Below are 62,628 nucleotides of genomic sequence, written 5' to 3' on the forward strand. Positions count from 1 at the left end.
TCAGTACTAATATAGCATTCTGATACAGTATAACTTAACATTTCAAAGGGCTTCAAATACAGTTGGAGGGGTGCTTTAAAGGACTGACTGTGAGTGCATCTGCAGCACCCCTTTGGGCTATAATCTGCAGTTTCATTCAAATCTGAATAAAAACTTCGTCCAAACGAGCTGAGGAAAGCTGTCAGCGCAGTGGACCACTTCTCTTGTTGTCTGGTCGTGCTGGAACAGATGAATGGATTAAGTTCTTTATCAGACTGTTTTATGTATTTTTTTCCCTTCCCTTCTTGTATGCCTGCAGTGGCTTGTCTTCATCGGGCCGAAAACAATGAAATATTATCTGATTGTTATTGCTCCAGGAAATAGTCAGAACAAAACAGCAACAACGATAATAGGATATACGTTGCAACACCTGCCTGTGTGTGCGTATAATGTTACCCAAGCAACCTTCACACATCTGAACATATGTGCCGACATGCACATGCCTGCATGTGTGCACGTGTCCACGTGATGAAGAAGAGTGAAGCTTTTAGCTGTCAGGTACACTTGAAGGTTTGACACCGTGTGACAGTCAAGAGTAACACGCTGAGAACAAACGACTGATTAGAGTCAGCGGACTGAAACTGAGTGGCTTCTCATTAGGCACATTTTGACAATATTTGGTTATGAGCCAACGTATAGAAACATTCTCAGACAGTCATTAGATAAAAACACCTGTGCAGATACTTTAGTGTGTCAACAGTGTGTGTGTGTGTGTGTGTGTGTGTGTGTGTGTGTGTGTGTGTGTGTGTGTGTGTGTGTGTGTGTGTGTGTGTGTGTGTGTGAAAGAAAAAAGAGAAAACAGCTCTCAACTTTGGGCTCAGACCCCCCACGTAGCTTTGAGGGGGGAAAAAAGGTTTGCCAAATGATTAATGTTATGAGAAAAATACTTTGCATTGCATAAATTTAAGATGGTGTTTTTAATCATTGTGATAAATGTCTCATGTTTGAGAAATAATGACTATACGGCCCTTAGGCTTACACCAATAATTAATCAAGAGAAATGATTAAAGAAAAAATAAAGAACAAGTGTCCAGCGTCAGAGTTCAACATTTGGTCCTGCAAGCGGGTCACGTAGTTTGTGGGGGTCCGATGGTAGAAAATGCGTAGAGAACAGTAGGTACAGTCTGACCTCTGCTGCACCTCTGTGGTGTGTTTTTGTTCTCTGTTTCAGTTCCAGCCCTCCAAGGCACATTACATAACTACACTATTATTTTTCCATCCCCTGCCTCTTTCTGTCTGACTGACATCGGAGGGGAAATACAGATCCAAACAAGGCAATGATAATTACTTGCTCCACTCTTTTGATCAGTCTATTTGTCACCCCCTGTCTTCCTATTTTCTGCATTTTCTTCTGCTTTCTGTCTTTGCAAAGTCTCTCTCTTCCTGCACCACCACAAGTTGGTTCGCTTTTGCACCCAATGTGGTACGCTGGCTTTCCATTAGTTCATTTCCCCTGCTTTGAGAATGCGCTTGCATGTTGCGTGTGTGCACTGTACGAATGTGTGTGTGTGTGTGTGTGTGTGTGTGTGTGTGTGTGTGTGTGTGTGCTCTTGTGCATGTGTCTCCAGAGTCTCAGAACAGTATTATTGTAAACATATCATTTGATGGGGAGAGTGGTTCAGGTTGTTGGCCGGCTGCCCTGCTTTCATTTGGAACAGAGCTGCCAACATCTGGACTGTGTCAACACTCACTGACAGTGTTTGTGTGTGTGCGTGTGTGTGTTGGGGTCCCTGCCTCGGCCCCAGAGCTGTCAGCCATTGGATGGGGAACAGATTTGCTCAGATTAATCAAAGGTGTAGCATTAATAAAAGGAGCCCTATTCCTCCATACCTCCAGGCGGCCATTTTAAGAGCCTGTGAGAGCAGCCTCGCATCCTCAAGGACGAGCAGGCAGGTACATGCACACAGCCTGGGACGGGTTTTCAAAATAGTCGCATCTAACTAAAAATGCTTGAAAGGTGAAGACGACCTTTCCCTTGTTTGCAGTTTGTTTGTCGGTTCACACACTGTAAGGTGGAGTAACAGTGCCGTGTTCCCTTCGGGCAGGATGCTGCATTTGATACTGTGCGAAATGTAAGAGAAAGCCAGAGCAGAATCTGTGGCCACCCTGGACGAAAAACCCACAAATCCAACAGAGACACATAAAATAGATGTTATTCATATGGTGAGAAATGTGCAGCAGCCTCCCTCATTAATTTATTTAAACCCAGGTCAGGATGTGCAGCCACCATAGATGCAGGACTCACAAGACCCTCAGAGAAAGATACGGCACATTTCAGCTCTGAGCGGGACGACGAGAAACGAAAAAGAACAAAAGTTACCTCGTTAATTTATGTAAACTGACAACAGATGCATTCAAATTATTGCTGTATACACACAGCGATGATGTGAATGTTGGAAGAGAGAAATAAAGCGTGTCTGTGTGTGTGATTATGTGCAAGAAAAAGCTAAATAGACAGAGAGGGAAAATGATATTAACTATATGATAGTTATTCTAACATTTGCCCTCTCTTACAGTAGTCTCAGCTGTTATTTGTGTAAAGCCGAGGCTAACGTTTCCTTCCTTTTGTGGTGGAGTAACGACATCTTAAAGCACACACATCACATACGCGCATGCACACACGTCATATTAGATCTTTATAATCTTGTGGCTTTCAAACCATGAAACAAACGCTTTGCTCTCTACGCAACATTCAGTCCCCTCTTCTCTGTTTTTTTTCCTCTCAAACTTTACGCGAGGCAGAAACAGTTTCTGTGTTTATGGACACATTTGTGCATATGTGCTCAACGCATATGAGAGTAAGTCTGTGCACAGATACAGACACTGCTGTGAGGAGGATAATAATCTCCCCTTCAGTTGAGGCTAAAATCTCTGTCCAGCCCTCTCTGAGTCACCCAGCAGTCTGGGCTGTTGGCTCTGGCAGGCCATCTGATCCGGCCTCACTGGGCTAAAGATATTTGGGTGTAGTGAGCATTAATGTTATTGCTGAGCTCTGGGTAGTGCTGGGCTAAGATGTATTTGGGTTGGCTTGCTGAGGGATGAAGCCTGTTTGCCTACCGGGGCCGAAGACTCTGCAGGGGGCCTGCCTAATCTGCTGCACCATCCGACAGCTTAATTAGTGTTTCACTGCTGCACTCACATACAGTGCGCGCACACACATTTTCTCTTTTCCACACATACACATACACACTGGGGCATAGCTTGTTAGTCTAATAAAGAGCCATTAGAAGGTTAAATGTGGGTCTCATTAAAGATTAGTCATTTACTAGCATGCATAATAAGACTCTCTTGTGTGATTCTGATAACTGCTCATATTGCTGCGAAAGTGAAGACCACAGTCAACTCGTGCAATGTTAATTTACCATGCCATAGCCTGGGATTTGGCCTGTCTCCCGCTGAGGGCATAAACAGCAAGGGAAAAGGATACAGCCACTTCCAGTCAGTATCTGAGGGCTTAAATGTCATTACACGATGGTGTCTTTATGTTGTGGGTGCGCTCTGCACACTGTAAATTGTTTGAGATGATTTTGACGAGCAGTGATCCAAGGGGCTTAAAGAGGAAGAGGCTTGAGAAGGATAAGCTGTGTGAAGAGGGGTCTAGATTAGCTTGAATGGATTTGGAAGTCCTCGTGGAAGCTTGGACTAAAGGCTGTATTGAAATGTCAGAGATAATAATTTTGCTTCTCTCATTTTTGATGATCTCCGTCCTAATGCCTCTACCATCTGTTTGAGAGCAGAGCAGTGGACGTCCATCACTGCAAGAGAGGGAGAGGGAGAAGGAGGAATCTGGCGTGCCACAAAGATACGTTTACTTGCTCTTTCCAGCTCTCATCAAACTCTATCTGATCCAAACAGTGTTCTTGTCTTTACTTGGACTCTAATAACATTATTCTCCTGGTCACGGCCACATAAAAAACAGATGAGCATGAGCCATAAACGGGAAAATCAGTTTTCAAAAAGGAATTAAAATATTGGAGCTGCCAATGTTTTGACTTAGTGGATAAAGCCTCCAGGCAACTAGGGTTGGAGGGAGAGGAGCAAGAAGCTGTGAGAATGTCAAACAGCAGACGGCTTTACTGACTCAAGACATGGATTAGCCATCTGAAGCCTTGTTTTAGGAGTTACAGTATTACTGAACAGCCCATGACTAACCTACAGTGCACAACAAAGTGTTAGCTGCATATCAATTAGAGAGACTCTGCACAGAGACAGACATTAGAGCTGAAAATGGGCTGTTAAACTCGCAAATTCACCTCCCTGTCTCTGTCCCGATGAATATTTCAGCCAAGCTCAGCTACATCATAAAAAAAAGAAAGAAAGCATATTTAATGAGTGCTCTTGTATGTTTGTCAGGTTTTAGAAGTCGTTTGCAGGAACATCTGTGACAGTGAATTTGCATTTTGAAAACGTTCACAAACATCACAGAAACAAGTCCTTTAATTGGAAATGCCAAAATCTATTCCTGTTAGGCATAATGGGAACTGTCATGGCTGTGATGTTTGGATTCATACAATGTGCAGTGATTTAATATTAGTTTCTTTTATTGGGCTTGCCTGATAGTTAATTTAACACTGTCATAACTATTTTTTTTGCGCCTGCATGTGTTTTTTTGGACAAATTAAGGCTAAATTTATGTTTTTACTTCCATCACCATAATTCACTTTGTTTGTTGATTTGTTGACAGTGTCTGTAAGCTGTAAAATTGTTAACATGGGCGTTAATCTGTCGCTCTCTCCTGCTACACAGCCCTGATTTGTCCCTGAGTTATTTATCATGTTTCCACTATTTAATGTTTATGATAGCTCGGGTGATGACTGTGTGGTTATGTTGTGCCGTGTCCTCTCTATGAGAGTGTGTGTGTGTGTGTGTGAGCAATTTGTTCTGAATGACACGCTGTCGCTTCCCTCGAAGGGAAACTTGCTAATTTACTATCTCTCAAACAGATGCCACATTATGCCTCCAACATTCACATACAAACAAACATACATCACCGCCAAACCCCTTCACATCTGCCCATGTGTGCTTAAATCAGTTGTCAGTGAATCTTTGTCACCAAGAGTCGACGTCTCCAGCTGAGTTTCGACTCTTCACAGTATAATCTTTAGAAATGCCTCTAACTCTTAACGACTGACTGTTTCCTATCTATATTCATGCTAGACTGAGATCCTGTTGTTACTGCACAGGTGAGTTACTGAATAGATGTGAGCTATCATTGACTTTGTAACGCTGCGTGACAGTGTGGTCCCAGTCGTCTGCACCTCATGGTGCAGCTGTGCCTCAAAGGGCTCTGCTGCAGAGGCACAACTCTAAAAAAACACAATTGGGCCCCTGAATCCTGCAGCCAGCACAGACACATTTATATATAGACACATTTATATTTATGTTATACATTTTCAGCCCCCCGAACAGGAAGAAGGTATTGAAAGTAACAGGTCATTACTTCAATCACAAAATGAATTTTTCACGTTGAGCAACCAAGCATGTCACACTTGCTAACATATATTGTCAGAAACTACCAAGATCTTATGTTTATGGTGCACTACTGACTTGTGTGTGTGTGCGAATGTGTGAGTGTGTGTCATGAAGAGTTGGTTTGGCCGAGCGCCATGCAGCTGGAAGCCATCATAGAACCAATTACTTTCTGTCTTTTGCTCTCCTTCGCTCTCTCTCTTTCTCCCCTTCTCTCGCTCTGTCGTTCTCTTCATCTCTCTCTTCTGCTCCCATTTTCTCTGTCTGTCTGATTTTAATTCTGCACGCCTGTCTCCTTTTGAGCCAAGACTTAGCTTCACAGTTAACCCCTTAATTTTGCCCTCACTCACATCTTCCCTGCACCAACTGATGTAACTCACCGCCACCGAACATACTTCCTCCACCTTCCCCCGATCATCTCCGATCCCTTCTTTCATCTAAGCTTCTTCGCCCTCCTCATCATCCTCTTAAATATGTAATTGTTTTCTGTCTTGAAGTCTCCTCATCTTGCTTAGCAACTTGGGTTATTGATTCAGATGTGAAATGTTTGTAAGCCTGCATGTCCTGCCAACACAGCGTATGGACCAATTTACAGTAACATGTTTGAACTGCAACTCATGTCATGAGTGAAGGGCGGCAGGAGTGTAAACACTGATTACAGATCGTGTACTGAATGAATGTGTCACCGGAGAGAGAGAGGGAGAGAGAGAGGGGGAGACAGAGAGAGAGAGAGAGAGAGAGAGAGAGGCAGTGAAGGATGGAGGAAGTGGGAGAGTTAACAGTGTAAACAAATGAGGAGTGTAATGAGGATAAAGCACCGCTGTGAACAAGTGAGTCTTTGTCTTCACACATACCTGCTCCATCTCGCCTCTCTTGCTGTCACACACACACACACACACACACACACACACACACACACACACACACGCATATAAATGACTGTATCGTGTTTGGGTTTCTGGGAAGTGAAGTTTATTGAATGTTAAAGAATGGAAACAAAATCTGCCACTTCACTGAAAGTGAGTGAGCGAGACACTTAATGATGTTTTTCAAGTGACAATGCCAAAGGGGAGTTTTCGCTCCATGTTCTCGACCTGTTCATTACTGCTGCAAACCAAACGGCAGAAGAGAGAATTACAAAGTCTAAATGTTATTCCACCAGCTCGCTTCATGTCTAAAAATGATTCATGTAACTGTTTCATTTGTTATCAGTGGAGAAGTACACACTGCATGCAAAGCCTGCTAAATGAAACCATCAACTACGGGTACTTTTTTGTAACTTGACAACAATAAGATTAGTTTCTTCAACAGTTGGCTTAAAGGAGCAGACCACGCTTTGCATGCTTTAGCCCATTTACTACAAATCACATGCACCTTGTTCTTCATATGTTTTATATTGTTAAATGCAGTTTTTCTACCATTTCAGGTAGGTTGTGTGTGCCAATATTATTTTTAGTGTTTAAATGTACTTAATATTCACTGTTGGGCTGACCAGCCTACACAGAGAAATGAATGGAAATCGATGGCTGCCTCTTGGAGAAATATATTCACATTTCTGAAACTGTAGCGCATACATTTGGAAATGATCAGCTGTATGTAAATACAAAGCCTGCTCAAACTTGAACAAAACACTGGTATTGTTCTTTAAATCAACACAGGTGAGAATGGTTGAAATCCTTTAATCAGCGTCAGGCTCTAAAAATGCTCCTCTGTGTGTTACTGCGTCCACATCAAGTATCAGCATCCCTGAGAATGACTCGCCTTTATGTCCAGGAATCCAGGGAAGTATTGTCTGTTTGAAAGGAAGAAACTTTTAAGAATTAAAACTGATGACACAGGTGCATCAGAAGCTGTTTGCTCTTTTGGAAAGGGTTTTTTTTTTTTTTTTTTCAGCAGCAGCAACACACATCTATCGTCTCCAGTGTCAGTTCATTAAATTAAAAAAAAAAAAAACAGCTACATGACAGATTTTATGTTGAAGCTCCTGAGGAGGAAAAGGAGCCCAAATATTTGACCATTTTTGGCCGTTTATGTCGACTTTCACAAAGTGCAAAAATGCATAGAATTTGCAGAGTGCTGGGAAACCTTCCCGTGAGCACACGCACACACATTTCCTGAATTTTCAGGCTTTCCTTAAAGAGAAGCCGTCATCACATTAACTGGCCTCGTGTCACCTAATTATTTCAAGAATATTATGCTTTTGAACTGTACACTGCTTAATGGTATTGCTTTCAGAATAGAAAGAATGCAATCTCAGCTACTTTATTTAGTAAATCAACGCAAATATATAAAATTATGTGTAGCATATATTTACTTACAACAGAAATTGTATCTCCAGCTGGTCCTTTCTTAATTTAAGAAAAGCATAAACAGCAGTGTCCCTGCAGTATTGTGGTATTATCCTGCATCTGTGTGGGTTTCCTCACACCCTCCCAGGTCTTAAAGGGTAACTTATCAGGGTAAAAAGCGGAGCACTGCCCTCTCTGGTCAAAAGTATGTTGCACCTCTGACCCGACCAGCGTCAACAGCTAGGCGTGGCCAGACGTGTGCTTGCAGTGATGTCACCCTGCATTGAGACACCCTGAAGTGCAGCTCATCTTCACTGAAGCAAGAGGACAATTAATAGTGTTTGCCCTCTGAACAGGAAGTGACAATGAAAAACACGTTAACACCTCTGACCATTAAATTACACTTGTGTGGGTTGTTAACAGTAACGGCGCTTATTCTTATCAGCATCAGGTTATTATTATCCTCATAAAAGGTTTATATAATGTGAAAATTTGCCAGAAATAAACAGTTAGAGGCTGCTCCCTGTAGGTAGACCTGTGTAGCTCAGGTAGCCTGGGTGCATCCATTTTTCCTGACTCCCAGCAAAAAAAAAACACCTCTAGAAAGTTGCAAATGAAAGTGACAGCACATTAGCAGAAGACTAAGAAAACAAATCAGACAAACCATCATCCGAAGAATGTCTCACTGTGCTGAAAGAGGCCGCTCATTCTGAAAAAGGGGCAAATAGTAACAAGCAACACACACACACACACACACACACACACACACACACACACACACACACACACACACAAACACACACAGATGGAGATGTGGCCGGGCGTCGGGCCAGATGCTCCAAGAGAAGGAAACTCACATTCTTGTGATGGGGAGTCATCAAGTATCAGGTTCCATAGACTCTGGCAGAGACTGGAGAGCCCCCTCACCACCCACCACCCCATCACACACAGAAACACAGGCACACACACACATACACACACGGAGAAACAAACACGCATAGGGGCATGCTTTGTAGCCCCATCCCTTTTGTGTGTGCATGAGGGTGGGTTGGCTGCATGAAAATACTGAACTGCTGCCTTTTCTAATCTTGTCAGATCAGTTTCTGTCGAGATCAGGGCAGAAGTGTCTGATCCTGCGTGCAGCTTGGTCTGATTACTTTCATTTCGCTTTGTGTCTCATGTCTGAGAAAACCTCCTCAGTCTGCACTGAATAAGCTGCTAGAAGGCGGGTTTGTTGGTTTGATCCAGTGTGAGGTCTGCAGGTCGAATGGTCTTAGAGGAGAGGAGGGAAAGAAAGTTGCATGTAATTTCTTTTGTCTCCACTAGATGTCCCTGTCAATCTGCTCATGTCAAGGCCACCGACACTCAAGCAGCTGTAACCCTGATCATTTCCGTGATTTTCCAAGATCTCAGCGTATCCTTTGAACTTTGCATGAAAGAAAATAATAACAGGGTTAATCCATAATTAAATATCTATAATCACAATGTTTGCAAGACATTAGTATTTTTATACAAGACACAATAAGATTAGATGACTGCTTGAAAGACACCACTTCATGACAGTATGATTACATGCTGTAAATCATTGAATATTATCCAATCAATCAGGCAAAGCAGGTACGGCAGGACAATGAATCAATCACCTCAAATCCAGCCGTCTGCGTCGAAGCTCTCGAAACTCAAGAGCTGAGCCCAGTAAATGTCAGCCGGGGCTGAGACTATAAACACTAAAAAAAAAGACTCGCAGCAAAAAGCTGCTTGTTGCTGCGAGTCTTGTTTTTACGTCACCCCTGCTTTGGCAATGTAAACCTTTCAAATGAATTAAATTGACTTGAATTGAATCAGTAAAACCTGAGGTTTATTGCTCTGTGAAAAGTTCATTCAGTGACTCTGCATCACCACAGCTTGTACCTGGAGGGTGATGGAGATCATGATGAACACTCAGCTCAGCAGCTGCCATATAAGAGCTGTGATGTAACAGCAACCCTAAACTTAAAGATTAAACTTCACAGGTTTGAGATGCTTAAGTGTTTCAAGTGTTCAAGTTTAATGTTGTGCTGTGCCAGATGCAGACGCAGACATACGGAACAGATAAAAAATAGTTAAAATGTTTAAAAAAAAAAAAAAAAAAAAGATTAAATGTAAGACAATAAAGCAAGTAAACAAATAACAACACCAGTAACACAAAGGAAAGCACACAGGTTCACAGAGTTGTTCGCATTTCCACAGTAATGCCCAATTTTAAGAGATGAGGCATCATTAAACGTTCCTCTTAAGAAACAAAAGGCTGCCACACCACATCACATTTCACAATGAATCCCCACACTGTGTTTCTTATCTTTTCTATTCTGAGAAAAATTTTCTGACCTCATAAATCCACCTGCCAAAGGTGGGTGGGTGGTCACAATTTGAATGTTTTCACATGAACACGGAGCTACGTTAGCATGAAGTCATTGAAGCAGTACTGGTGCGGCTGGTGTGGATTTAGACTGTTCAAAAATACAAAGAATTCAATGAAATGAACATTGTGTCATGTTTGCAGGGAAAGACAGATTTAAACGTCGGTCTACATAAATCCAGCATGTGAAACCACAACCCTTTTATAATCCAGACTATTTCAGAATTTAGCTTTTTAAGGAGAAATATCTTGTTAAAAGTCAAATGTTGTTCTGTCTAGTGTTATGTAACCAGTGGCTTCATGGTTATGCAAGATGATGATGAATCTGATTAAGCACATGGGCATGGCATCTTTTCAAAGAGGAAGAGATAAAACACGGCCTACTGCCTTACTCTGCATTTACACAATGTTTATTTAGCTGCACTGCCTGTATTAAATAAGCCAACACATCAGTAACAATCAGAGTCACGTCACTTCTTTCATAAAACTCACTGCATTATTTGAATAAACGATTTGCTGATCCAAAAAGGGCAGACAAGTTGGAACCAGCTGCTGACAGGGAGCGACTCTGAAACGACCGGTCCTGGAAACATGCGGTGTGTTCTGTTTGCACACATATTTCTCATCGTGCCAGTTTGTTCTTCATTCCTTTCTGAGTGAGTCTTAAATAAGAGAAACGTCTTTTTGGCCACCATCATCATCTTTTTCAGGCCACTCCTCTTCCTCCCTCAGATGACGAGATGTCTGCAGGAGCAATCAATGCTGCTCATCAGCTCTGGAGCTAAGCTGTAATTGCGTTTAACAACAATACACACGTGTGTGTGTGTGTGTGTGTGTGTGTGTGTGTGTGTGTGTGTGTGTGTGTGTGTGTGTGTGTGTGTGTGTGTGTGTGTGTGTGTGCTGTTTATGATAATTTGATTTGGATATCATCTGATAATGATGAATTAGTGCAGCAGAATAAACAATATTTATATAACTCTGCCACCCACAGGAACTGAAACAGAGCGGAGGAAAGTATCAAAGTACGTTGACAGAAGTACTTTGCTTAAGTACAATTCTGAGGTACTTTACTTTCCATTTATATCCATTTGATGTAACCTTATACTGCTACTTTATACTCCTCTACATTTCAGGGGTAAATGCATGAAAGCTAATAAAATACAATGCATTGTTTAAGATTAAATTGGTGCTTTGCAACATTTGTGACCCTTTACAAAAAGTTTCAGTTTCACCAAAGAAGTATTTCCCCTAAAAGGGTAAAAGTAAACAACAACAACAACAACAATTAGAGAGAAGTGCAGGAGTAAATAAAAATCTGTGCTGCAGAACTTTTTTTCCCCCTTCGTCTCCCATTAATCACAATCTCAAGACCCCTCAGATTTATCTGGTGACCCACTGGAGGGGCCCAGACCTTAAGTTGAGAACCACTCTGTTAGGATGTGTCTTTTCCCAGTGTTTCTTCCCTTCCCTTTTCCCTGGCGTTATTTGTCTGTTGGTCTGTCTCCCCTGTCTGTCTGAGAGTGGGCGGTCCTTTCCCCATGCACCGTGGTGACCTAATTACCTGCACACCTGAGGCGTGTTGGAGCTGATTGCTGGCTGCATTTAAGGGAGGCTCTCTGGTCTTGTGGTTGCCAGTTTGTCCTGATCTCAACCGTGTGTACGTCCTGTTGCAGTGTGAGTAACTTCTAAGTAAAGCCCTTTTGTCGGTTCTGCCCTGGTGTTTTGTCCTGGAACTTATCCAGTGGATTTTTGTGTTGCCCTTTCTGGACTTATGCTTTGTTCTGCTCTTCCCTTTCAGTGTGCTCAGTCCCGCTCGGTGTGCCTATCAGCCTCAGTTCCAGCGTGGTGTTTTTGGTTATTTCCACTCAGTTTGAGTGCGCTTTTTGTTCCTCCTTTTGTAAATAAATCTAGTTTGTGTTTTGTGACATTGTCTCAGTTTTTGTTCTGCACCTTGAGTCCTGAAATATTATTACCGAGGAAAATCCTCACACACTCGACTAAACTTCCAAACTGTATGTAAAGCAGTTAAGCTCCACCTCCATCAGCTTAGACAATGACATGCTGCATACACACTGATGGATCAGAATTAAACTTTTGATGCTTTTGTGCATTTTCCTGATAATTCCCTCTACTTTAATTAGTGTGAGTCAAACTTAAATGCAAGGCCTTTACTTGTAACAGGCTATTTTTCTGTTTTCTATTTTTCATGTTTTTTCTATACATGGCTCACTCTGACCTCTCCCAACATCACTGCAGTGTCATTCTTGACATACAGTACATTTTTTAACTGTCTCACTTCTTTTGTATGCATGCAGTGTGGCAGCAGGAAATGCAGGATATGCAGTGAAGATTTCTGAAATGTGACAGGCTTGCACAATGCTCTCATCATATGTGAGAGCACTGTGTCTAGTCAGCCATTGGCACATGTCCCATCAAGTCACTGTTGCTGCAAACAATCTTTTAAAACAGTCTCTCTCTGATCATTTGGCCTAGATTTATGTGTATATATTTTTTCTCTTTATTTCAAGCATGATTATCCTGATTCCTATTAAACATTTAATCAAAGGTCTAATATTCTCATGATGTTGGTTTTTGATAAACTTTATGTTGTGTTTGAAATAAACATTGAAATGGCATTTACTGAATCGATAAAGAAGTCTCAAAATCAGACATTTTGTCTTGTCATAGCAGAGAAACACGTGTTACAATTAACATTAAGGATGCTTTATTGAGTCAGGACCCAAAATTAATGATCAATAATTAATAATTCAGCCAAAAATGGTGAAAAATATCCATCACAGTTTCCTTAAAGCCAAAGTGATGTTTTCTAATTGCTTATTTCTGCTGACCACCCAAAAAAGCAAATCTTCAAAATCCTCAAGCCAGAGATAGAAATATTTGGAATATACAGCTAGAAATATTGAAGATGGGCAGTTTAACAGCAGAGACATCATCTTCTTTTATTTCATACCTTCTTCCTCCTTGTCCAAATCTGTTGCACCCGCAACCCAACTCGATCGTCGACAGTTCCATCAGAGCTTCAGGTGTGTCATGCAGCTAATGCAGCCTCTGCCGCTAGTCTCAAGCAGAGATGAGGAGCTTTTAACACGTGGCTCCCTCTGGAGCGACAGAAAGCTGCAGTGCTCTGCAAGCCATGTGAAATAAAATGGGTGAAATTCCCCTTTAAGTTACCCCTTCAGCACTAGTGTGGGGTCAGGTGCAGAGCAGGTGTGGGAGTCCTGATCTGTGACACAGACATGCTTCAGTCTCTGCAGCACATTGCACAACAAACACTCTGACTTCACCTGACCTCATCTTCACATCAGTAAAGTTGTCAATGTAGGAGAAAAATTTTGTGTCAGGGTGTGTGTCAAGAGAGAACTGCGGGTGACAAAGATTATCACTGTAGCCTGCCAGTGATTCCTGCAGAGATTGAGCAAAGGGAGAGAAAAGGTGGGGTTTTCTCTGCCGTCTCCTGCTATAAAAGCCTTCAGTGGAAATATCTGTTGCACAGCTCGAGAGAAGCTGGCAACCCGTGCAACCTGTGCTATTCTGGGACATATGCAGGGATCACACTGCACAAAGGTAGGAGCGCTTGTAACTGTTTGTTAAAGCCCCCGAAGTCCAGCAGGACAGTAAAACATGGCTAAACTTTAACAAATATGCGCCTATTGATCGAATGAACTAATATTTAAAGAAGATTGTAGTTATGAACTTTGGTAAGTAGATTATTCCTTTATCTGAGAGCATTGATTCTGCATAACTCAAATTCAATTTACACAAATCATTGACCATAGTGGAGCAATATATTGTCATTTTGAATAAATGATAATTAATATTTAAAGGCTTGCTCTCTGTTGTGGTTGAATCTTCTCTGTTCTGTGACAGCCATTTAAGTATTTTTTCTTTTTGAACTGAATGGGGTTTGATTTCACATTGTTTTGTGAGTTGATAGAATGCAGTCAATATTTATTTAATTAAAAATATGTTACACAAATATACTGTATGCATTTTGTATTATTATAGTAAGTAGTAGTAAAATTATTGTGCTGCTGAGTGATGCCTTCTCTTCACATCTCTTAGGATATTCAGAAGAATATCATCTGCTCCACTTCTGCTGCTTTGGACACCACCTCTCCTGCCTCCACCTTCACTGTAAGCCAGTTTAGACGCACAGTATAAAGTCAGACGCTAGGTGTATTTTTTGCATGGTCGAAACAGTTATTAAACTCTCTAATTAATGTCTAAACATAATGGTCAATGAAGGAACTTCAGCCCCTGATGGCGCACCCCGACCGCCCGTCTGAGCATGAAAACTCTCAGGAGGACAGGAAGGAGAAGGACCCCACATCCCTGCAGAGGTCCAGGGCCTGCTTCCTCAAGGGACTCTCCTACTTCTCTGGAGACATGGAGGTGTTTGGAAAATGGATGGGAAGTAAGTCAACACTAATGTTTACAATGAAAAAAATCCACCCCGACCCACACAAGGGCCGTTCATCACTGGTTAATGGAAATTACGTAGTTATGAAATCACATGATATTATAAATAACTTGATGGTTATACTTACTGCGCTCTCATCTGGTATACAGATTTGAGTGTGGATAACAGTGTCGCTGTGTGATTATTAGAACAGCTATGATAAATAACTGCAAGCACTGAATGTACTGTGCGACATCTACGGACAAACAAGCGTGTTACATTGACAGACTCATGGCAAGCCAGGCTTTAGATCAACAATGTGCAACACGTTCCCTGTAAAAATATATGTTTCTTTGTTTCAGTAGGACGACCTGTGATCCCTCGTTGTCCATAGGATATGGCGTCTGTGACCTTGAATAATCACATTTTGAAACAGATATACCTACTGTCATTGTTTATCTCAGAGTCCGAGGCTCCACTTCACACTGTGTCTTTTGGCAGTCTTAAAATAATATAAAGACTCCTTTGCACAGAGTTTTGTCTCGCCCATGGCTGCACAGCAGTGAGCCCGAGAAGACTACAACTTGCACAGCATTCACTGTGGGAAGCCTATTAGGCAGTACTGGGAAAATGTCAACGCTTTCTGTTTGCTCTCTCTCTCCATCCTCCAGAGCAGTTTTTCTTGCTGCAGTTGCTGGACTGGGTCTTGCGTGGAGCTGCTCAGGTGATGTTTGTCAACAATCCTCTGAGTGGCCTCATCATTTTTGGGGGCCTCATCCTGCAGAACTACTGGTTGGCTCTCAACGGCTTTGTGGGAACACTCTTTGCCACCATTTCTGCCCTCATTCTGCAACAGAACAGGTTTGAACACTCAATTATTTCGAGACAAAAATGACGATAATTAATAAATCAAACAGTAATTAGATGTTTCTGTGTTTAGTTTGATGTGCATCATCATTTACAGCCCCGATACCACACCCGACAGTGTGCATACCAAACTTATTTTTGTACTCACAATGGATGAATGATATATTTTTGGCAGAAGAAGCTAAAATGGTCATAAAAGATGATTTTAAACTGTGTTACTCAGCAGAAAAATCTCCACTTATTCAAATAACTTTCCCTCAGGGGTGCAATAGCTGCAGGACTGTATGGTTACAATGGCATCCTGGTGGGTCTGCTGATGGCTGTGTTCTCCAAAAAAGGAGACTGGTACTGGTGGCTCCTGCTACCCAACATCTTCATGTCCATGATGTGGTAAGCAATTAGATTGAACAATGGTTAAACAAAACTGTAGATTCATATCATAGGAAATGAAAGGTAGATGTAAGAAAGTTGAGGTTAAAACTAAACCACAACACATAAAACTCAGCATACTGTTGTATGGATGTCACAGCTCAGCCTCGAGATAAAGATCCAGATCCAACAAACCAATAATTTAATTACATCGGTTATGTGGTTAGAACAGGTATGACAGTCACATGCCATTAAATTCAGTACGGGTGATGCTGTGTGTTTGCCTTGCAGCCCGATTGTGTCCAGTGCCCTGGCATCGATTAACAGTCGCTGGGATCTGCCAGTGTTCACCCTGCCCTTCAACATCCTGGTGTGTCTCCACATGGTCGCCACCGGCCACTACAACCAGCACTTCCCCCAAGTCCTCATTCAGCCTCGTTCAGAGATGGCCAACATCACCTGGGCTGAAATTGATGTAGCCAAGGTCAGTGACAGGCCAGGTTTTGTCTATGTACACAATCTGTCTTAACATAACTCTCTGTGTGTTGACATGCTGAACATCAGCATCAAGGTCAGATGTTTCACCTGTGATGACATTTGAGCAACAGATTCCTCACATTTTACAGTGTCAGCACCTGTCGTCTGTTCATTGACTTCTGACACAACAGAAACAGTCAAATGCAACAAAATAAATGACTTGTTACCTGCAAGGTGCTTGAGCTGCTGGCACGTTGTCAGTTACTCTGGCCAGTAGACCTCTGCTCAGGTTAGCTACGTTGTTTCCTAAATACATGGTATGTCAGCTGTTATGTGCAGTTGCATCAACGCTAACAAGGGAGTGACAGCGAGGTCAATCAGTCAATCAATCAAGCAGTCAATCAGAGGCAAGATGAGAAAAAAGCCTGTGTGATGTGAACCATACCTGTCGTGCATCTACAACTATTTTTTAACTTTCTGTACCTCCCCAGCTATTCATGGCAGTGCCTGTTGGAATTGGCCAGGTATACGGCTGTGACAACCCTTGGACAGGAGGAATCTTCATCATCTCACTCTTCATCTCCTCCCCTATCACCTGCGCTCATGCCGTCCTGGGATCTGCCGTGGGCATGGTTTCTGGTGAGAGGACCAGACACTATCTTTGCAGTCATTCTGTCTCACCTCAATGAACCACACGACTTATTTTTGCCTCCTTACATGGTTACAGAATGAGTTCAAGCCACAGTCAATATGTTCCAACTCCAAGATGACCTCAAAAATACCCGTTAATGGTGCAACATAAGCAGGATTAAGATAATCCAAACCTAAACTGAATTTGGCGCTTCCTTAACGGCTGTGTTTTAACATTTTGCAGGTCTGGCTCTGGCTGCTCCTTTTGGAGACATTTACTTTGGCCTCTGGGGATACAACTGCGTCTTAGCCTGCATTGCCATCGGAGGAATGTTTTACGCTCTTACTTGGCAGGTACACCTGCTTGCCATCACATGTGGTGAGTGGACACCCAGAAGAACACCGCGTAAAAACACTCCCTGGAAATGATGTCATATCTGGTCACACCCTGCAGCATTGGCAGAGAGTGACAAGATATTTGTAATCCATGTTCACAGCATCCACATTAATATTATCTCACGGTATCTCTCTCTTCCTCCTCTGCAGCTTTTTTCTGTGCATACCTCAGCTCTGCCATTGCCCATATCATGTCCAGGGTAATTACACAATTTCTCCTATTTATATTTAAGATCATGATAAACACACTTTATTACCTGAATATGACGTATTTTCTTTTTACAGTTTGGCCTGCCAGCCTGCACATGGCCTTTCTGTCTCTCGGCCCTCACTTTCCTCCTCTTAACCACGGAGACCAATAGGATCTTCAAGCTGCCGCTGGCCAAAGTCACCTACCCTGAGAAAAACCTGAGCTTCTTCTGGAAGATGAAGAAGCAGGAGAAAATGGAGAAGGCCGAGGAAGCGAGGAAAGAGAGGGAGGAGCAGCAGAAAGCCATTGAAGACGAAGTGATTCTGAATGAGAAAGAGAAACTGAGGCTCGAGTTGGACAGAATTGAGCAAGGGAGAGTAGCAAGTGAGGTGTCAGAGAGGCAAAATGATGAGACACTTGTCTAAGACCAAGCACAGCAGGGTACTGACAAAGAAATCAGACCCAGTGGTTCAAACGGGCTCACTATTGCTGATTCTGTTTAATGGCTACATTTCTGCAGAGACACAGAGAGATGATACGCTAATGGCGTTTATATTCTTTCAGAGCATTTGTATATTTTCCTATAAGTTGATAACTTGCTGGCAATTCTCTCTGAGTCCAGATGATGTCTTACTGGGTGATGACATGTTGAACTGAATAGTTCTGTAAAACTCTGTTTGTAAATTAAATAAATATTTTTTTAATAAATTATTTTCTATATTCAATGTTGTCCAAAAGCACTATGCTGCTCTCGATATATGTGCTGTATATGATTGTGCTCACTGTCTCCCTGATTTCTAGTCAAATGACATAACTTCCTGTTACTGACATCTGACCGCCACAAAATACAGAAACACACAAAAATGACTTTTGAAAATGAAAACCCTCTGGCATTGTGACTTAGCTGTGACAAAACAACTCAACTGAATTCAGATATGAGATATTCAAAAATAATCTGTGAAGCCTCTGTTGGTCTGATCAGCTTCTTGTCTTTGAGACACTTACACAGGTTGCATGTCATTTAGTTACAATGCACAGCCATTTGTCCGAAATGGACAGAGGAAGACACACGAGATCAGTTCTGCAAATGATAAACATAAAACCTTAATTAAACATTGCTGTTATGATCGTGCTGTATGTGTGGACGTGTTTTCTTATTCCTTGTTGGCCATGAACAAACCACACAAGCTTCATCACCGGAAGAAATGCAAAGAATGGTTTGTTTGAGTCCATTGCTGTGAAAGTTTATCTCAGGTGCCTTTAAGCTAAACAAGACTAATGCAAAACCTAAATCCACTTTGGGCTCTAGTGAAACTTGCATCTGGAACATCTGTCTGTGCGACTTACTTTACTGTAAACTGTCACCACACACATTTAATTAACCAAGTTACTGAAAGTTACTTCTGTTAGGATCTGCTAATCTGTCCGTCACTAGTGTGATTGATGTTTACACTAACTATGATGTGCTGGCAGCCTTTATGCTAAACTTAGCTAACTCCTAGCTCTAAAAGGACAGAGTGGTACAGTGTTGACCCTCTCTGTATGTGCATTTCCAGTGGTGTATGAATAACACACCAACGTCTTAACTCATTGTGTTATTGCAACACATTTTTTTGATTTATGTGTGTCCTTTAACGTCATCCACTTGGCGCACAAATGTCATGGAGGAAAAAGTTTGTGCTACTGCTCATATTTTTGCATTTTGAAACCATGGCTTTAGTTAATGAAATAAATTATGACTTCTAATATGCAAGAATTCGTTGATTTTCATTCTTTAAACTTGCTGGAGCAGTGCACTAAAGATCAGTTACAGTATCCTCAGCATGGTGCGATAAAAACAGCTAAGCTAACAGTCGCTATGTAGCTTCTGCTACAAGAATGGGAAACACCAGATGATCTCGCCACTATTGTTTACTATTGTTTGCATTGCTCATTCATGGCAGAGCACAATTATACATGAAAACAACAATTCAAATGATATCATGTCGCCATAGGGCGGCACAGTGGGGCAGCAGGTAGTGCACGTGCCTCACAGCAAGAAGGTTGCTGGTTTGATCCCCGGGTCAGGCGGGGCCTTTCTGTGTGAAGTTTGCATGTTCTTCCCGTGCATGCGTGGGTTCTCTCGGGCACTCCGGCTTCCTCCCACAGACCAAAAACATGTTCATTAGGTTAATTGGTGACTCTAAATTGTCCTTAGGTGTGAGTGTGAGCGTGAATGGTTGTTTGTCATGTTGCCCTGCAATCAGCTGGTGACCGGTTCAGGGTGTACCCCCTGGAAGTTATTGCAGCTAGAGGGGGGTAAAGGGGGCATGATGACACTGAAAAGCAACCAAAAGAAACGCACACATGTGGGAGCCTATCCCAGCTGTCATTGAGTGAAGGGCAGGGTACACCCTGAACCGGTCACCAGTCGATTGCAGGGCAACATGACAAACAACCATTCACGCTCACACTCACACTCACCTAAGGACAATTTAGAATCACCAATTAACCTAATGAGCATGTTTTGGTCTGTGGGAGGAAGCCGGAGCACCCGGAGAGAACCCACGCATGCACGGGAAGAACCATTACCTTGATTTCTGTGGTATAGACATTGGGATAATGTCAGTACACAACTTAATATAGGTGTAGTGCTTTTTGGACATTTTACAGCACAGTATGGCGCAGCAGGTAGTGCGCGTGCCTCACAGCAAGAAGGTTGCCAGTTCGATCCCCAGGCGGGGCCTTTCTGTGCGAAGTCTGCATGTTCTTCATGTGCATGCGTGGGTTCTCTCCGGTACATTAGGTGAATTGGTGACTCTAAAATTGTGTGTGAGCGTGAATGGTCTTGTGTGTTGCCCTGCGATCAACTGGCGACTGGTCCAGGGTGTACCCCGCCTCTCGCCCATCGACAGCTGGGATAGGCTCCAGCCTCCCCCCGCAACCCCGAAAGGGATAGGCGGTATAGTAACTGCTGGATGGATGGATTATGCCTTTAAATTTAGAGGTACAGTATAGGCCTATATGCTCAGCAACAGCATTGCTAACCCTTCCATTTGAGCCGTTCTTCACCTTGTCACATGGAAAGAACACAAAACATTGTTCACAGACCTTCTACTGACTTTCATTCAAGTTAATAACACCCATCTGGTTCCGCAAGATAGGTGAGCAAATGTGACTTTCAGAATACACACTGGCACGTTCCACTGATCCACAGATTGCAAAAGAGGTCTTTATTAGTCTCTCTGGTCCCATGATTCTGCTTTGGTGGCACAATGTCTTGCAGCATTCCAGCGTTTGAATGAAGCGTGCGGTTACTGGTTTGGATGGGTGTGCGCTGTGCTTGGACAATTAAATAATGTACTGTCATCCAAGGGTCAGAGTGTTCAGAAGATCAGAGCTTTAATTGACAGAGGGCGTTGGTACCGCTGACTATAAAGCTGTCAGTCAAAACGTGTCGTTAAAGCCACAGTTACATACCAAGGTTTGGTAGTAAGGCAAAGTAATACATTCTTCTTATTATTATTGTTCTATTAATCATTCACCTGTCAGCACAAAAAAATGGGTGGATGTTTCTGACAGGTATTGTGGGTTATTGCTGACCCTTTCGCTAAAGGAATTTCCTTGTTGACACCTCGCTAAAAGCACAAGCAATATAGCTCAAATGTTAGGATGCATCTGCTCAGTTTAGCTATATTGTAACCTGCATACATGATAAGTACTTTGCTTCACACAGGGTAAAGTAATTTACTTGAAGTAATACCCAGCAGTTACTGAGAAGGGTTTTGCATTGATTGATTGATGTGTACATGAGGTCAGACGTGACCTTGCTTTTGCTTCTGTCCCATCTTTTCCTGTTCTGCTTGCTGCTCACTCTTATTTTACTGTTCAAGTTGAAAGCTTCATGAGGTGAGATTGGCTGAGTCTATTTATTTCCATAGTTTATGGAAGATGTACGAAGCATTTAACACGATTACTGTTTCTTTATGTTTGCATTTAGAAGATATACAAGACAACAAAGTTCAAGGGCATAAGGTTTAGTCATTTTAAATAAAGTGAAATGTTTTCTAAGGCTGGATGGAGGAAGTTTTTCAGGGTGTGTATGTCTCATTCATGGGCCAATAAGCATGTGGCACATGATGCCAGGAAATGTTCTGCACCTGAGTCGATTGGGCAACAGGCCCATTAAATGGTTTTGCCATTAACATCCCTCTATTCTCTTTCTTCCAGTCCATTAACTAACAAGTTTTGGGTTAAAGTTTTGTTTCTGGCTTCCACACATTTACACTTACAGTATCCACACCCAATCATTAACTATAATGGGTGGGAGACTACAGCACAAATTCTCAGGTGCAAGCCGGACAAGCTGGTACCCTTCAGCTTGGAAACTCATTGATTTTGCATTTCAGTGAACTTATACAAAGCTGCTCTGACTCTGGTAATGTGACATCAAAAAATGTTAGAACTAAATTGGTCATTTCACCTTTTAGCTCTTCTTGAAGGGTTAATAAATGTGGGTGTATTTATAAAATAAAATCCTTTCACATTACCATAAAATAAACTCAGAAGCACGCGGCGGTCAAGCAGCAAACTCGGCTGCTTTCCATTCCTGAAAATGTGACAGATAAGAGAGAAAGGAGGTTTTCTGCTGTGAAAATATGCAACCCAAACTTTTGTAGAAACTTGCAGGGCTTGCTGCCTCAGTTCAAGTGTGTCAGATACAGTATGAAGATAAGTTTTAAAGATCAGATAACCAAGTACAGTACAACTAGCCAGAAGCTTCCTGAGCTGAACTATCTAAAGAAAACGGCAAAGTTTTCCATCTCCGACCGAGAGGAACTGAATGAAGTATCGATGATTTCATGAAAGCTGACTTTATTAGGAAAGCACAACTGCAACGAGGTGAACCACCAGCGTGGACAATTTTCAGTTGACTGTGTGTGGTCTTAAGTCATGATTACAACATGACTTATAATAGTGTGGTGCATTTTTGACCTCATGCAGCCTCTGTTGCCTCTTGTGAACAGCATGAGACCTATTAAGCAAGAATCAATTTTAGAGCTTTTCTTTTTTCGTCTGAAGATGATTGGATTCAGCGATAATGACAGAGAAAATTCATTTGAGCTAACGAGGCCTGTTTGAGTCTTTAAATCTGTGAAAACAGGATGCAGATAACAGCTTGTCCTCTCGATGCATGTGTGGATACATATCACCTTTTATCACCTGACACCTTTTCAATAAACCGTTCAAATGCTCTCGTGAGGCCTCACAGAAAACTTGCAGTACGACCTGAAGTGTCTGCTTTTGAAATGGCTGTTCTGGTATGTTGAATGCTTCTGCAGTTCAGTAAACAGATCAGTCCGTGTTGTCAGAGCATGTGTTGAACACTGAAATCTAAACGTTCAACAGTGCCTGCTAGACACACACATGTCGGAAGGTTTCCCGTCCTCACTGTCATGTCTGTCATGTGCAGGTTATCACAAAATCTGAGGCTCAGACAGCTTTATCATGCCGCCTGTGGAAAGCCTGCTTTTGTGTTCTAATACCAAAAGTGACTCAAAGTCAGAGAGACTGAAAATTTGCCAACTTAGATGAGAAATGCAACATCATCTCACAATGAGAAGGCATACTGTTTTCTTTCTTTTAAGGTGATTTTTTGGGGCTGTTTCAGCCTTTATTTTTGATAGAAGAGCTATGAGAGATGACACAGGAGAGGACAAAGAGGGAGAGTAATGACTGGAATAACAAGCCTAAAATGCTGATTTCAATTCTTTACCAATAAAAATAACTTCATATCCCATCATAAAGCTTCACTTCTGCAGTCCAAAACCAAGATCCAGTGTGCTTTTTTGCTTTAGACAGACTGTATCACCGAGGTTTACATCCCAAGGGTCAGGGCTGCACCTCCAGTTATCAGTGTGGTTCAGCTTGTCTGCAGCATCTCACCAAACACAGTCCAGCATCACCAGCTGACTCTGCTGTCACAGTCTTCAGAGTACCAGGACTACAGGAAGCAGCGCAGCCACATTTCCATCCACTATGGCCACCATTTGAAGACAGCAATGTGTTTCTGAGACAACCCTGCACCTGATCAGCTACACTGCTCACCTGCTACTGAAAATTCCTCCTTCAAGGAGTTTTCCCACAATTCTTTACGTGACAGTGATCAGGCATCATGTCATGTTTCATGACATGTCATGTTTTCATGTTTGTCACTGACTCGCTGACAAATGGATCGCACAGATCAATCTGATGCCCACAGAGCAGAGGCTGCTGAGGTAAGTGGCTATGACCGTGACCAGTTCTACTGATTGTGTCAACCTGACCTCTCCGTTTAGCAGGGCTGCATTGTTCAAATGGTTGTTGTGCGTCTAACAAGGCTTGTGACTGAATGGGGCCAACAGAGACTGATTGTTATGTTGGAATCCGGCCCGTTTATCACACATAGCCTGAGGTCATGTGACGTAGTCTGATGCAGTGAGCTGCTTCCTTAAATTTCTGCTCTTTAATCTCCCACCCTTAAAGTATGAATATATGCTCTGACTAAAGTTTTGACAGCTGTTGCTGAAGTATTACATTAAGCTTCAATTTTGAAACCAGTATTATGTTCTAAAGTGAGAAGTATTTTCATTTTCTTTCTTTTTGTTATGTTTTGTTCATCTGGACGTTTGGTTTTATTGATGTGCTTTCAAAAGGGGACCGTTATGCTGGATTGAAATAAAGTGTAAGATTGTGATTTTTCGTACATGATGTTCATTTGATGGCCAGAGCTGCTGGTTGCTCTGGAATCCATTTGCAAAACATTTGATAAGCTTAAAAATGAGATGTGAGCTGTTTGCACCTTTATGCAAATCATTTACGGTTTGATAAGTGAAGTTCTGAAATTCTGAAGAGTGTGTATCTGATCTGTTTAATTCAATAGTATAATGTAATGCTATGAAATAAACATTTTTCTAAAAATAGCCTTGAGAAAAGAAAGCTGCAGTTAGAGAAAGTTAGGCTCTAAACATCATGTGTTGTACGTATGTGTCTCAGAAGTGTCTCATTGTGTCTCTGTGCTTTACTGAAACATTTCACCTCAGCTACAATGTGCCATGAATCCTAACAAGCAGACAAGACCACAAAGAAAGCAGCATAAGGTCATCATTGAGGGTAAAGTAACAAACTATACAGTTCAGGGCACCTTTCCTGCTACCAGCAAAGACAAAGTATCAGCCCTGTGGTGTCTGTCAGGATCGCAGCATACAGATCATTCATGAATTACACTGAGTTTGGATCATCTATGTATTTCAATACAAAGCCCACAATTGACTTTATACCTTGTGCATTTTGGTTAATTGGCCAAAAAAGAAAGTATGAGGGTGAAACTACTGGTGCTATGATGTCTTCCAGCTGTGTGGCATTTTGCCAAAATAAGTCTTCAAGGCGCAAAACAGATTTTCTAAAAAAAAAACACGGCGAATACATGCACATAGAAGGAACAGTTAAGAACAGTATGGACTGGATCAAAACGCAAAAAATCATGATAAAAATCCCTTTTATAACTAGAGTAAAGGATTTATTCTCTTTCGCAGACATAAAGTAATGGTCTCCACAGATTCAAGTCCATTTAAATGATAAATGACTTCCCACAACATCTCCTGTGTGTAAGGCAATCATTTCAAGTAATTTACATCCACATCTTAAGGAGTGCAATATATCCAAACCAACAGGCACAGTTTCCAACCTCTGGAGCATGAATGAGGTCCAGTTTGGAAGTTTCCAGAAGAGCTAGAAAGACCCCTGGTGGTAAAACTGAGAAGCATCACGTGAAAGGCATTTCACTGTAAATGACATAAACCATGAACGAAAAAAACGAATATTTCTGTAGAATAAGTTGTAAAGTCATTCCTCACATTTTCTCCTTTTCAGGTAATCCTTTGGTTCAAGATTCAACATCTACGTCGCTGTGGATGAAAGCATCTGCCACATGACTAACTGCAATTGTAATCTTTGTTTTGCCTGAGAGGTGATTTTTTGGTACGTCAATGACTCGTCTGGGGGTTTCATAAGCTTTATCTCACGAATCTTACATTTTGACCCCTTATTGCTCCAAACACAGCTGCATGCTGCTTCTGCCACATCTGTGTCTGATTTCTAATTTTGATGCTTTATATACATTTTGCTAATAGTTAATATTTTTGGTTAAGGTAAGGAATGCAGGACTTGTAGTATTTTCACCGTGTGTGTTTGATACTTCTTCCACCGCTGGTCCTTAATCAAAGTTCTTTCATCTGTGGGACCACGCGGGGAACGTGTATATACTGAATGATCTCACTGCAATTAAATTTGGCATGGCTGGACTCTGAGAAACAAACAAGAAGAAAAAAAGGTCTACCATTTCAAAATCAATGCCAAGGAATTTAAATCCAGCCCAACTCGTGCCGTCACTGTTGGAAAACACTAAATATGTGTTAAAACTCCAAAGAAAAAAAATCCTCAGAAAACAACTTTTATTTATATTTTGTTGACATGAAGAGCAACACAGTTTCAAAAGCATCTGCAGCATTTCATCCCAGTGCAAAAACAAAGACAATCCGATCGGGTTTACTGCACACGTAAGGTACTACAATCCTCTTACCAGACCGGCTACATCAACGACTTTGACTGAACCCTGTACCTGAATGACAACAGCAACATGTGTCTCTGAAAGCTTATTGCAACTGACTTCATACATCTTCATATTTTCTAAACGAAACATGGTGGAAAACCAGAATCCCGGAGCCTCGAGAAAGATGATTAACTCATCTGATTGCTGCCAGCTGGAAAAAAAAAAAGTCCTAAACTGACAACACTTTTTCACAATATAACAGTATGAACCTCAATTAGCCGGGATATAAAAGTATTAGATGTTAATTTAAGAGCAAATGCCAGCTTAACACATTAATCTGTGGAACTATGATGGACAGGGTGGCACAGGTCAGTGGAAATACTGTTGATAACCTCCAGACAGATCCTTAAAAGTACAGTCTGACCCTCATTACCAGCTTTTTCTGTCCAGTTTGGAATGAACTCTGTATTGACCTGTTCTGCTGCTAACCTGGAGAGGGTGCAGACAGCCACGCCTTCCATACACATGGTGTCTGGTCCCCTCCTGGATCCCACCCCTCCATACTGCAGCAACACATGACCCTCTCAGAGGTTCCCCGCCCATGCACAGGGCCAATTATGTTCACTGGAACACATGACCAAGCGAGAGGTAACAGCACCAGGAACTGAACACGGATCATTGGTATTCTTTTCATGAACGTGCAGGTATTACATCAATGAGACAAAGAGGCTTCAGAAGAAGACAACAACCAAACACAGAGATGCAATCCTCAAGAATGTGTTACAGGTGTCCAAAGAAAATGACTAAATCTGCGGTATATTTACTCCATTATACTGAATATCATGAAAGTGATGGAGTGGATGAGTAAGCAGTACCACTTTGAATAAAACTCAAGATGAGTGTGCAACTATATCTAAAGTAAAATCCTGGAACAAACATCGGGGAAACATATTCAGACACTCAATAAATAGCTAGGCTACTCTTCATTCTCAGGTAACATTGGAGCAAGTTTAAACTTGCTGTATTTTTATTTGGCTGATAAGTAACGGCTTACTAGGCTGATCAATCACGCCCAATATAGATGTTCTTCTATACACTTTGTATCTTCAGTATGCACATTAGCCCTTAAAACACAAACATTCATCAGTAAATGACCTCCAAGAAATACAGTAAAAGTATTTGACCAAGATTCTTGATCAATTCTATGTATACATCTCCCCTTTACACTCTATATACAGAACATAAAGCAATAAAATGTTAAAAGTCCAGATGTTCAAAACAGTACATCCAAAATGGCGAAGGGGAAGGTTGAAGGGTTCAGCATATTTACATTATAAGTACAAGTTTACAAGCACACGGAGTTAAAGTCTGTACAGTGACAGACAAAAAGCAATCAAAATAAAACTTACTGATCAGAGCTAAACCGGGTTTGTGACTGGTCGAGAAAGGAGGGAAGAATAAAATGACCATCAGGCTCCAGTGTGCACTGCCTGCTCTCTCCTAAGACACATTGGTTGTTGATTTGAACCTGCACTGTTGTGCACTGCGCCACCTACTTTACACAGTGGGAAGGTTTTTCAGTACATTCAATTAATGCCAACACAAGTTTGGTATCTTAAGTTATCGATCAACCAACCACGCTTCTAGCCAAACCATGATTAATATAGTAAATGCTTCAGGCTGCATGAGTAACAAGAGTTCAGGATGGCAGACAGCTACTGTTTCTGCACAGATTTTCGTAACACAGCGGCAAAAGGTTGACTTCGAAGAAGAATTCCATCTCTCAAGTACCAGTAATTTCAGCTTCTCGTCGCTGAAGAATCCCTGATAGCTGCATCTACATAAATCCGAGTCCAGGACTGACTGACAATACATGGAAAGAAAGTAATGCTGACATTCTTCATACCTGCGCTTTTTGAAGTGGCCTTTACACAGGTCATAGAGTTAAGTGCCTGAGAGCAGGCTGAGCGAAAGGAGCGTGGGTGAAGCATGATTGTCTGCTCAGGCATGAGGTTTAGATGAGAGCTGCAGAGGAGAGGTTTGGTCGACAGCATTAAGTGTGAGGAGTGTGTGTTTGCATCTGACAACTCCCTGCAGATGCACAATCAGAGCCACCCTGAGCCTGCAAACACAACTCACAGGACCAATCTCAGAAAATCAAACACCTTCTCCACCCAGGTAGAGCACAACCTCTGGCTTTGACTAGTACTCTGGTGTGGATAAAGGGAGTTAAGAGACAGAGTCCTACAATAGTGCAAACACTGCTGTTGTCTTGACGACACGCCCCGGCTGAGCACTAGTGGGGCGGAGAGTGGATGGAGCGCCTGTATTAGAGCCATTTTCGGAGTGTAGGCAGGTTCTTGTCCATCCAGCGCCGGTTCAGCCTGATGGTTTCCAAAGCTTCCTGCACGCTCCTCATCTGAGATCCGCGCTCCTTCAGACTGGAAAAGAAACCCTGCACCTGCACCGCACGCACAAACACACGTAAGAGACCAGATCACGCTCGACTCAACACGCAAAACGCATTCAAAAAAAGAAATGTACCTGATCGAGGTGTGCCTGCGTGGAGAACTGGGAGGTGGCAGACTTGATGACTGTCTGGATGGCAAAGGAGCCCACAGGGAACCTGCAGCCGAAAGCACAACAACACTGACGCTGCTTCATCTCTTTATTTTTACGTGAAATAATCTTAAAATGTAAGCCTGGTGATATCCGGCATGAAGCTGCCAGAGACCACTTACTTCTCTATGAGGCGGTCCCAGTTCTCTTGTATAAAATCCCAGGCAAACAAGTAGCCGGCGAAGCCGTTACACACAGTGCTGATGACCAGAGGCAGCTCCTGTGTCTGGATGATGTCCCCCTTCAGACCTTCCTTTAGGATCCTATAGAGACCGTGATAAGTGTTCTGTTCACTGGTGCCACACTCACTTCAGCGAGGGAATAAATTATTTGTCCCGTCTCAAACAACGTTTAGTAACTGAAACCGTAATTACACTATGATGACTGAATCACTTTTAACTGGATTAATAGCGTAATTAACATGTGTTACATGTACAAAACAGCACCAGTGTATACAAAATCATAATACAAACATCAAATAATGAGTTTCAATAAAAGATTTTTGCTGATTCGTTTTCTCCTTCAGCCTTTCAAATGAAATTATCTAGTGTTGAATATATGCTTGGTGGGGAAGGAAAGACGCTGATACACGAACATACATGAACTCTTACCATACTATACGCCGTACGTCCTGAGTGGATGCTAGGCCCCGCAGCATTTTCCGCTTCTCTGCATCGTAAGTGGCATGTACATACATGCCGAGCAAAGTCGACCAATCTTCAGTTGACTGAGCAGCCACATTGAATACGACTTGCTGCAGATCGCCTGGGATCCTACAGAAACACAAAGACGCAAACAAGCTTCCTAAAACTCAAACGTCATTCTGACGAAAGCTGATTTCTATCTCTGACAGGATGTTTGAGCTCCTCCTCTCACCCTGCTGTGACAGTGACCCAGGAAAGCAACCTGAAAGTAAAACGTTACACGTGTGCGATACGTACCGTGTGGTCCCATTGGACTCCACATACTGTTTGAACAGGGCTTTGGCTTGCTGAGTGCAGTTTCCTTCATTTAAACTACAGGCTGTCTCCAGCAGGGCTGAGCGCAGCTCCTGTTTAGACACACTGCCCTCCTCTTCCCACGTCTGTTTGTTCATCAGAGAACCAAAATGGCTCACGATATAAGTCTGTCACATGCAAGAGAAGAAATCATGGATACATCAGAACACAGAAACACTGCAGTCACTTAAACAGTTTAAACACTACACAAATTGACTTACATTTTTCCAGATTTGGGATGTTAGCTTCCTAACATCCTAGATGCCCTGATGCAACAATAACTTGGCCTAAAACTCACCAACATGTTTATTTCTTAAATACAGCACAACCACATGTGAAAATGTGTGGTTTAAATTAGTTGAACTGACAACATTGTGTAATTTCAAGTGGTTTTGTTATATGGATATGGGCCATATGAGTGTGTATTTTTTGCTTTTAATTTAAGCAAATTGGTGTATTTTTTATACTGTAGTTGATTTAAAGACAAATTATACATGCAAGTAACATTTGGGTCAGTGATCAGCAATGGGAAAATCACTGACTGAACTTTAAATCTAAAGTTAAGGACTTTTGAGTTCAGCTAAAGGTTGCGTTGAAACATTTCAACTATACAATAAAAGTTCACACAAATTTTTCCAAACATTTTTGATTTGATTTTTGAGGTTTTTCAAGACTATATCATGGATGTGTCTTAAGATAGCCTAGCCTAATTTTCTTGACTGTAAGTGGCTCTGTGTGTGTGTGTGTGTGTGTGTGTGTGTGTGTGTGTGTGTGTGTGTGTGTGTGTGTGTGTGTGTGTGTGTGTGTGTGTGTGTGTGTGTGTGTGTGTCTCTGTACCTTCATACGGGCCACAAGACTGTGCTCCTGCCTTTTGTCGAGAAGCCGGTAGATATTGTTGAGCTGTAACAAGGCCTCTGTCACAGGAGACGTCTCCGTCTCATTGGACAAGTAGTTTAAGAGATTGAGGACATGATAGAAGGACACACGGCCCAGTCTGTTGACAACACGGGAGAGATGGAAAGCTTTTTAAAATAAATCTCTACTTCAGTTTCTCCTGTCACTGAATGTCCGAAAAACAATTATTTCCAGTACGCTGTCCGCTATACCTGGAGAGAGCAAAGATGTTGTGTATGAGCGAGGCACGGTCCTCATGTGTAAGAACACTGACGTTGTTGGACAAAGCCTCTCGAAGAGCAGCCCAGCCCTCGTCTCCATAGTGGACAATGTAGAAGCCTGTGTTTCTGTAGTTCAACTTCAGCCACTTTACACTTCCTGGCAGCTTAAAAGTCCCTGAAAACACACACAATGCAAAAATTTACCATTTGTTACAGCAGCCCAGACTCTGAGACTTAATGCTGCAGGTTAATACTTTGCGTTTTACCTGACTTGGTCTTCAGAGTGAACACCTGTCTGCACTCAGGAGCCGAACTACAGCTGTCATTTACGTATGTCACTGGAATATTCCACAAGCTGAGGAGAGTGCAGAATGCAGTTAGGGTTGTGCTGTGTTTCTATGATCTGTGTGTGTGTGAGGTAAGTACAACCCACCTGGAAGTATGCGTGGCATTGTCGGACGTGAGCAGGAAGTGCTCCTGTGTGAGGGTCACCTGATCTCCCTTAAGGCTTACGGTGACAAGTGGAAAGCCTTTCTGCGACGTCCATGAGCTCATCATCTCTGACACATTCTGGTGCTGCGTCGAGACCTCGACCTGAGGACAGAGAGACAAATCCAGAGTCTGTGCAGTCCGGTGCCACGTTCACTGTGTTTTCTGAGAATTGTGGGAATGTTCTGAGACTTTGCGGCCTTCAAAAAAGTGATGTCAACGACATCTTCAATAAATAAGACAAGCCTGAACATTCTTTATGAACTGTTATTGGACTTTGATATCTGCAAAATACACTTTTCTCATTTGCCATTAAATTAAATTTTTAGCACTGACAGACTTTTAGGACTGGTTCCATTGTGGCAAACTTCCAGATGACCTGTATGACACCAAGCGGGTGTAAGTAAAGCATCAGCAGCAGTATGGGAGAGTAATGAGTCGGCAGACTGATGTTAAACTGAGGGCACTGGATTCAAGCCCTTTTGACAGTACTGTGATGATCTAATCTACTGTCTATATCTACAGTATCCTCTGCTCTAACTTCCCTTAAAAGGGGAGTGAGCTAAAAGATGAACACTCTTTACGAGTCCATAAATTATAACATCAGACGTCCTTTACTGCCTTTTCTGTTAAGACAGTTCTCTGTGATCACCTGTTATGTGACGACAATAAAATTAGAAAGTGCAGCTGATGTCAGGGAGCGTATGTTTTAGCCAGCTGGCTGACAGATTACAGGGGGAAATGATGTGTCCTGTCCATAGCATCAAAAAAAAATGCGCACACATACACACACACACCTGTGTAAGGCTGTTCCACAGGTCATCAGTGTCCGTGTTTAATCCACTGAACTGTTTTAGGTACTGAATGATACCCTTTCTGAACTGTTGGTCGCCTGGCAGGGAGGCGTTCAGCATCAGCAGAATGGACGCACCCTGGAAGACAAGAGGCACAAAGCATGTGTGTGACCCAAAGCAGAGCACCAACTAAGGTTATGTGTGAGTGTGAGGCCCCTGAGAGAAACAGCTGAATCTGGAAGTTAATTAAAGAACACTGCATCTATTTTTCCACTTATATACTTTATACCTTTTCATATGAGACAGAGTCAAACATCTCCTCCACCTGTTCCGGTGTATTAACCTCTGTCGACACAGCGTGGGAGGAGTTTAATGCATCTTTGTCCAAAGCTCTGAACCGCACAGCCAGGAACAAATTCCCCTGCAAACAAACACAGGACTTACTGCCGGGGCGCACAGGGAAGCGTACAACTTTACCGGCATCAAAATACGTGGGGAGCAATTTATGAGGCAGAAATGTGAACTTACAATGTCCAGCTGGGGCAACACTGTCTGAAGTGATGTGTACTGCATGTAAGTGGCAAAGCCTTCATTGAGCCACAGGTCATTCCACCACCTCATAGTAACCAGGTTTCCAAACCACTTGGACACAACATCAGAGACAGATTAGGACCAGACTGGAGCATATTCATGATATCTGCTGCTTTCACAAACACAAAGGTGAACACAGCTACCTGATGGGCGAGCTCATGCGCTACGACCGAGGCAACCACTTGCTTTTCCAGAGGAGAGGACTGTTTGCCCACCAGCAGGCTGGTCTCTCTGAAAGTGATGAGTCCCCAGTTCTCCATGGCCCCTGCCAGGAAGTCTGGGATGGCTACCAAGTCTGAAAAAAGAGGGAGGGAGTAAATCGGAGCGTGTAAAGAGGGGAGGAAAAAAAAGAACAATCAGAGGAGGATTTAATGACATGTGCCTGCCTGTACTCACCAAGTTTTTTGAGGGGGTAGTTAATTTCAAAGAAATTATTGTAGAACTCCAGAAGTTTGGAGGATGTGTCTAAAGCATAGTCCGTGTGCTCCTTCTTCTCTGGCACAGAGTACACAGACACCTAAAACACACAGAGACGGACATAAAGAAACTCAATGAATACTACATTTTAAAAATGTACATGTGCAGTCTGCACTGAAAGCAAAAGAAGTCACATCTATGTCAGACCTACCAGAGTTTCTGAGACATTTTTGCTGATCGGGGAGAAGTTAGCAACGATGAAGGCAACCAGGTAGGTGCTCATGTTGACGCTGGTCTTTTCAAACTCATCTTGCATGAGGCCACTGGGAAGTAGTGTGGTTTTAACCTGAAACACACAGCATGAGGATGAAATTACTACCAACTGCTGCTGAACCTATATTCCAAACTGAAACCAATTTGGCATCTTCTCAGACTGCTGTGAAATACAGCTTTGCAAGTAAAAACCAATACATGGTCTGGTAGCTAAAGTGCACCCAAGCTAAGAGGTTATGAGTCATAGTGAGACTCACAACTTCCTCAAAACATACAGAGTGACTGACATAAAATAATGTTTTACTTTAACCTCTGTCTATCTAGGTGAACATATGAACATTCATTGTGGACATGCCAAACACACGCTCCCTCAAAACATGCAACATCTGTGGCACTGTGGTGTGTGATAAACTGGACATATGAGAGCAGCCTTTTATTGTGACCAGCCCAAGGCACGACTAAAATTAATGCTGTTTAATCAGCATCTTGATATTCCACACCTGTCAAACGGATGGATTATCTTGGCAAAGTGTTCATGAGCTCAACTTAAAATAAGTTTGTGACCAAATTTGAGAGAAATAAGCCTTTTGCATGCATAGGTAAAATCTTAGATCTTTTATTTCAACTCTCAAAAAAAGGGAGCAGAACAAAACTGCTGGATTTATATTACATTCTTAAATGTACACTGATGAAGCCAATTAGCAAACCAAGCCAGGTGTTTCAACACCTGTTACCATATGGCAAAAATAAGAAGGATTTAATTACTGTTACAGTACCTTAGGCATGTTGGAAAGAGTCAAGTAGTCTGGTTTTCTGCTAATTTTAATCAGGAAGGTGGCTTTGAAAGCTGGTTCATCAAAGCAAGGAAAGGCCTTCCTAGCTGACAGTGGCTCAAACTGGGTGGCAGCTAAGACCCTGTGGACAAAAAGGAGATGAACATGATCATGCTGAAACAACAAAGTAAGTGCTCTAAAATCATTAAAACAGCCCCCACTTTCAGTTTTTAATTGTTCTTAAGTTAAGTTTCCAGCACTGCTTTGCGAGTGTCTGGTCATGAGTTGAGCCAAAGGTCAAAAGATTAGATGTGAAGACACATGATCCATATAAGCTTTTTATAAAGTCCTCACTCTGCAACACATCTTTCAGCTGTGAACTACTTACACCACGGTCGATTAGTCAAGCATACCTTTTGTTTCCGTCTTTATCAGTGTATGAGCTGTTGTAGAAACCGTCATAGGTGTGTGAGAGGGTGGCAGAGTAATCCAGGGTCAAAACGCAGTACTGGCCAGCCTTCAGCTCCTCAGAGAATTTAACAGCTATCTGCTGGTTGGTTTTGTACTCCAGCACAGTCACATCACTGGGCTCCCCATCACCCAGCTGGAGAGAGAGACCGTATTAGTTAACAACTAGCAAACAACATATTAAAAGCAAAAAGTTTGACTCAATTCCTTTGTCCTGGCACAAATGAAATCTTTATATTCAGTTCTGTATATCTAGTCAGGCTGGCTTTGCACATCACAGAATGACAACAAAAACAACAAAAAGTCATCAGCACACAGAACCCTTCCAATCCCACCTTGAAAGTAGCTTTGGTGATGTTGAGATTAGCACTGTGCAGGATGATGCGCTTGGTGTTGTGAAGCACAAGCATGTTGATAACAGTGCGGCCGGTGAAGATCATGTTGTTGAGGTCAGGGTCGAGGGTGAGGTCATAGCTGAGAGGATGCACGCTATGAGGCAGCCGGTACTGTGCCCATGGAAAGAGTTCACCATTTGTGGACATGGGGTAGACTGGCTCAAAGGGAGTGGTCTTGTTCTCCTTACGACAACCTGTCTGCAGAAGGATGGAGGGTTGGGGCCAGCCAGAGGGGCGTGACAGAGAAATTAACAAGGTGAACGAGAGTAAATAGTCTGATACAGGCACAGACATAATGTGTTGAAAGAGTCATGTTTTGCGATCTGTACCTCATCACAAAAACTACAGAATGGTGAATATTTCTCTTACCTTGGTAAAGGTGCATCCTGGTAAGAAGTACAGTACCATGGTCATAGACGCCACTATCACCAGGAATAACACACATACAACCATGGTGCGGGCTGAGGGCCGTGCACATGACCTGAAGACAAAAGAGTTAACATTATTTCACAATTTACAAATTCATGGTGAAAGGTAGCAGCCGTGTTTCTGAAAAAGATGGTGCTGCTGCAGGGGGACAGAGGCAACAAACACAATGTTGTGCTTCATTCCCAAGTGGACTAAAAGCCTTTCTATGCACCTTAATCTATATATGGTTGGGCAATTTTCCTCATCTGAATCATGTAGAGATGGAAGCTTTACAACATTTTCTATATACGCAGGCAGTAAACTATCATAACAGTCAATAGAATAAACTGTCATTTAACTGCAAACAAGTTAAATCAAAAACAGTGCAATCCATCATTTAGGCAGCTGGTGTGAAGAGCCTGATCTTGTCAGAATGGTCAAACAAACTGAGAAGATAACCGAAGACTAGTCTAAGAAAACAGACCCTTGCTTTGATTGTCATGTCTGGTAATGTTTCAGCTTCCATGTGTGGAAGGAGTCTGATATCTGAATAATCCAAATGATGACCTTGTCAGTGAATTACCTGGGTGGAGCCTGTCTGCTATAAGGGGAAGAGCTGGATCTCTGAGCTGAGCTACGGTTCATGAAGGACATGCCCAGCAGACGGGCTGAAGACTCGCAGTCCTCCTCATCCTCGTCCATGTCATTCTCTCCCAGGCCTCGCACGAGCAACCGCGAGCTACGAGGCTCATACGCCACCTCATCGGGGTCAAGAGCAGGAAATGTCTGGAAAGAGCATGTACAGTGCACACTGTCGTTCTACACTTAAACTGTACAAATGGTAAGAAATGGATTGCCTTCCCATGAATGTATTAGCACAGGGTACAATGTCATATGTGGAGGTGGTGAGGAAAGTGAAGGCAGAGACATGAATAAATGAAAATTGTCAGGACAGAAAAGGGTCTGTCAACAAAGAACAGGGCAGAGATGACAGGTAAATTATAGTCGCTGGAGATTGGACCATTAGGGGTGTTTTTGTAATTAAGATTGCAACTGATGTGGAAAAAAAGATATTCAAAATAAAGGATGCAAAGGGGTATAAAATTAAGGAGAGGGATTGCGGGGTGTCAGACAGTGAGGGAGGGTAGACGTAGCAGAGATTGGGGGACAAACTATCAGGGAATACGGCATTGTGCTCATGCTAAAAGCTCCTTTTTGATGTAATTAATTCTCACTTTGTTGACTGCAGATATATGCAGCTGACAAATGTGAAGTAATGTAGTCTGAGGAAGGATGTACTGAACTGAAAGTGTGCGGATAAGCATCATTGACTACCCACAAGTGTCAGCCATCTTTGAATTAACTGATCCTTAATTATATTGCTCTGATTTGTTCACATTATCAAATGTAAAGATGAAAGCACTTGTGAGAAATGTTTAAAGTGGTGAAAATATGCATTCTTGTGTATGCAAATTATTGAGCCAGGCTGGTTCTTGAAACAGAGGTGGAGATAGAATGGATGGCATAAGATGACACGAGCATACCGGAAAGGCGGCGGAGTCTTTGGCCAAATCCACAACATCAGGCTCTTCTTCAAACATGCTGTTCTCAATCATGTTTCTTGGCAGGTTAGCTCGCTCTACAACACACAGAGGAAGAGAAATCAGACAAGCAACTGCATAAAGGGGAAATGAGAGAGGTGTGAGAGAAAGAACGATATCCGAATGCTTATATATGCTGAAACAAACACGCAATACGGTTAGTTAATATACAGTATGTGGTGTGTTTTTTTGGAGTTTCAGGGTTTCCCACAAAAGAGTGGTGGCAAAAAGGCCCTTTTCAACACAAAGGCTTATCATTGTCACTGAATATGCTGGCAGTTTGTTCTGTTTCCTGTTAGTAAACCTCCTACAGCATTTCCTGGTGCTTTGACCTACATAGAATTGGTTCATCAGGCTGGTAAGACAGCTACTTTTAAGTGCTGGTGTTACGAAATCTGTTAAGACAGACATTTTTGTATTTCCTCCGCAGTTCATTCATTTAACTGCAGTGCCAAAAAAGAAGTGACACACTGCCCTCAAAACCAGGAAAAAGCAAATTCAATCAATACCAACATCTGGCCAGGTCACATGCTCCTGTAGTTTATATAAACCTGAATTTCCACAAGCTAACCTGTGTCTTAAGCATCATGACATAAGCTAAACCGAAATCCATGTGATTTTATGGCAGCTGCATTCTCCACTCTGTAATTCTTGAAACAATCAGAGGCATGTTCAACTTCCTAATTTAATATTACTGAAACTAGTGAAACACTATGCAATGCAAGTCTCGCATTTTGTTGCACGTTCCATTCATGCTTATACAGGCTACAGACAATGCATTTTCAGTCTTAGCTGGACTGAGAGACAGTTAACACCTACTGAATACACAGTGTTCATGCAGAAACAATGACATAGGTGAAGTTTAGCTCCTTAAAAGGAAGACAAGAGTCCAGAAATGCATAAAGTAAATTTAGTCCCTTGTCTGCCCTGTACAGTGTTTCTGATATGATTGTTATGGGCTGTCTGTGTGTCTCTATCTGGACCACATTGCTCTGGTATGAAGGTCTATTAATAGGCTAAGAGCTGAGTAGTAGGTAATGCGTAATTTGCAGAGGAAGGTCTGATAAAAATAAGACCCATAAAAACACATCAAACTCTATTAATGATGACTGTCATGTCTATTTCAATCAGCCTCATATTGTGTTGTGATATCAGGGTGAAGCTTATTTCATATGAGAGAGACAGGTAATATGATGGTTATCATCTAGAGTGCCATTAGAAAACACACCAGGCAAAGATGAATAATCAACAACCCCCGTACTTTTGTCAAGCTTGTATGTAAAAACAGCACTGATGCATGTTATCAGCTGACTGCACTCTTCCTGTTTATGAACCCCACCTTAGAGGCACAGAAATATAGTTAAATATATGTGTTTGTGTTTGAGTTTGACAGGTGCATCCATTAATTCACCGCTGATAAGAACAGACATGAAACACAGAAGCAGAGTACTGAGATTGTGTTGATACCGGTTTGTTGGTTGGTCATTAAAACGAAATGGGAAGGAAGGATCTGCTAATGTTTTCCATTATTATCTAATCAAAATGTGAGAGTGAAATGGGACTTTGGGCTTTAAGGAAAATCACTGACTCTCAAAAATCAAGCACAAAATACAGGAAGTCTAACTTCTGTGATGTAGTGATTTCTTCTTCCAGGCTGAGACTGGAATAAAATAACATCCACTGAGATTTTTTGAGCGCTGTTATAGTGTGTGCAAAGGCCTTTTTGGTTGTATTAATAAAGCCCCAGTCGCTCTGGGACCATAGCAGAGGTTCTGCTTGCTGACTGCCAAAGCTGAGCTGAGCATGACTTATCAGCTCTCCACACCAGGACAAAATACGGCTATTATCTAACCAGCAGGCTTACACTGGGCAAACAGTGCCGCTGTGGTTTAACTGCTGGAGTCTGAACAGTGTGGCTTACTATGTTTCTGTCAAGAGTCTCAAGATAGCCAATGTTTAAGATGTTAGACATGTCTCGTTGGTTTTCAATTCAAATAAAATGAAGTGTTAGATAAATAAGCTACAGGGTTCACAAACAGGCCTGGTGAAGAGATAGTTATGTGCAGCAAAATGTTATCCCACTGCAGGACCGTGCAGTGGGACCGCGATTAAGTTAGCCTCTCACAACCCCTCTACAGTTAAAAAAATAAAAAAGAAGAAGAAAACAGTCACCCAGAAAACATAAGGCAGCTTTCTTTTAGCTTGTCAAACGTCAAACCCACCCCTCTCAACATGTGTCCTCGGGTGAATGTCACTCCCAAGCTTGTTGCTAATGTCCCGTTAGTTATTAGCTGGCCTGCTGCTGTTAGCTTGTTGTTACTGTCCCTCGCATCTTCCTTTCTTACCTGTACTGTTGCTGTCAAATGGATCCATGGTACGATATCCCAGACAGCTCCTCGCGTCCAAAACAAGTGAATCTCTGCACGGTTAAAGCAGTTCGACAGACGTGATGTTTATCTCGGTGGCCACAACCCACCGCAGGCGCTCACAGTAAAGAGCAGACTCTCCTCACTGTACTAACGTTAGCTACGTAGTTGCTAGCTTGGAACTAGCCAACTTCTGACAAATGTAACTGACTGAAAGACATTCAGTTTGCCCACGTTAGCTCATTTCCATAACTTTAGCGCCTATTGTTGTTTTGTAGAATAAAACATGAATACGACGGTACTGTCTAAAAAAATAACCGTTGTGCTAAAAACATGTAAACAAATCTTACTCTACCACGGTTGGCGAACTAACCAACGCGCTTAAGAGACTTTCCAGCGTTCCACTTCCTCCCCAACCAGTTGTTGACAACCTCCCATCGCATTACAATGCTGATATCCTATTGGATGTTTCTATCGAGGGCGGGGCCACAGCACACCACACGCACATACATTGTTTTTACTTGTAAAGGCATTGCATTGCTTTACAGTCATTCCACAGAGGTCAACCCTTTCTGTTACATGCTTAACCTCGACCCTTATCCTAACCTCAGCCTATTTACAGTTCTTACCTTAACCCCAAAACCATGTCTGAGCCATCAAATGAATAGTTAAAATGATGAATATCATACATGCACACTTTTTGCGAAGCATGTCAGAGAAAAACATTCTTTCACAGTCAGTCCCTGGTAGCAAAGGCAAACTGGTTGTTCAAGGATATGTTTCAGTTAACATAACACACACAAAGATGCCAGTAGGTACAATTAACCCTTTAATTGTGTATTTAAGAATCCATTTACACAGTATTTGAGTGTCACTCTGGAATGGATCTCTCTCACTCTCTGTCACTCTCTCTCTCACACACACATGGACACACACATTCACAGTACACACATGGCTCTTCTACCAATTCATTTTTTCGTCTAGCAAATATGTCCCCTGAAAATTTACAAAATGCTTTTTGTCATATATAAAACTATCAGCTCTTCAGTGATGTCAAGCACATTAATTCAAACATATTTCAAATATCGCGTCTGTCAACCACCACCTCTCTTTCTGTCGTCTGTCACTTCATGTGCTCATTCAGCCAGTTTCTCAGGGTCTCTAGATTCCTCTGAAACCAGCGAACATTTTTCTGCACGTTGTCCAGGGCAACCTGAGTGGCTCTCAGCTGAGATGCCTGCTCTTTGATGGACTCAAAGAACGACTGCACCTGGGGGTCAAACACACAACCATTTACAAAAACGCAAACATCTGTACAAGATTCTCAGACTTTTTCTTTCAGTTTAACTCACAATTATATTATGCAACAAGGTTAGCATGCATTGTTAATCCACAGAGTTTTGTAAATGGCTTTTTAGCACTGTACCACATTATCTTACAACTAAAAACAACTGGAATTAGGTTTCTCAAACATTACCAAGTGTATTTTAACAGTTTTAACAGACAGTAATATTAATGATAGTGGTGATAGTGGCATTAATATTACTGACATTGCCAATATTAGGCAATACAAAAAGCATGTTGAAATACTGGTGCATATCTAAATTGCATTGTCAAATATAGTTCAGTTCAAAATATAAGAGCACACTTACATCAGTGAGTTCCTCTGGAGATGAAAACTGGCCTGTAGTACCAATGATGATGTTCCTAATACAAAATGAGCCCAACTGGAACCTGCAGAGCAGAAAGAAAAGAGAGAGGACAGTCACAGACTTATATCTCTTTGAACATATGCATTTAAGGCGTTCACAGTCATGGAATCAGCTACCCATTGTGTTGCTTGAGTTATAATCAACAAACCTGTTCCACTTGTTACTGAATGGCAAAGAAGCCACTGAAAAGGCAGGTCCTACTGGTTTACACAAAGTTCTTGAATCCAACTCACAAGACAATGTAATGTAAGTATATCTGCATGGTACATTGTTATTGTAATGTTTCGTAAATGTTCGTTGTATCATCTACAGAGTCCCCATTATTCCCATTATATTGTACTAACTTTTCAACCAGCGTGTCCCAGTTCTTCTTGACAAAGTTCCAGGCGAGTTGATGCCCCCGCGGGTTCCTAGCCACCATCAGGATGAGAGTGGACAGGTCCTGGGATCGAATAACCTTCCCTTCCAGACCCAGCTCCAGCAGTCTGAAACACAAACACACACAATATAACCAGCTCTATAAACACCACCTCATCTGCCATCACTTGAACAGCCTCTACTGAAAGTTGTTTCGCAGATCTTTAAAAACAACACAGAAAAAATATTGGAAATCTGTTAGCAGCAGTAGTGTGATACAATACCTCATGTTTGCCACTTGGTGGCAGCATTAGCTGCGTGATAAAAAGCAATTCGGTGATGATGTACCTTTGCAGTTTGTCTGTGTCTCTGGTGCAGGTCAAGGCAAAGAGGATTTTGTTTTTTTGTGCTGCAGAGAGGGAGATGTTGTATGTATGTAAGAGTGAGGCCCAGCTGTGGTCATCCTGAGCTCCAACTGAATACACTGTCTCTGCCACGTCAGTGGGCAAACTAGGGTAAACACAAGCAGAGACGTGCATATTAGGGACATGATGGAAAATCACATTATATTCTCCAGCCTCTAGCACAGAGAAATAGCTGTTGACGGATAATAATGTGTGTTAAAATATAATTTAGATAGACATACTTGAGTGTACCATTGGACTGAAGCCAGTCTCTGAAGCTCTGACGTGCCTGCTCCAGGCAGGGAGGGTCATCCAGGTGACAAGCCAGTGACAGGACCTCTGACCTCAGTCGTCGCTCTGATACAGAGCCCCTGTCGCTCCACGTCTGCTGGTCAATGACAGCACGGAAAAACTGCAGGATGTACTTCTGCACCGAAGCACACAGAGAAACACCATCTCACATAAAGATGCATTTCACACCAACGTAATACTATATTAAATGTGCACTCTTTTCTCCTTACCCCCAGGCTGCTTGTTAGATCGAACTCATTCCTTTTTTCAATAATCCGGTAAAAGGCCTCCAGGTAGCCCAGTCCTTGGAGGAGAGGAACAGTGTGTGTCTCCATCTGCAGGTATCCAATCAGGTCTAAGGCTTTATTGAGTGGCAGATGACCCGCCCTTTAGACACATAGGGGAATATTTCAAAGGTCAGGTGCTATTTCAGGTAGGACAATCAAAGCTGTTCATGTGCCCATCGACATGGAGAAAAAAATCCCTGTCCCTTGTTCTTTCACAGGCACCCATAAACACATTAACACTTACGTGACCAGTTGAAAGGCATTGTGTATCAACTGAGTCCTGTCTTTGTAGCTCAGAGCAGTGTGGTTTGCCAAAAGTAGTTTGGTCATCTCGTCCCAACCGCCGTCCTCATAATGAACCACATAGTAGCCGGTCATGTCAGTGTTTACTTTCACCCAGCTGACTTCCTCTCCTATATGTATACTGTCTAAATGAGGCAGAAATAGCAAAACAGAGGATGGTAAAACAATATAGTGGCAAAGTAAGAATGAAAATGCGCATGAAGTATTTTACATCTCTTCGCTGTCACCTGTTTGTGTAGTCATCAGGTGTCTGTGGATGGTGCTGGAGGCATCAGTCTTGTATGTCAGGGGGATATGCCACAAAAAACTACACAAAAAAAAGAGAACATCATTTTCGAAATGTAAAATCTAAAATTTAAAGTCTTGTTAATAATAGACGAGTAGCTGCAAGAGTAAAAACCAAGAAGAAGAGAAAGAGCAAAATACGGTGTGTATGGAATAGTAAAATAGACAATATAAGTGCATGTGCATGCTCACCCCTGTTGCAATGTGGACCAGAGGGGGTCAGAAGGCAGCACTGTCCTCAGGAATCTGTCCTGTCTTAGCAGCAGCCGAGACCCCTTCCTTCTTACAGTTATCAGAGGAATACCTTTCTGCAGAGTCCAAGTGTTCATCATGGCTGTCAGGTCCAGGTGTTCCCCTGCAAACAGGTACTGTGGGGGACAATCAGACATCAACACAGACATCCACACCACCCCGAATGGTCAAAAAAGAATCTTGTAAACAGCGTTAAGATTTAAGAGGAAACCCACGAGGAAAGGTCAGCGAGGTGATGTTTAAACGTTTACTCACTGCGTTCTTGGAGGCCTGGTTGCTGTTGTAACAGTGTTTTCCTAAGATGAAGTCCTCCTCTGAGCACGTCTGAAAAATAAAAGTTTTTACATAAAATAAGACTTTTGCAAATCACATGAACTTCAGATTGGTAATCCATTACAATAGACACCATGTCTTCCCACAATTGCATTACTGGGCAAACATAAACTTGAAGGCAATGACATAACAGACATAATGGTCATTATGATTTCACTTGAATGACTGTCTGGAAGGAGGGAAACCCCTTATAGTTTGTATTATGAAACGTTACCAGATTTCTAATATGTGGGATAGAAGGGTTTCTTTAAAATGTCTTACAAAGCACTACAGAGTGACAGCTTTCATAAGTAATGTAATTTGTGGTCGTACATTTGACAGACTGTCCCACAGGTCCTGGTTGTGCGCATTTCTGTAGCTGTATTTGCGAAGGTAGCGTACTATCCCGCTCTGGAACACGTCATCTGTCAGAAAGTGTCTCAGCATGTGCAGGACACATGCTCCCTGGAGGGACACAGAAAAAAGGTTTCTTCTAATCAATGGGCCCTGGCAGGTTATGCTGTTGGTTGGTGTCCAAGCTTATGAATGTTAATAGACATAAATAAGAAAAACAATAGATTTTCTTTTCCAATATCATTCTAAAAATCAATAGTTATGCATTCACAAGTGTTTGTTTAGAGGATGATTGCCAACAATTTTAAACGTAACAAGGCCAATCAGAACTGAGTAATAGAAATATCTTTTTTTTTTTTTTTTTTTTTTTAAAAAGCTGACCATATTTGGTTTAGTCTTGATTTTGCAGGTAATAAATTTCCACAGACAATAAACTCATAATGAATTGCTATTATAAGCTACGCTCTCTGTGAATGAAAGCACAACACATGCATGAGACAGAAGGCATACTTTGTCATAGGAGACTGTGTCAAACATCTGTTTGATCTGGGTGGGGCTCTCTGCTGGGCTGGATATTGGCCGAGAGGAGTTCAGTGAATCATGACCAACTGCTGCAAAACAGGTGTGCAGAAGATATTCCTCCTGCAGGATTGGGCACACAAGAGGAGTTTCAGTGCTTTCTCTTAGGCTCAATATTAACATACCACTATTGATCAATCTCAGATTAAATAAAGCACATACCACTTTGAGGTCGGGGTAGGTGGCCTCCACTGAAATGTACTCCATGTATCTGGCAAATCCTTCATTCAGCCAGATGTCGTTCCACCACTCCATGGTCACCAAGTTACCAAACCACTGCAGGCAAGGCAGCTTTTGAATTTCAGCACTCTGCATTGACAGCTTATGTAATGTTTGGATTTCTGAGCAAAACACTTTTGAGCATCGCGCTCTCACCTGATGGGCGAGCTCATGGCCAATCACCATAGTAACCCAGAGCTTATCAGAAATGGAGGACGTGAGGGGATCAAAGAGAAGGCTGGTCTCTCTGTAGGTGGTCAGACCCCAGTTCTCCATCGCACCAGACTGGAAGTCCGGGATGGCTATCAGATCTGAGAGGGAACACACAGACAGGTCAGGGGACAAAAGGTGATGGTGTGAAGAGGGAAAATGAACATGTGCAATAGAAACGATAAGCTGTGTGGCTTAGTTACACAAAAACTGGTGAAAGGGTACCTTGTTTGGGTAGAGGATAGTGGATGTTGAAATACTCCTCATAGAAGTCTAGCATTTTGACAGCAACCTCCAGGGCATAACGGGTTTGCTGCCACTTCTCAGGGGCAGCGTAGATGGACACCTACAGATACACAAACAATAACAATGTGTCACTAAGAAAGTGATTTTGTTGGAAAGAAATTCAAATATTGTCAAGGAGACCTCACCTGCACCCCAGAGGAAGTTCTTGCGGTGACAGATTTGAAGTCACAGATGACAAAAGCTACCAGGTACGTGCTCATCTTCACACTCACACCAAACTGGTCCTCAAGGAGGCCATCGTTCACTTGAACTGTCTTGACCTGAAATATGCAAACGATGCACTGCAGCCATTTCTCGCACACATCAGAACACAAGTGTTGACCAGCATAAATGCAGCGCTCACCACGGGCATGTTGGACAGAGAAATGTACTCTGGACTCCTCCTGATCCGTATGGAGAAGTTGGCTTTGAAGCTCGGCTCATCAAAACAAGGGAATGCCATCCGAGCACTCGTTGGCTCAAAGTGAGTCGAAGCTAAGGTTCTGAGAAGAGACGTCGTCAGATACTGTTTAGTAGTTGAAATCTCCCTCCCAGCTAGCAAAATATTGTTTCCCAAAATGTTGGTGTTGGTGTGGGAACATTTATTGAACTTTGCTACACATCAAGTTCCCTAGATGTTGAAAGTTTTTCTGACATAAAACTAAAATTATTCGGTTCCCTGAATGTTCTGGAAAGGTTAGTTGGATGTTAGTATGTGTAGTATATGTTACCCAGCTTGCTGTGAAATGATCCATGTGGTCTCACCTGGTCTCTCCTGCACTGGTTCTGTATGTGCTCTTATAGAAGCCATAGAAGCCTTCGACAAGTTCTGCCCCAAACTCAATATACAGAAAGTACTTTTGCCCACTGCTGAGCACCCTGGGAGAGAAAATACCAATCTGCTCATGGAAAGGGTTATGTAAAACCGGAAGAATCTATGAGGAGAAAAGCAGAATGTATTTAGAAAATTCCAGTTTTATGTCTAGTCATTAAATTCTAAGTGAATAAGAGAAGTTGGGATTTTGGAGCTCTGCATTGACAGCGACCTGGTCAGACAGATGATCGAGGTTCTGGTCCAATATGGTGGCCTTGGAGATCTGCAGACCCTTGCTGTGCAATACAACCCAGTTTGTATTGTTCTGGACATCAATCTGGATCTGCACCGAGCCAGTGAAACTGAGGCTTGTGAGGTTTGGGTGCAGCAGGAGGCGGTAGTGAAGAGGAATGATGTACCTATAAAGGAATAGGTGTTGCTTTTTTAAATCTGTGACTCATTAACAGAGGTCTGCCATTTTCTTGTCAATTTCCTGTTTGTGGGTAATAAAAAAAGGAGCGTGAAGTGTACCTTGGCAGGCGAAGACGGCTCCACGGGAAGGACAGATTACCAGAACCCAAAGAAGACTGGTCCCCTGCTGGGTGAGGAGGGCCTGGCGTCTGTTGTGAACTCTGGGTGGGCTGCGACCCAGCCAGAGACACGTGGAATAAAAACAGCACTAATAGCCTCACCAAGGCCATTATAGAGGAAATGCCGCTCAACCACTGATTTAAAAAGAAAACGGAAACAGCGTGACAGGTTGACAGCGAGTGTTGAACATCAGGAGCGATGAAGGATCATCTGATGTGAGTGTTGAATGCCTGCGGGATGATTTGTCCGGATATGAGAATGGCTGAATCGAAAATGTCTCCGGACCTTTAATCCTAGACCTGAAAGACATTAGAGCAGGATTAAGAACACATCACACACACCTCTCAGTGAAACAACACTTACACCTGTGTCCTTCCTATTGTTCTAGTGGAGTTCAATAAAAAAAAAAATGTAAAATTTACTGTCAGTCAGGTTTATAGTTATGGTTTCAAATGTTACTCTTCCATATAGCTCACAATGAATCCACCTTATTCAATCTGTCTGTCAACAAAGCAAAGGTGTTTACACAAACTGACAGTTTGGGACCTTGCAGGTATCACACGTGGAGGGTTAATCCGGGCACGGCTGAGCTGTTGTGAGTTTTAGGCCTCAACCACAACACATCCCTGCCTGAAGGAGACTCAAACACTTGGCAAGCGAGCCACATGATTTTCCATGCGGACAAAACAAGATGAGGGCACAGCTATAACTGTAAGGTGACAACAGCTGCAGGAGCATAACTGCAGTTCAAACCAGGCTACACAGGCAGGAGCTGTGCTGCATCATGCTGGTAAGATGAGGACTGTGTTAACTACCAAGACCCACAAGCTCACCGGAAATCACCCTGATGGTACTCCTGCCTTGGCTAAGTTTGCTGTAGTTTAATATAAAGTTACCTGCAGAGCTCATGTTTTAAGAAGATCACTTCGTAGCAAATGTCGGAAAGCTTTACCTCGTTCATTTTGTCTTCATTCTCCGTCCTTCCTGTGCCTGCTGACTTTCACTGTTGAGTTTCACTTTCTCTTTTAAGCTCCACTCCGGCTGCTCAGGCAAAAAAAACCCCAGGACGTGCGGCCGTGCGTGCGTGTGCGCGCGCGCGCGCAGGTGTAGCCTGTCACAGTGCTGTCTAATGTTCAGGGTGTGTTGATATGATCAGCTTCTTACCTCAGATCTAACAGCCGTGGGCAGGTGTCTCTCCTGTTGTTCACTGTCTCTCTGCTGTCCTCATCACTGTCCTGTCCTCATGTCTCTCCCTCTATTTAAATGCAGATAAAGCCTCATTTGTGACACACTGGCTGCCTCTCTGTCTCTCCCTCAGTGTGTGGGTTTGTTTGTGTTGGCAGGTGGGGGGGGGATCCATTGTAAGTATAAGGTCACAACAATGAGACATGTCAGTCCCCCATAATGCAATGCTCCTGGCAAAGCCAAACGGCATGCCCCCATTTTACACACTCACATACACACACGGTGCACAAATAGAAATGCACACACACATAAACAAGGCAGTAATCAGCGGAGCTATTCTGACTGAGGCAGACATGACTGAGCCATCCAGGGGTCTATTTTACCTTCCTATCATCTATTTGTGGACAGGTAAGAGCTCTTAATCTCCAACACAAGATTGAGATTATGGTGTATATTTTCAATCAATAGGCAAGAAAAATACACATCACTCTTTGGTGAAAATTCAAATTTTAGTTTTTCACCTAAAGCCTGATCACCGTATCTGAGTTTATTAAGTGACTGTTGGCAGTAAAGTCAATATTATTTATGTAGCACAAATTCAGAAATTTACTTCAAATAGGAAGTTACTGTGTTAAAATCACAAAGACTTATGAGAGACAAAACAAATGCTTGACATTTTGAGAGCTGTGCCTGGCACTAATGCCATAAAATACATTAAAAGGTTAAAAAAGAAAGAAAAAAACCCTACTATAACAAAGGCATAATACTACTACTACTACTACTACTACTACTAATATTAATTGTGATAGTAGTAGTAGTAGTAGTAAAAAAGTGCAAATGCTAACGTGTATGTGCAAAGGGTAATGTAGATGGGCAAATGAGTAAAGGAAAAAAGGCACAATAGAGTAAAAATACTAAGATAAGAGTTCATCTTAAACAGAATATATAGTATATAATAACATATTTTGATGTTCGTGTTTGAAATTCTGTCCTTTAAGCAGCAGCAATGTATTTTTTTTTTGTAATTTCTAAACATAATACCTCATATTTACAACTATTTACATTTTCTGCACCTCGCTGAACAGATGTCTTTGAACTGATGCACATTGTTGTGTTAGATAGCTGCAGACCTCAGAGCTCTCCTCATCCTAAGTGAACATCTTCTCTCTTCATGTTGCCCTCCACCATCTTGCAGGTGGGGTAGAGGGTGTTGTGCTGGCATCTCTGGCCCCTCCAGTCCACCTGTCAGGGGAAAGGCTGGGCTGGACCCTGCTGGTCTGTATGGTGAGTGACTTCAGAAGAGGGCGCCTTGAGGTCAGCTGGAGGTCACCGTCTGAAGGCCACATGTCCAGCTCGCCATACAGCGTTGCTGTAAACAAGAAGCATCGTGGCCACGGCGCTGTGGCGATCATCACAGTGGCGACCAGTGATTGGCCATCGTACCGTTGCTCCGTGAGTCACAAACGACACCGAAAAGTCCTCAGGAGACACCACACCACATCATCAGGTAGGACTGTCGCTGATCATTAGTGAGCATCCCAGAATCTGGTTTCTGATCTTTCTGATCACAAACAGAAGAAACTTACTTTTATTTTACTTTTACTGCATTTTTATCATTTCAGATCATCAAGACAAGATCTGTGATGAATATGAGGAGACAAACGGTACATTTGAATTGTTTGCAAACAATTTAAAAAGTCTGTGATCATACAGATGTTGTTCCTCATGTTGGTCTGTGCGGTTTGATCTCCAGATGTTGGTGTGTGGACAAACACAGTGGTTGTCATGGTTATGAGGCTGCTTCTCATGAAGACCGTTGTGTTTAACACTTTGATGACCACTTACGTTGTTATTAAGTGGTAAGTGGACTTTATTTGGAGTAAAGTCAGAAAATAAGCAGGTTTTCGCTCACCTTCACAGTGTTGTTGGAAATGGTGAAAATTCTAATATAAATTGCAGTTGTTTCAAAGATCTTACTGCACTTGTCCTTTCAGATGTTTGGAAATGGAGGGCTGCTGATGCACCATGTGACCTTGAAAAGAAGACTAACCCACAAAGGGGAACTCCTTGTCTGAAGTCTCCTCAGTGAAGATTTCTGCTCTGGAAGAAGACCACTCTTGAAGCCGGTTTAATGATAATGCTCTTTTATTGAGCTTTGGATTAGGAATCTCGTGGATTAAATGGGAAATTATTCACTGTCAGGATCTCAGGAGTGGCAGATCTCAAATGCTGCAAATCTTTTGTCGCGCCTCTTTCAGCCTCTTTCTCATCGACATCCCAGGTGTTGCCAACTGTGACAGTTGAAAACCGATTGTGCTTGTGAGGCCAAACCTGGTATCTGATCGGAACCCAACCTCAGACAGATGGGTTAGCGCACACAGGCTACTCTTACATATGTTTGTGTGTGTTTGTGAGTGTATTTTTTCTCATCTGTCACTCTGAATTCATTGAATTGTAGAGAAAAATTAGGTTTTTGGAAGTTTAAAAAGATGCATTTCCCGTGTCCTGTTTTGCTATATGCCTGTGAATGTGACATTAATAAACAGGAAGTAAGCTTGAACCATTTTATTGTTTATTGTTTTTTAAATAAAACACTTGCACACAGTTTTTTTTTTCCTCTTTTTTTTGAGCGCCTTGAGTAACACACTGACATAGCAACAGAGCACCACTAGGTGGCAGTACAATCACATCTGACATTTTTTTAAATTATTATCCAACAGCAAGAATATGGAGCTTAACTTCCTCTACAGGACACTACGTTCATAAATAAGTTAAGTATTTCAACATTGACCAGTCACTCTTTACCAAACTGACACTCACACATGATGGAAGAGATCACAATGCCAAAAACTGAGATTAAGCTTACACGGCCAACCGAATGGGACACCATTATACAGAATGGTACATGTTAAAAAGGCTCATAGTCTTAAGGGTTGGCATTTCTGTTAGGTATCAAATGGCGTACATTTCCCACAGCTCACTGCTGAAGCATCAGCAGACTGTGTGGTAAAGTTTTCTCAGTGATTTGCATTGTTTGGTCTACACTCCAGTATCTTACACATATTCCAGTAAGGAGCAGCTCGTCAATTCTGGCAGTAAGAGGAAAACTGTCTACAGTAGCAAAAAAGAAGAGAGAGAGTGTGAGTAGGAGAAGAGTGCTGGTTGGCGGTGAGTTATGATTTCCTTTGTACATGAAAACCATACATTATCTGTCTTTGGCTCAAATTAATACAATAAAGGAAACCATGAGCAACACACATGAGCCAGTATTGAAGTCTTCCTACCTCTGGCATGATTCTCAGAGGAAATTAAAACACATCCAAGCATGTCAACAACTGGTTGGAAAAAAAAAAAAAAAAAAACACTGAGGCAGCCAGACACACATTTTGACACACACTCGCACATATTTGAAATCAGGACTGAGGAAAAACAACAAATTCATACAGAAACAAAATAGTACTGATGGCATTTGCTGTGACAATATTCATAATACATTCAAAAGAGAACAACTCACATTGACTGACTGAAAATGACAGGCTGAGTCAAATCAGCTACAGGGAGAAAGATGCATTTTAACGAAAATGGTAGCTCACTGGATTCAACAGACTTTTACTTTGAAAGGATCAAAAATCAAATCATAGGTAGTCTCTGAAAACTTGAGCCATTAGATATTTTGGTGGAGGACAGTGAGTGAGAGGAAGAAACACTGATGTGGATTTGTTAAAAAAAAAACTAAATAAAGTGCTTCTGTTAAAACAAACATCCTCTGTCTGAGGTATTAAAGAAAAATCACATCAAATGACACAAAAAAAACAAACTCTACGCCATTACACTGTGCACTGAAGACAAGCTATTTACAGTTCCGAGTGTCTATCCACACACTCAATTCCCCCTACACGGGTACATCTGTGTCATTGTCGACCATCCTATACAAAGATGAAGACAGATTGCGAGAGCCGTTATCACGCCTCCTGCGTTATTCCCCAGAGTGCTGACTCTGCCAGGTAAGAGGCAGTTAGTGTTGCCAGTATCTCCTGTGCCCGCTGGGAGCTCTGCCACCTCCTCTACAAAAGCACTAGCTCCCAGGAAACTGTCCAGCCTGCTGTCTCCTCTCTACGTGACGGAGGAATCAGTGCTCAGTATCAGTGCTCAGCGAAAAACTTTCTGTCTAGTGCACACACATACACAAGCCCACACAAAGACTCCCACTGCTGCTCTTAGATCAACGCCACGCTCAGAGCAGACAGCAGGAGCAGAGCGAGCCGTTGGATAGGTTGAGAATCAGAGTGTAAAGTGGAGGTGGCAGAGCCGCGTGGGTAGATCCTCCATCTATCCCTGTGCGGGTGGAGACTCTCCATGTCCTTCAAGGCGCTGTACGCCGCCACTGTGAAGTTAGCATCCCCAGTGGTCAGTAGATCAAAGACGCAGGAGTGGAAGTAAATGTCCTGCACCTCCAGCTGCTCCCTGCAGTGTTCCTTCGCCCCCTCCACACTGAAAACCTGTATGGCACCATAGGGCGACGCTTGTGTCTGTGAGGAGTAGCTGGGCCGACGCAGCTGCTGAAGCTGCAGGCCGAGCGCGGGAGGGGAGAGGGGCAGGGGAAGGTGGCCTGCCTGGTCAATGCGTTCTCCGCTGGGGCAGCCGTTCAGACAGAGCTGCAGGTCCTGGGTGGCATCGTAGGCCTGAGCCAGCTCCTCTGGGATCCGCACTGCCAGGGTCAGGTAGCGGCCCAGCTGGCGAACGATTACAGTTACACCGATGTAGCCCGCGTGCAGCTCCACGTGGCGCCCTGGGCTGCGCTCAGAGATCCACAGAGCACGGACCTTGCCAGCTGTGCCGTCTGCTCCAGCAGAATTGTGGACGGGGTCTCCACTGCTCACGGTTCCATCATCAAAGGCAGCGGGGAGGTTGTCTGTGAACGCCTGGTAGACCCGCTGGTCCGTGCAACCCTCAAAGGGCTTGAAGATGATGGTGATCTGTAGAGAGGAAGCATCGGGCAGCAGTAGAGACAAGTTTAACGTGTGTTCAATGAATGACAGTTTGAAAATGTAAGAACTGAAATACCGGTACAAAATTGTCCTTAGATACAGGACAAACGATTAGTGGATTAATCAATTAGTCAGTTGATAATGATCAGCAACTATATTCAGCTTCCCCAGTGTGAGGTTTTGGGGCCTTTCTTTGTCATGTAGTGTCAATAATCCTATGAATTATCATCTTTTTACTGATATTTGGAGAAATCAAGCAATATGAAGACTTCACTTTGGGCTCTGTGAAATTGTGATTGTCATTTTTCACTAGATTTGGTAATTTTACAGAAATAATTAATTAATGATTAATTGAGAAAATAATCACCAAATTACTTTGCAAAATTGTTTAAAATAATTAGTTGCAGCCCTAATTTGATCATTAATCAACAGAAACTAATCAGCAACTACTTTTCAAGTCCAAAAAAATACCTTGATAATGAAAATTATAAATGGCTGCAGCCCTAGATATGAGGTGAAAGGTGTCACTCCCTCTCTCTCTCTCTCACACACACACACAGATACACACTCATGCACACACATACACACACACAGACTCACAAATATTAACATTGACCCATTACACAGGTTATTGACTCTCATCACACTACATTTGAGAAATGACTAAATGACTTTTTAACAAGTTGTAATTTGACACAGCTATGCAAACATGCTGACAAACGCACACACACGCACACATACAGAAACACACAGGGCTCCAGTGGTGAGTGGAGGCAGCGGTGGGCGCAGGGTGTGGTGTGAGCATTACCGTTAGCACTAGCATCATAGTTCCGGTGAATGGCTGCTTTGTTCACATGACAGCCGTGAGGAATGAGGCCTGGCAGGCCATTAAGCCTGGAGGGCTGTTAATGTGTGTGTGTGTGTGTGTGTGTGTGTGTGTGTGTGTGTGTGTGTGTGTGTGTGTGTGTGTGTGTGTGTGTGTGTGTGTGTGTGTGTCTCCCTAATAATTGTGACTAATAACTTGCCCCACCTCTGACACAAGGTCAAACCTTTAGCTCCACAGTGTAGCAACCCTACTATTTTCTTAATGTGTGTGTGTGTTTCTACCAGGGTGTGCATGGCTAAGTGTATGCATGGGTGTGTATGTGCTTTAATAATTAAAGCTATCGACTAAGCTAGAGAGGGCAGATCATCCGGGGAAACATCAACATAGCTTCTTTAACACCACAAAGATCACCTTGTGTGGGTCGTCATCCATTTGGTGGTGTTCGTGTGTGTTTGCGAGCATGTGTGTGTGTCTTTTTTGTCATTAAGGGGTAAGGACCTCTAACACACTTAGTGCTTTAAGCTGAGGAGTGCCACTTATGAGACACGCACACACAAGCACTTGCAAACACACACATAAGTAAACAGAGGGTCCTTTCACACATCCCATTCCATGTTATTAGAAGTCAGGATATATGTAGCCATTAACCAAGTTAGGTTTCCAACACTGCTTCAGTCACAAGAGATAAGTCACAACATCGGGCTGTTTGTCCCACACTTGTGACTCAGAAAAGTAGAGCAGGGAGAGCAAGGGTATTTTCCAGCCTCAAATTGATAAGATTTCTTACTCTGAGGCACAGAAAAGCAACTTGGAAGTCATTATAGAAAATGTGTCTCGCACAAACACACACACACTCACACGTGCGTGCACGTGCACACAGAAATAAACTAGATTACACCGGCTGCTCTCACTTAGGAAACTCTTTCAGCCTTAATAACAGCAAATTAGACCCCAAAAAGCCCATTTCTCTCTGCTTCCCCTTTAGAGCAGCTCTCATCTCACCTTATTGGTTGCTGTGGCACTGGAGCCGGGCACCACGGGAACATTAGTGACCTGTACTGACAGATAGTCATTGTCAATGAGAGGCCACGCCCCCTCCACCTTACAAGTCTGGAAGCTGTCCTTAAATGTCCTCAGGTGTGGGTCCCCGAACAGCCCACAGAACAGGTAAGCAGGCCGGGAGTGACCGTGGCCGTGAGCGTGGGAATGTGTGTGTGCGTGCATGTGGGAGTGCGCGTGGGCGTGCTGGGTGCGACTGTGGTAGTTGCAGGGCTCGTGTGGGACCTCGGGGTGCGTGGAGGAAGTGGGCCCATCCCTGGAGCAATTCCTCTGGCTCATGAGGTCGGAGATGCCCAGCACAGCCGAGTGGAAGACCAGGTTTCCCCGGCAGGACTTGGCCGTCCTCTGGGTGCAGGCCGAGTATGCACGCAAAGCCTTGCAAAATTCGGTGTGAAAGCCATCCACGGCCGGCGTCAGGTGGGATGTCAGGGAGACGAAGTCGGTGGTGCACTTCTGGATACGGCACTGAGGGGTGGCCACCTGGCACTGACCTGAAGAGGACAGAGAGTGAGGTGCAGATATATTGTTAGCAAAGTGATATTATTACAGGAACAGCGATAGTGATAGCTGACCAGCCAAAATGTCTGATAATGCAGGTATGTACTACACTGAGAGCGGGGTTTATTGCAACTAGAAATGGAAAGTTCATGTGCACGCAGAAGACACTTAAGGTGTGTAGGCAGCTTTGAAGTTAAACACAAATGCTACCGGGCTGTTACAATTCAACCTCATAAAACGAGAAGAAGAAGCGGCCGCTGGTTGAAAGTCTTGATCAATCAGCAGTGCCGCTCTGTAAGTGTAATAAACCTGAAGTGTAATAAACCAAAGAGCAGCCAGAAAGAAAAGATAAGAAATGTTTCCCCACAAGGCGAGAGATAATAATGTCAGGGTGCACATAAAATACGAAGTATTACAGAGAGACGGAGCAAGACAATATAAGGTGTGAGGTCATTTCTGATGGTGTTGTATATATGGAATATGTAAATATATACAGTCAAGATTGTACATTTATTAAATCTACATTTTTTGTCACTTTGATGTTTGTTTACAGCCATAAATACAAGCACCAGAGAAAATGCATCTAAAAGACTTATCATTCTTCCCCCGTATACCATCAGGAACAAATGACTTGGTCCAAAATTGTCCCTGATGTTTTATCTATTGCTACATTTCTGAATGTAACAAGGGTCAAACCAGCCTTTTATATCATAGATCATCAGAGAGAGAGGGAGTTAGAGCGAGAGTGAGAGATTAGAGACCAGACCTAATGCATCAGTCACAGCGTGCTCCTATTAGATTAGGCCAGAGAGAGGCTCTGCAGTGTATGGGCAGCTGCACACACACACACACACACACACACACACACACACACACACACACACAAATAGCTATCTTAGCAAGAATGCTGGTTGTGCTTCCGTTAAACACACAGTCGCTGATCATCAGATGGTGGTATGATCTCCTAATAGCCAAGCAAATCCAGAAAGTACATGGTTTCCACTGAAATCAACAGATTCCCTTAATGTCACACCATCACTTAACAACCACACACAAGCAGGCTGCACATTCCAGCTCCACTCTTTGTACATTTATTTGATTTGGGGGCATGACGGAGTTGGGCGCCACCATTTGGGGGCAGTAGTGCTCTGAGTTTTAGAAATCAGGGCGCAGGTACAGACCCCCACTCACACCCTGCTTCAGAATCTCTCTCCTGCCTGTTAAATACTGACACACACATACACACAGAGACACACACAGGCTGCCTTCCATGCCAGCCACCACTGTACAGACAGTCTGAGTACTGAGAACACATTGTGTCTTTGACTGGTGCACCAACAGCCTCCTTCTCTCCCTTCTATCTGCCCCGCAGTACCTAAATACCGCTCCCAATCTAATCAGGGTGGGTTTATTCTCTTTCGAAGGGTATCAGAATCATGAGCTGCTCTAAAAAACACACAAAAGCACTCATTCACTGACATTTTCCCAGCAGGGTGACGTAGCGAGAAGGGAGTCGACCCTGTAACTGAAGGACTGGGGTTCAAACCACTGACTTACAGAAGGTTAAAACCTCTCTGACGACACGCCAGCTCCCACTGCGCTGCGCTGTAGCTGACCCTGCACTCCTGTGAACGCATCAAGGATTTTCAGATGCTGATTAAAATATTCTGAATAAATACGAAAGCACAGTTTTGCTACTTTAGTTCTTCAAGGCTTCGCATGATCTCCCTTTTGTGCGGCCGTCCTCCTCAGCGCCCTTTCTAAGCATGCATAGCTGTGCTTTCAAAAGAGAATTTAATCCATGCATATAAATAAGCAACTTGCTGTAAGTCTAGTCTGGGTGATGAATACCGACTATACTTGAAAATATTGCTAAGAAGGGGATAAAGAACTGTTCATGTGAGGAGCTGCAGCACGGGGGCTGTTCAACACATCCAGAGCCTGGTTTGTTTCATGCCCTGGGGTAAGTATCTAATATAGACACAATGAAACAGCCAGCAATGCCCACACCACTCCTTCCATGTCATACCACAGTATCAAACTCTCTCTCTCACTTCACCCCCCTCTCCCAGACGCCTTTATCATCTCACAGGTCTCATTTCTTCCTTACTCTCAAGCCTCATCTGTTGTCAGATTTCTTTCCCCGGCTCAAATCATCTCCCTCCATCAGCACTGCTCTGGTTCAGTTCTCATTCTGATTCCCCGGACGAGTCTCCTCACCCACCCCCCCACCCCCCCCCCACCCCCCCGGTCATCTCTCTTCCCTGCATCCTGAGGCACCATCTCCACCATCAGACAGAGGTCAAAAGATCCACCAGCTGAATCTCTCAGGCTGGGTTTTAGCGATTCTTTGTCTCCCTCTCTGACAGCCTCCAACTTCTCTGATCTCCGGAGATCAGAAAAGGATCTACTGGGATCATCTCTCAACCGAGGGAATGGCCTGAGAAGTGCTTATTGATCACCTTGTTGTGTGCACTCTCTCACACACTGAGCTCAGATCGCACAAACAGCCCTACAAGCTTAGAGATGTGAAGCTTAACAGGAGCTCACCACAGCATGCACTCTCTCTCTCTCTCTCAGACACTCTGGAGTGCGAACAATAGTCAACAATTCACACATTCCTGTCTCCCCGTCTAAACAGACACATATGGCGCTGACGGCTGCAGCGACAATGAAATATGTACAAGTTATAACACATTAAACTCCTGTGTTTGGCTAAACAGACTAAATAATACACATTCTTTCCAGGCGACGCACATGTAGCAGAAGGTGCCAGGAGGGTCTTTAATGTGAAGTGGGTCTCCCTCTTCCCACCAGGCTGTGCGCAGAGGCGGTTTTGTCCCGCTGCCTGAGCCGTGTTAAACTAATTACTGGAGGTGTGACTGCTCAACAGACAGCCACCACAACAGCCGACCCCCTGCGCACGCAGCGACACACACAGACTTGGCCCCAAAAAAAGCTAGTTTCTGCGGAGACATTATACTGCTTTTCACATTGAATGAAAAATGCATCTGAGCCTTGACAGAACTTAACTAAATTAATTTAAAACCAGTAAGCGATGTGGTAAATCTGAGGTTTGACCTCTGTAAAGCAGAGAAAAAGGAGTGATATTATGTTTTTGTGTTAACAAACCTCAGAAACACATTTTAACCCTTTGGTGAACGCACTCTTCCTTTGTTTAATGCTTTGTTTTCCTTTCTGTCCTTCATTTCACTCAGATTGGGATGTGAGTTTCTGCTTGTGGTGCTTGTTAGAAGACAAGCGAAGCTGTTCAGAAAAGCATTACTGTGCTTTTTCTTTCAAAGAGTCTACCTTGTGGAACTTTAATCACTTTGATATTATTTCTTATGAAGTATTTTGTTAATTTGGATCATGTAACTGAACATGAACTGCATCCCACCAAAGGTTTGGTCAGATTTACAACACGGCACGGCTGATCCTAACTTTTCATGATCAGACTGACACTTTGATAGATTGTTTTTATATTTTTACAGAGTGCAGCTGTAATATATGGACATGATAAGAGGTAGTCACCCTCTCTTCCCCTCCTCCATGAGCCATTAAGGGGCAGACAGGAGAATGACGGCCCAGGAGAGAGGAGGAGAAACTCGATGCGTGCACAGACTGCTGCACTGCCGCTGGAGAGAGAGCCATTGTCAGGCAGCAGTGGGCCCAACACAAGGATCGGCCGCACTACGATTACAAGTACTTAATAACTAAGATAGTGCCTCTGATTGCTACTATATGCAACAGAGTCAAAAGAAACGTTGTTACTCTGGTTGTAGTTGTTGCAGGGCGCAGAAATTAGTGCGAAATTGGATAACAGAGTGCGTCAAATTACAGATTTGTTGCAATTATCTCCGAGAGACAGACTAGTTGTTGCAGTGTTGAAGTGTAGTTAGTTACCTAAGTGAGCACCGCAGCAGAGAGCGATGATCAGCAGCAGCAGTGGCCGGAAGCGGCGCACCAGAGACGGGGAGGCGAGGCGCTCAGCCCCGTGGCAACAGCATCCGGCTCTCCCCATCCCCGTCCATGCAGGGCCAGGTGGGGAGAGTGGACAGACCTCCAAAGGGCGAGGAGGGCTGGTGTCCAGGCCTTCTCACTTCTCCTTCTTCTTCTGCCTCTTCTTCCTCACTCTTCTCTCCTTCCTCTCCTCCTCGGGTGCGCAGGGGCATTAAAACACAGCTGCTCCGCGGAATGCAGGGCGGAGGGAGTGGGAAGGCAAAGAGAGGAGGAAAACAAAGTACAAGCACAAGTCACTCCGACGACACTTTTACTTTTCCCCTGTACAAATCCACGCCCCACGTGATTTGAGTGCGCTCCCTTCGCGGTCGGACTTTCGCCTTGATTGCGATCACTGTGCTCTCCTCTCTAAAACACGCACAATCACATCTCTCTCTTCCTCACCAGGCCGGGGTTTCTCCTCTACTCCTCCCCTTTCACTTTCTCCTCCTCCTCCTCTGCCCCTCCAACAAATCAATAGAGAATCAACCAAACCCTGCTGGCGGAAAACCCGCCTACCACCTCTCTCTCTCTCTCTCTCTCTCTCTCTCTCTCTCTCTCTCTCTCTCTCTCTCTCTCTCTCTCTCTCTCTCTCACACACACACACACACACACACACACACACACACACACACACACACACACACACACACACACACAGTGTGAGCAGTCTACAAAATAATGAAGAGGCCGGAGATAAAAGTTGTAAAACGTTGGTAAGGTGCCATTAAATCACTATGTATACCGAAGAGTGTTATGGGTTTCCGATGTGCTGCTGCCAAGGTAGTTTATTTGGCAGAGTGAAAGCTGATGGGGACAAACCAGAGCTTCTGCAGGGTCTTCATGTTTCTTTATTTGTTTTTTCTCAAGTTTTTTTTCCTTCCATACAATAACAATAATAATATGTGGGTCTAAATTAGTTTACGAGCTATAATATGTATTATGATGGAGTTAATTCCCAGACAGATAAATAAAAAAAAACTACATAAAGTAGTTGTTTTAGGAGTAATGTGATACAGTCACAAATCTATTTCCTGTGAATTTGTTTTAATTTATCCTGATAGTATGTAGGCCTACAGGGCCTGGCTAACTGTGTTTCGTTTACAGTGTTCTCCACAGAGAGAAGCCAAAGAACTCATGAAAAGGAAAAGGAGAACTCATGTTATTTAAGAATAAATCTATGCTCCCTTTTTCAGATGCCATCCATGCACATTTTGAGATTGACCTTCAAAAAATAAATATAGTAAAATGCTAATAATAATCTGAAGAGTTGACTTGCACGTCTTCGCACTCCTCCTGACTTTGAATGTAGAACGAATCCCTGCCCTCCCCACAAGGTTAATCTGCTGCATCAAGCCTCTGATTCCTTTGATCCACTCACCAAATGAGCTGGATATTTTGTGGGAGAAAATGTTACTAATTGGTGGGTCTTCACTATCCAGTGACTAACTCCATGTTGGAGTTCTTGTTTTATATTTTCTGATGAAACCCTGTAGGAGTTTAATATCACACTTTTTTATTCCAAATAATTATTTTGCCGTTGGACGGAGTTGTGCGCCAACCTTCCTCTGTGGATTTCATCAGATAAGTCTGCGTCTCTGCTGGCTTTGCTGGCAAATAAGGAACAGAAATGAGTGCGAAGGCAGCACCTGTGTGACAAAACCAGTTCAGACAGACAACTCGCAGACAGCAGTCAAAAGAACAAAACTGCAGACGGTACAAGGTGAGCCCATGTAAACACCCTGCAGCCATGATGACAGACAGCCAACACCACATGCTATACATGCAAAACAGTCTGACACTGTTGCTGTCACTAATGTTCTCTACGTCTACAGCTATGATTCATAAACGAAGAACTTCTCACCCACTTTCTGAACGCTGCTCACATCTATTTTAAAAGTTCAGCTTCATCCAAACTCCCTTTTTCAACTAAAGGTTATGGAACTGGACAGGTTTCAAAGAAAGCGCCGAGGCATCTAGAGCTCTAAATAATTTTTTACCTAGTGTGCACTTCTACACTTTCTTTGTTCTTTTAATGCTCAGTTTGCATTCTGTCATGAGAGTAAGTGTGTTGAGTGTGCATGTGTGTCTGCAGGGCTGTTTGCACATATGCTGTGGCTGTAATCCTCTGCTGCCTACTGCATCCTGCCAGACTATGCCACCCTGGCTTAACTTGTTTGCAAGTGTATGTGCATATGTGTGAATATATGTGAGTGTGTGTGACTGAGTGAGTGTCTGCGTAAGCCTGACTGCTAGGCAGCAAACAGAGCTTCTCTGTGACTGATATTTTATGTGGTGTGTGTCATAGCCGGGTAGTTTCACTCTAACATGACTCAACTACGGTATGTAGACTCACATCACTGCCGGCCATAAGTTTGGTCATGGCCACTCGTTCCCTACTGATTGGGTCAGTTAAATAAACACACACAGTCACTATAAAGCCCATGAGGATTTGACAGTAAGTGTGGCCAGAGGAGATGATGTTTGCAACTCAAACAGACTCTGATATTAGATTATATTAGCTTCCTGTTTGTTCCAGAAGCCTCTGATCTCACCAACTGCACGTTTGTGTCCATTAGTCAGGAAATCTTGTCAGATGTTGTATTGTAGTGTATACATGTGTATTTGTACCATGGGTATACAGTTTGTGTCTTTAGTGTAAGAGAGGTAAATTCAGAGACAGATGGGAAATTGCATCCTAACAGCACAAAAAGATAAAGTAGTTGAAATGATCTCCACCATAAAACGAGTACTTTTGCTTTTCATAATCAGTTTTTTGCAGGTGACACTTTTATACTTGTGTAATGTTGAATAGAAGACCTTTACTGGTAATGGGGTATTTCCCAAATTGAAGAAGAAGAAGAGAAGAATCAGAGGGACAATCCCCTTTATTAGTCACACAACTACATCACACACACGCCATGCAGAGTTGGTGAAACTTGTCCTCCACCTTTATCCCATCCTGGTCACCTTCCTCCACGGCAGACCAGGAGCGGTGGGCTGCCACCCGACCGGCACCCGGGAATCTAATCTCTTTCGTCACCACTGGTCAGGTGGTGATCTTCTTGCATGTTTTTGTTAAGCTGCTTTCAGTAAAGGTGTTTTTAAAGATTTTAAAGATTAAAGATGTCAGATTTTTTTTGTTTTTTTGAGTCCCTGGCTCACATCTGGCCAGGTACCTTTATTGTCACTTCCCCTCACTTTCCTCTGTCTCGCGTTCCTTTCATTTCTCTGTCAACTATCAAATAAACAGCATGCAATTCCCTAAAAAAAACATGCTTAAAAAGTGCTTTTTCTGCCACTCTTGTTGAATAATCAAATGATGGGACTCGTATGATCAATGTTTCACAATCCGCAGATTTCAACCGTGTTCAGCGTTCAACAGCATTTCTGCCA

General features: G+C 42.9%; 4 protein-coding genes across 4 annotated transcripts; 1 reads left to right on the plus strand and 3 right to left on the minus strand.

Annotated features, from left to right (window-relative positions):
- The first annotated feature begins 13,692 nt into the window (after positions 1–13,692).
- On the plus strand, positions 13,693–18,173 carry slc14a2 (solute carrier family 14 member 2). The gene is made up of 10 exons (XM_070964873.1): positions 13,693–13,779; positions 14,278–14,349; positions 14,461–14,629; positions 15,286–15,475; positions 15,743–15,871; positions 16,142–16,334; positions 16,819–16,966; positions 17,202–17,336; positions 17,504–17,553; positions 17,639–18,173. The coding sequence occupies exons 1-10, from the start codon at positions 13,756–13,758 to the stop codon at positions 17,966–17,968; spliced, it is 1,440 nt and encodes a 479-aa protein (XP_070820974.1). The 5' UTR covers positions 13,693–13,755; the 3' UTR covers positions 17,969–18,173.
- A 7,826-nt stretch (positions 18,174–25,999) lies between these two features.
- lnpep (leucyl/cystinyl aminopeptidase) lies at positions 26,000–39,821 on the minus strand. The gene is made up of 22 exons (XM_070964434.1): positions 39,399–39,821; positions 36,997–37,091; positions 36,036–36,238; positions 35,414–35,525; positions 34,985–35,242; positions 34,595–34,785; positions 34,185–34,323; positions 33,347–33,481; positions 33,115–33,235; positions 32,862–33,013; positions 32,656–32,769; positions 32,417–32,548; positions 32,131–32,265; positions 31,278–31,438; positions 31,111–31,199; positions 30,836–31,019; positions 30,567–30,723; positions 29,673–29,857; positions 29,343–29,504; positions 28,854–28,994; positions 28,657–28,738; positions 26,000–28,573 (listed from the first exon to the last, which is right to left on the minus strand). The coding sequence occupies exons 1-22, from the start codon at positions 39,424–39,426 to the stop codon at positions 28,442–28,444; spliced, it is 3,108 nt and encodes a 1,035-aa protein (XP_070820535.1). The 5' UTR covers positions 39,427–39,821; the 3' UTR covers positions 26,000–28,441.
- Positions 39,822–40,233: 412 nt separating this feature from the next.
- Positions 40,234–46,973, minus strand: erap2 (endoplasmic reticulum aminopeptidase 2). The gene is made up of 20 exons (XM_070964334.1): positions 46,615–46,973; positions 46,316–46,502; positions 46,035–46,204; positions 45,634–45,772; positions 45,416–45,550; positions 45,210–45,330; positions 44,931–45,085; positions 44,718–44,831; positions 44,487–44,618; positions 43,956–44,087; positions 43,566–43,634; positions 43,251–43,426; positions 43,001–43,080; positions 42,715–42,898; positions 42,414–42,570; positions 42,135–42,319; positions 41,837–41,998; positions 41,476–41,616; positions 41,072–41,153; positions 40,234–40,689 (listed from the first exon to the last, which is right to left on the minus strand). Exons 1-20 carry the CDS (start codon positions 46,782–46,784, stop codon positions 40,543–40,545), a joined length of 2,838 nt encoding a protein of 945 aa, XP_070820435.1. The 5' UTR covers positions 46,785–46,973; the 3' UTR covers positions 40,234–40,542.
- A 3,441-nt stretch (positions 46,974–50,414) lies between these two features.
- rgmb (repulsive guidance molecule BMP co-receptor b) lies at positions 50,415–59,659 on the minus strand. Its single transcript, XM_070965357.1, has 3 exons — positions 59,137–59,659; positions 54,676–55,223; positions 50,415–52,835 (listed from the first exon to the last, which is right to left on the minus strand). Exons 1-3 carry the CDS (start codon positions 59,252–59,254, stop codon positions 52,077–52,079), a joined length of 1,425 nt encoding a protein of 474 aa, XP_070821458.1. The 5' UTR covers positions 59,255–59,659; the 3' UTR covers positions 50,415–52,076.
- Between the last annotated feature and the right edge of the window lie 2,969 nt (positions 59,660–62,628).

The sequence above is a fragment of the Chaetodon trifascialis genome, chromosome 6 (genome assembly GCF_039877785.1).
Source record: "Chaetodon trifascialis isolate fChaTrf1 chromosome 6, fChaTrf1.hap1, whole genome shotgun sequence".
NCBI lineage: Eukaryota > Metazoa > Chordata > Actinopteri > Chaetodontiformes > Chaetodontidae > Chaetodon > Chaetodon trifascialis.

Bases quoted from the DNA above. Each gene is read 5' to 3' on its own strand.
- erap2 (XM_070964334.1), bottom strand. From the start codon at position 46,784: ATGGCCTTGGTGAGGCTATTAGTGCTGTTTTTATTCCACGTGTCTCTG. The intron at 45,331-45,415 runs GTGAGGTCTCCT...GTGTATCTGTAG, and splicing joins GAACTTCCTCTGGGGTGCAG to GTGTCCATCTACGCTGCCCC. The intron at 44,832-44,930 runs GTGAGAGCGCGA...CCTTGCCTGCAG, and splicing joins GCCATGAGCTCGCCCATCAG to TGGTTTGGTAACTTGGTGAC.
- rgmb (XM_070965357.1), bottom strand. From the start codon at position 59,254: ATGGGGAGAGCCGGATGCTGTTGCCACGGGGCTGAGCGCCTCGCCTCC. The intron at 55,224-59,136 runs GTAACTAACTAC...TGTCCTCTTCAG, and splicing joins CTGCTGCGGTGCTCACTTAG to GTCAGTGCCAGGTGGCCACC. The intron at 52,836-54,675 runs GTGAGATGAGAG...TCCTCTCTACAG, and splicing joins GTGCCACAGCAACCAATAAG to ATCACCATCATCTTCAAGCC.
- lnpep (XM_070964434.1), bottom strand. From the start codon at position 39,426: ATGGATCCATTTGACAGCAACAGTACAG. The intron at 35,526-36,035 runs GTAATTCACTGA...TTTTGTCTTCAG, and splicing joins AGCAGACAGGCTCCACCCAG to GTCATGTGCACGGCCCTCAG. The intron at 29,505-29,672 runs GTACGTATCGCA...GTGTTTCTGTAG, and splicing joins GAGTCCAATGGGACCACACG to GATCCCAGGCGATCTGCAGC.
- slc14a2 (XM_070964873.1), top strand. From the start codon at position 13,756: ATGCAGGGATCACACTGCACAAAG. The intron at 16,335-16,818 runs GTCAGTGACAGG...GTACCTCCCCAG, and splicing joins CTGAAATTGATGTAGCCAAG to CTATTCATGGCAGTGCCTGT. The intron at 17,337-17,503 runs GTGAGTGGACAC...CCTCCTCTGCAG, and splicing joins CCTGCTTGCCATCACATGTG to CTTTTTTCTGTGCATACCTC.